Source organism: Elephantulus edwardii, unplaced genomic scaffold, assembly GCF_000299155.1.
Source record: "Elephantulus edwardii isolate Elephantulus edwardi_28Jun2011 unplaced genomic scaffold, EleEdw1.0 scaffold00065, whole genome shotgun sequence".
NCBI classification, from domain to species: Eukaryota; Metazoa; Chordata; class Mammalia; order Macroscelidea; family Macroscelididae; genus Elephantulus; species Elephantulus edwardii.
In genome coordinates, this window is record NW_006399815.1 from 949693 (window position 1) to 1012665 (window position 62973).

The 62973-nt window shown below is 47.9% G+C and overlaps 2 protein-coding genes across 3 annotated transcripts; one reads left to right on the forward strand and one right to left on the reverse strand.

Moving 5' to 3' along the window:
- Positions 1 to 5715: 5715 nt before the first annotated feature.
- On the forward strand, positions 5716 to 37726 carry COL2A1 (collagen, type II, alpha 1). Of its 2 annotated transcripts, XM_006888158.1 has the most exons (54): positions 5716 to 5800; positions 10138 to 10344; positions 11934 to 11950; positions 12159 to 12191; positions 12300 to 12332; positions 12437 to 12490; positions 12678 to 12779; positions 13758 to 13835; positions 14466 to 14510; positions 14607 to 14660; positions 15101 to 15154; positions 15919 to 15972; positions 16589 to 16642; positions 16772 to 16825; positions 17141 to 17185; positions 17641 to 17694; positions 21268 to 21312; positions 21613 to 21666; positions 23138 to 23236; positions 23501 to 23545; positions 23650 to 23748; positions 23898 to 23951; positions 24350 to 24457; positions 24807 to 24860; positions 24948 to 25046; positions 25194 to 25247; positions 25687 to 25785; positions 26152 to 26205; positions 26839 to 26892; positions 27239 to 27292; positions 27509 to 27562; positions 27755 to 27799; positions 27940 to 28038; positions 28251 to 28358; positions 28597 to 28650; positions 28886 to 28939; positions 29367 to 29420; positions 29788 to 29841; positions 30048 to 30155; positions 30738 to 30791; positions 31206 to 31259; positions 31973 to 32134; positions 32375 to 32482; positions 32614 to 32721; positions 33022 to 33075; positions 33228 to 33335; positions 33507 to 33560; positions 33696 to 33803; positions 34096 to 34149; positions 34599 to 34706; positions 35006 to 35294; positions 35729 to 35916; positions 36370 to 36612; positions 37139 to 37726. In XM_006888158.1, exons 1-54 carry the CDS (start codon positions 5716 to 5718, stop codon positions 37283 to 37285), a joined length of 4464 nt encoding a protein of 1487 aa, XP_006888220.1. In that variant the 3' UTR covers positions 37286 to 37726. The 2 variants fall into 2 exon arrangements, with proteins under 2 accessions (XP_006888220.1, XP_006888221.1); XM_006888159.1 differs by lacking the exon at positions 10138 to 10344.
- A 5907-nt stretch (positions 37727 to 43633) lies between these two features.
- TMEM106C (transmembrane protein 106C) lies at positions 43634 to 48810 on the reverse strand. The gene is made up of 7 exons (XM_006888227.1): positions 48604 to 48810; positions 47695 to 47758; positions 47040 to 47199; positions 46806 to 46946; positions 46357 to 46406; positions 45460 to 45513; positions 43634 to 43730 (listed from the first exon to the last, which is right to left on the reverse strand). Exons 1-7 carry the CDS (start codon positions 48788 to 48790, stop codon positions 43634 to 43636), a joined length of 753 nt encoding a protein of 250 aa, XP_006888289.1. The 5' UTR covers positions 48791 to 48810.
- Between the last annotated feature and the right edge of the window lie 14163 nt (positions 48811 to 62973).

Here is a 62973-nt window from a genome sequence, read left to right on the forward strand (position 1 = left end):
TGCTTTTCAAGGAGAGGAGCTAACTGGGGGTAGGGGTGGGGTGGGCAGGGAGAAAAGTGCAACAATGAATGAATGGAAATCCAAAATCTGTGTAGATGTTCATTGAAATTAATAATAAAAAAGGGGGGAAAGACAGCCATTTCTTCAAAAAGAGATGCCTTAAAAAGAAACTCAGACATCATTATTCAGACATCATTCTTTTTTCCTCTAGAGGCCCACCTACCCAGCATTAAACAAGTTGTTATGATTAGAGGTCGCTAATTCAGCTCCAATTTATGGTTACCCTTAAATACAGAGATTCTGGAGATTAGAATTGAGGCCACCATACTTGGGTGCCTTCTGACCTCAGGGGTCTGTCTTCCAGCGTTGCATTAGACGAGATCATGTTGCGATTCACAGGGCTTTTCATTGACTTCCGTTAGTGTTTACCAGATCTTTCTTTCCTACCTGTTTTAGTGTGGAAGTTCTCTTGAAATACCTCAGGCAACCTTGTTGGTATTTGAAATACTGGCAGCACAGATTCCAGTTTCCTAGACGAGACAGGCCTCCACAGCATGATGAATTGTCAGGTGGTGAAGTGAAGGAGTAGACAGAGGAAAGGAGAATGAGAAGAAATAGACCATAGTGTGACTTAGACTCAGTGATGACCAGTGTCATTCAAGGATTCGTCCATGTATTGATTTCACCCCTGGCTGCCGCATCTCATAACCTGTGGCTCCTGCCTGCACGTTGCTCCGGCCCACCTGCTATGCTTGCTGGCCCAGGGGCCCTTCTTTGTTTTCACTCTGGAGCCCTCCTGCTCTCTCACCTCTGCATTTCAAAGTCCATGCACTCTCTTGATAGCACTACTCATAGGAATCTTTCTTCAACAGAATCCTCCTCTGATTTCCACAGCACTGTCCCTTATTTCTGGTTTTAGTGCATATGAGTCCTTTCCTGCAGTGTTTCCTGCAGTCTTCCCCACTCTCCTTACTTCCCCTAGATAGTCAGAGGTGATATATAAAAATAGGTGCTCAGGGCTAGAGCTAAGCTGAACTTGTATGATGCAGGACCAGGACTGAGGTTGCTGAGTGGGATTCTTAGTACTGTTTGCATTTGAGACTACATAGTAAAACATTTATGCTCCTATGGAATGGAATGTGCATCATAAATCTGGAAACCCTACTCTAGACAGTCCTGATCCTGTTACTCTACCCCAAAAATGCCAAAGGAAAACATAAACACATCTTGAAAGGCTGTCTGAACCAAGCCCAACCAACAGAAGCCCAGTGCCACTCAACGAGCCTGGCCACGCCCCCTCGGTGGAGCCCTCTGGGTGGAGAGGGGCTGGAAGCTGAGTGAATGAAATGTAGGCATTCACCACCTGCCATATTTGGGGTGGCATTACCTCTGTGGAATGTGAATCCTTCCTCACTTAATCATTATTTTTAAAGGAAATTCATGCTGAGAGAAAGAGATCTTTTCTTGATCATCTACCTACAAATATCTTTCCGCAACAAGGCAATCCCTACATCTAAATTTAATCCTTGTAAAAGAGAGAGAAATAGTGAAACAGCGGAACTCAGAAAACAAAATAACTGGTCTCATTCATCTGTTTCACTGAGTTGATCTGAGTTGAGTAGATAGTTTTGGTTTGAAGTTTAAAGAACATTTACAAACAACAGATTCAGGAGTTATCTCAAACTCCATGGATTCATTAAGTTTTATTTCCATATGAATTTGAAATTCTATCCACATTTATTCTCCTTCTGGATAAGACCCATCTATTGGGTTGATGATCAAAATGTTCAGTTTTGTCTACTTTCTTTTTAAGAATTAGATTCTTTTTGGTGGCAATATACACAACCAGGCATACACGTGTACATAATTTCTACATTTCTGTAGTTTCATGACATTGGTTACATACTTAACAGTATGTTGTTCTCAAGGGCTCTATCCATCTTGTTTCATTGTCATGAATTTAGGCTCTCTGCCTCTTAAAGTTCTTATTTGTGGTTTAGATGAACTGTTATCAATTTGTACTCATATAGATATTTCTTGAGGGAACTCTAACTGGGTAGTTTATACAGATCTGTGTTGCTACCCAAAGGTGGCACTTCTCTGGTAGTTCAAATCCATCAGCAGCTCTGAGGGAGAAAGTGGGTGATTTGAAACATCTGTGAATCAATTCTGACTCTAGGGCCATCGAGTTAGTTGAGATACTTCTTATAAGATTGCAATGTTGCAGACAAACATTTTTTGGGTTTTTTTTTTGTTACTTGAAATGAAATGTTTTAAGATGGCTTCATGGCATAGTTTTGGTTTGAGGCTTAAAGATCATTTACAAACAATGGATTCAAGAGTTCCCTTAATCTCCATGGATTCATTTTTATTTCCATATGAATTTGAAGTTTTAGTCCACATTTATTATTATTATTACTATTATTATTATTAATTGGGTCTATGATCAAAATGTGCAGTAATGGCCACTCACTCATTCATTGCTGTCTAGTCGGAATAAATGAATAACTGACCTTCTAGCAGGTTTTCCAACTCACAGTGACCTTCTATCAGCTTTGCTGTGCAGCTTGCCTTGGTCTATGCCATCAGGCCACCAATATTGTTAATACATTGTCTAAACTATGAGATGCAAGATAAAGAGGGGTCTTCCTAAAGATGACATTTATTACACAGCATGCATTAAGGCCACTCATAGTGTATTCCTAATGCTCTACCTCTTACTAGCAATGTTCTGGATAAGTGATTTCCAAATGAGCAATTTTTCAAAACAACATACAGGTTCAATTTCAATTTGAGTCACAAATTAGAAGTTTCTGCATTGTATTTCTTGGGATTCATAAATGAATAATATTGGGGTTTATTTGGCTTTAGAATTGAAACAATTCCCATAGTTTGTCTTTGAGGGTTTTTGTTGATTCCTTTATCTGATGAAAAAGTCTCTTCCACAAAGAGTGGAAGCTAAATTTTGTATTCATGGAGGGACCATGATTCTGGAAAGATTCTGAAACTTTAAAAAATAGATACAGTTAACTGGTGGATGTAAATCACAGACTTTGGGGATAAAATCAGGAAGTATTTAACTACTTTTTTACCTACCATATTGATTAACTTTAAAATGTGCCTCCATTTTTTTTCTTTGTAAGTTGTGTTATTTCCTCAAAACTTTTTTTTGCTGTTGAATTCTTTTGACCAATTGAATTTGAAGTCAACTGAATAAACACCTTGGGAGCTCTGGTGACACAGTCCATAGGGGGTCACATTGCCTAACGCAAAGGCTGTGTGCCTCTCTGCTGCTTCAAATCCACCAATGACTCCTCAGGGAAAAAGATGAGCAATCTCCTCCCCTGTGATCATCAGTCTCAGAAAACCTGCTGGAGGGTCAGCTGAGTCAGTTCTGATTCAATGGGAAAGATAGTGGTGCTGGGTTTATTTATTTTTATATAGATGCCTAAATCTATAGCTGCCCGTGTATTGTTTGCATCATAAAATAGTTTCACTTTTTATTTAAAAAAAAGAAAGAAATCAGCCTTCTAAAAGCCTCCTATATGCTAAAATTGTGCCAACCTTGTTTCCAAGGCACTTCTTGCAATGAATTATCTATCTATCTATCTATCTATCTATCTATCTATCTATCTATCTATCTATCTATCATCTATCTATCTTTATCAAGAGAACTCTATTTAGGCATGCGTGGTTCTTGTTTCTGAGGAGCAATTCAGATAAGGTGGGAAACACTATGTTTTAGAGATACCAGGCAAGTTTCATCAGAGGTGCTTCAACCTAGAAGGCTTGAGAACTGTGTTGGACGTGGTCATTCTGTCTTGGTGGAGAAGATGAATTCCATGGATTCCAGGAAGAAGGTGTGGGCTACTGTGCGTGTGATGAGACCAGCTTTCACTGGGTACAGCTGGCGCTTAGTTCATGAGGATGTGGGGGGGGGGGGAAGATCACAGAAGCCCATGGCAGATAGTAGGTTGGAACCAGTGGTTTAATCTTTCTCTCTTGCCATCAAGGCATGACAAAACATGGACGCCTCGCCTAAAGACGCTTTATTAAAGCTTTCTCCCTTTCTGAGCAGCACACTCACACTAAAGTTCAGTTCTCCACACCTGGCACTTGGGTCTCTATCCTGAGAAGCTTCAAAGCATTAGGTCAAGAAAAGTAGGCAAACAACAGCAAGGCACCTTAGGGAAAGCCCCCAGGGTGGTTGGGGCTGCTTCTTGCAGTGGCCAGGAGGAAAGCTCTGTCAAAGAGGAAAGATTCTGATTAAGTTAGACCTAAATCTTGGATTGCACTAAAGTTAGCACTTCACATAAAGTTATTTAGGGTCCCACAAATTCTTAAGAACAGAAGGCATCCAAGGAAAAGAAGATCTGTGTGGGCACTTTTCATCCCTGATATCAAAGGAGATACCCTGACCCAAAAAACCACTCATTTAAACCCTGGGGAGAGGGCAGAATTTGGCCTAAGATGCCAGGTGTGCTCCCTGGGGAAAGTGAGGTGGGGCGGGAAGCCGGGAGCTGGGGCAGGGGCAAGGGGGGCGCAGCTAGGAAACTCTGGCACTTTTTCGCCGACTCACAGAACTCAGGCCAGCTGGAGTTGCTTCCCCACTCCACGGCCAGGGAGGCAGCAGTGACCAACCGTCCCTGGCCTGAGCTGCTCAGCCTCGGCCGGCTGCGCCCACTCCCCCCCGGGACTCCCGGACCTGGGCCAGGAAGAGCAGACACCACGTCTGAGCCTGGGACCAGACAGTCCCCCACGCCGGCAGCGCGCACCGTTTAGTCTCGGCTCCCTCCGCTCCTCCGCGGCTCCTCCCGCCCCCTTCCCCGGACCTCCCCCGGCCCCTCCACCTTCACACAGGTCTCCTTCTGTGCAGAAACACACCAGCCCCCTTCCTGGCCTTCAGCTCTGGCCAACGTCTGTCGAGGCTCCAGAGGAGGCTCTTTCATCAGCTTTGGATGGAGGAGGGGTTCGGGTGCTCGTGGCTCGGAGCTTCTAGGTGGGCAAGGTACTATGTGAAGTGGCCTAAGGTCAGGTCAGGGAAATCCTCCAAACCTGGCTCTGCTTGTTAGTCGCCAAGATTTAGGGGCAGAATACCTGTGCGGGCGTCCCCGCCCCCCGCCCTCGAGTCCCATGCTGTAACCCCCGTGGACCTCTCTACTGCTTCCACCCAAGTCCTTTCCATCCCCAGTCTAGGGCTCGCGGCCTGTGCCTCTGCAAATAGCTCCCGCCCCTACAGCACCGGCAATATTCCGAGGGGAGGGCCCGGAGGCCCCCCTTCCCGCAGCCCCGGGTTGGGGGACACACACCAGGGACCTTCTCTGGGCCCCGCCCGATCAGGCCACTCGGCACACTAGGGGTGGGGGGCGGGAAGCTAGCTCCAGGGGGAGGGGGTCTGGCCCAGGCAGGTGCGGCCTCTGGCTGAGCCCGGGCGGGCTATGGGGGCGGGGTCTCAGGTTACAGCCGGCGGGGGTCCAGGGGCGGACCGCGGTTTGGGTGAGCTCGCCAGCCTGGAGAGGGGCCGGGCGCATATAACGGGTGCGGCGGCGGCGAGAGGACGCAGAGCGCTGCTGGGCTGCCGGGTCTCTCGTCTCCACCTCCCGCTCCAAGGGTCCTCCTGCATGAGGGAGCGGTAAAGACCCGGAACCGCGCCGTGCTCCTGCCGCCTCGCTGCGCTCTGCCCGGGCCCGGCTCCGCCAGGCCCAGCGGTGAGCCATGATCCGCCTCGGGGCTCCCCAGACGCTGGTGCTGCTGACGCTGCTTGTTGCCACCGTCCTTCGGTGTCAGGCCCAGGATATCCGTAAGTCCCCAGCTACCCCAGCCTGCTTCTCTTCAGTGCGTCCTTTCGTATCCTCTTCTCTGGCGGTCTCCCAGTCCTGAGGCTGGAGACCTCGAGACCCCTGACCATGCCCGGCCACAGGATGCGCGGCAGTCCGCGGACCCAAGTTATACGAACCAGGGTTCAGTACGTGCATCCTCCTGTATTGATTGCAGCTGGAGGCATTGGCAAGACCCTAAACGATGCAGGAATATTGAACGTGCAGTGTTGAGTTTTGCGCACAGATTAAAGCGCGCTCGTTCCCTCCAGCTTTTATAATTAGACTCACACGCGCACAAGCTCGCCTGGCCGAGACCCTTGGAGTTCAGCAAACAGGTCACGACCCAACGATCTTAGAAGTAGGGGGAGGGTGAAAGAAACAAGAGTGGCAGACAGAAAGAGACAGAGAAAGAAGGGGAGATTTAAGGAGTTAATCTAGCGAGTGGTCCTTTCCAGAGGTTAGTGGCTGTGAGGGTTCAAAGGGAAGTTAGACAAAGGAGATGCCTGGAACTGGTGGGCAGAAATCTGAAGCCGTAAAGAACGACTTCAGAAGCCCTTTCTCGTCTCTCGAGTTCCCTCCCCACCCCCCACTGGCTCTTCCATCGCCGGCGCTGGAGCAAGGTGCAGCCTTCTTTCTCTTGTTGCCTTTCCCCTGCCTCCCTTTAGCGGATCTAGAAACTTTCCATCTCAAGAACGATAACATTCCAACCAAGTCTTGCTCTTCAAACACCCCTCAAAATAGTAACCCCTTCCAACTATCTCTTGCTCCCCCCATCTCCGCCCTCCTCCTCACTACAATAAGCTACTTTTCTAAGTCTCGGTAACTCACCTAATCCAAGGTGGGGGTGGAGGGGGGTAGGGGAGAGCCAGAGAAAGAGGGAAGCGGGGCGGTAGGAGAAGAGCTAGTCAAGTGCTGTGGCTGTTTCAACCAAGTATATAGCTAAAGGTTGCCTGGCAATTTTACCACCTGGTCCAAACGAATTTCGGACGGCACCTTTCCACTGCTGCCTTTGGTTCCACTGTCTGGGATTATATTCAGGTCGAATGAAGCCTGGAAAGTGTATTAGGTACAGAGACTTATTTTTTTTCCACGTGTTTGGGCACGTTTCCGACAGCTAGGATTCCAGCCCTGTCTTTGTATGTTACACATTGTAAATCGATCCCAAAGGAAGAAACTAGGGGGAAAGGGGCCGAGTCAAAGGCCCTCTGCGCATGAGGCCCTGTGGGCTCTCGCCTGTCACCAAGCAGTCTCCAGAGATGCTTTGGAAAGTGTTAGTTAGGCCCCAGGGTGCTTTCTGTTGGTTTAGGGCAACTGACCGGTGGAGGCTCCTGGAGCCGGCCCCACAATCCCTAGGAACGCTGCCCGGGCATTCTGTGGCACGCTTATGACATTGGCTCGGACTGACTATATTTTGTTCTAAATTTGCGTGCACACACCCACAAAACTGTTTTAACTGACCTTAGCCTTAGTGTACTGTCACACGGGAGTTGAGAGCCCGTGGTTCTCCCGCGTAGCAGTCGGTGGATTCGAACCGAGTACCTTTGCATTGGCAGTATCCCTACCAGTGCGCCACCAGAGTGATCCTAAAACAATTCCCAGATCTCCGTCTGGTACTAGAGGTGTTTGCTGCAGCGGTAGAGTTCTCCCTGCAGCGTCTCTCTGGAGAGAGTGAATTCCATAGCTTCTTGAGCCCAAACTTTTCCATCGCTCCTCCTGCCAGGGGGAGCGAAATTCTGCACCGGAAAGCTGATTCTGCGTCCTGACGCATTCCACCTGTGACACGCCCCTGCCTTGCGAGGGAACCCAGAGATATGACGTGAGGCACGACGCAGTCTGCGTAGATGTCAGGAAAGTTATAACCTAGAGCATGGTGCTTGGTGGTGCCGTGATTAAAACATTGGGCAGCTGAAAGAACGGAACCATGGACGGAACCCACCATCCGCTGTAAGGAAAGTCAATGTGAGTTTGCTTCTCTAAAGACTGCCACAGCGCAAACCCAATGGGGCTGTTCTGTAGGATCGCTTTGCGTAGGAATGATCTCCACAGCAAGGCGTCATGGGTATGAAGCGCAGGCACGCCCCTCCTTTCTAGCTTTCCTTGAGTTTAAGAAACAGATTGGCGGCGTCTCTGACCCACATCTGCATTTCACAGTCCTGGCCTCCGAAAGTGCCCCTCCATATTGAGAAGAGAGACCTCAATCCCCCTTTGTGAGGCTTGTTTGCGTTGGGAGATTGGCAGCGATGGCTTCCAGATGGGGCTGAAACGCTGCCCGTATTTATTTAAACTAGTTCCACGCGAAGACTTCGTGAATTGGGCTCTGTGTGTGCTCGAGAAAAGCCCCATTCATGAGAGGTGGGTTCCCCCGGACTCCCCGACCCCCTCTCCCACAATGGCCCCCTGTGCCTGCCCGCCACCACCTCCCGGGCTCCAGTCCTGCGCAGAGCGGCGGCGAAGCAAAACAGTTCCCCGAAAGAGGTAGCTTTTTAATTGCTCTGCCACAAAGAGTCACTTATGCGGCGCTGCGGTAATGAGGGGAACCCAATCGGGCGCGCCGGGATGCTATCAGCAGCCGTTTTCCAGCAGCAATTATGATGGTGCTGGACTCCTGCGTCCACACCTAGGGGATCTAGTTACAGCGCTGGCTCCTTTCTGGGGCCGTCATTTAATCCCACTTTTCACCCCCCTAGTGTCTGTGGGTCAGCTGTGTCCTCTCCTAGCGGAGAGGCTCTCACACCCAGCGCCTCCTGGCGCTGCCTCCGCGCCTGCACATCCCGGGGCCGCCCATCCCCGGTAAATACGATCCCAGCGCCGGGCACACCCCCCTCCTTCCAGCGTTTTCCACTCTTTCCTTCCCGGCTGTCCTCGGTGAGGGTGCCCTCAGTCCTAGGCGAGACTGCAGACCGTTAACTGAGGCCCCTCCCTCCTGCCTCTGGAGTTCGGCAAGCTTTCCAGCTACGTTAGCAATGCATGTGTCCCAGCGGCCTCCTTAGAGGCTTTGGGATAGCATCCTCCCTCCATCCTCACACAGTGATTATCTTGCCTAAAGACTAGGAGAGAGCTCTGATGGCCTAGTGTTAAGAAGCTGCTTTGCAATGCCAAAGTGAAGCGGTTCGAATCCACAAGCTGTAGAGCACTCTCCTCCCGTGCGATTTACTGCCTTTGAAAACCTTCCACAGGGTCAGCTATGGGTCGGTTCAGACTCGATGACATGCAACAACAACAGGCTTGGTGAATTTCTTCTAGTGGGCAAGACCAAAAAAAAAAAAAAAAAAAGAAAAAAAGAAACCTTATCTAGATTTCTGCAGTCCAGGAGCTAAAGAGCCGTGGGCGGAGCAGTGTCTTTCCCCGCCCACCCGATTGTGTCTCCACGGCTCTTGCTCCTCCCTTCGCCTTGCGGATCTAGATGAGAAAAACAGCCCCAGGCGCTCGCTAGCACGTGGTGCGGGCTGGGCAGCCCCTTGGCGCTCTGCGGAGCCCTCTTGTGCGCGCTGGTTTCGCTTGCAGGGTGGACGCCAGACGGCAGGCCTCTAGTGAAGAGAGACCAATCTGTGCTGTCTGCATTCTTAGAGGAGACCAGGCCAGGCCAGGCACTTCCTCCCAATATTAGGATAGTGCTCCCACACAGAGACTGGACTTGTCCGTGGGGTGGGGGGCGTGGCTCCTGCTTGCCGCCTCAGCCTCCTGCCACCCTAAGTGTATTTCATTTGGCCGCACCCCTTCAAATTGGTCTTAATTAGAATAGAGTGTAAAGGATGAAACATCTTAATTCTAATAGCTCTTTCTCCCTCTTGTTTGCACCACATACCTTCTCCAGTTATGTGTCCACTTTTTATAGATTACAGCTATTGTGGATAACATTTTCTGAGTTCTCTTTGACCTTTAGCAACTTCCAGTTTCCAGAGGGAGGAGGACGTCCTTCTTCTGTTCATTCCCTCTCCGCCACCTTTACAGCACAGAGTCCCAGTTAAGGCCTATCTCCCACTCACTCCCCAATCTCTCCATCCTCTCAACTTTTTTTGGGTCTTCTTCATGCTGAGTGGCTACAAAGAATATGCTCAGCTTCATTGCTGGGTCAGTATTTTCACTAGCAAGTGACCACACAGTGGAGGGTACACAGTAAATATTTGCTGACTGCATGGGGAAAATGAGTGCTATCTAAGAAACATGACTAAATTGTCTATGTTCAGATGGCCTGAGTCCACTTCTCAGCATTTGAATGATGTCACGTTGACCGCAACCTCTTTCTCTTTTTCTCTTCTGGCGCCCTCTCTCCTCCTTGCCTGGGCTCTGTACTCTTCTCGCCCCACCCGTGGTGCAGAGGAGACTGGCAGCTGTATGCAGGATGGGCAGAGGTATAATGATAAGGATGTGTGGAAGCCCGAGCCCTGCCGGATCTGTGTCTGTGACACTGGGACGGTCCTCTGCGACGACATAATCTGTGAAGACATGAAAGACTGCCTCAGCCCTGAGATCCCCTTCGGAGAGTGCTGTCCCATCTGCCCAACTGACCTCGCCACTGCCAGTGGTCGTAATTTATTTATTTGCTGTTCTACATAAATAAATTACTGCGGGTGCAGCCAATGTTCTCCCATGATGCTGGTCATCTCTGCAAAGCAGAAAGGCTGGTTATCCATGGGACCCCAGCAGCTGGGGCAGAAAGGAAAGGCCACTTCTCCCTTGCCCACATGTCCACCCATGTAGTGCAGGCTGCGTACTGCAGTACCCAGTGAGTCTTTCACAAATGCCTCCAAGACATAACACCCTTGGAAGAGCAGATGCCTTTCCACAATAGCATCCTCTTTGGAATCCTCTCTGCAAATTACTAAAGCCACAATGGAGAGCAAGTGCTCTGTCTGTCGGAACCACAGATTAATTCCCCCATCTCCCATCAACATACATTGTCTTCTTCAAAGACCTCCAAAGATAGACTCTTCAATATGGAGAAACCACTGCTAGTCAGTGAGGGAGGGGGACAGCAAAGGGGAAAGGGTTTCTCTTGAAGTATGGAACAATGGTAGGTTCCTCTGTTGGAACTGACTGTTACTTAAAAAGTCAGTCATTACTGTGGAGTCAGAACTAGGTCATAGTTGATCCTCCAGTGAATTTTCAGAGGCTGTAAATGACTTGGAAAAAGATTATCCATCTTTTTTCCTCTAAGCAGCCGGTGGATTTGAACCACCTGCCTTGGGGTTTTTAGAGTAATTCCTTAACCACTAGGCCACCAGAGCTCCTTGACTGCCACAGGCTGGGCTTAGAGAATTGCTAGTGAAGAGTGGAGAGGGAGCCAGGAACCAAAGCTGGAGTTTGTGATGGTTAAAAGTATGCAGGTAATTTATCCCCAACACTCAAATACATGATCTATTTCCTCCAGAAGTGTGTGGTAATCATGTTCAGTTCCCTCCTTGCTCAACGTAGAGAAGACAGGTAAAGAGTAAGTGAGAAGTTGCCTTTCCTAACCCTTCACCACACTGGCTCCTTTGGGAAGCTGAATTACAAGATTCAGATCCCAGGTCACATTTAAGGGGCTCATGTGTGTGAAGAGTTGGTTGCCTTTCTCATAGTGCTGCTGCAGATGGGGAGGGTTGTTGATTTGGGGTGGTGACGGCTACAGTGCTCTTTGTAATTCCTGTGCCCTGCTGTTTTTTTGTGCTTGCTTCAAGGAGACCCAGCTCTAACGTAAGACCTTTCTAAGTACCTAACTCTTCTTCTGGGAGGAGCAGGGTGCAGGAGGGGCTTCCTACTCTGTTGGGGGAATCACTTTTCTGACTGTTGGGGGGGCTTGCTTCCTTCTCTGTGGCTGAGTAGGTTTTGAGTTTTTGTTTTCTCCTTGCACCTCCCTTACTCCATTCTTTTGCATGCTGACTGCCTGACTAACTTGAAAAAAGCCCGAGTCACCTCCTTTCCTCATGGGATCTCAGTAACCCCAGGACCTCAGTGACCCTAACATCCCAACAGAGGGGTTCAGAGGAGTAAACAGAAAGCTGCCTTTTTCCTTGGTTGTGTCTTTCCTCATCTGATCCCTAAAGAGAGTTTGAGTCACAAGAACTTATTCTTATTTGTCTCATGAACCTTACATTCTCCTTTTATATTTTTTTTCTTTCCCCCCCTTTATAGGGCATCATGGACCAAAGGTGAGTTGATTTTTCTTTTGCCTTTATATTCCTCCTTTCAGGAGCAATGCTGTGCTGATCCAACCTATGATTCTTTAGAAGACTTCTTTAGACATCTTGAAGCAGTCTGTTTAGAAGTCACCCCACTGTTGGGGTTTCTTAGCAGGGGTTTGCAATTGGGGCTTAATGGATTTATTCACCTTAATCCTAAAACTGTTTCCTATTTTAGGGACAGAAAGGTGAACCTGGAGACATCAAGGATGTAAGTGCGAGTTATTCATTCTCACAGTGTGGTGCATCTGCTGCTCTGCACGGGCTGTTTTCTTGTGCTCTGTCCTAACTTGCCTCCCTGTGGGTCTCTCTGATACAGGTTGTAGGACCCAAAGGACCTCCCGGGCCTCAGGTAAGAAAGAGAGAAAGCCTCCACCCTTTCCTCTTTGCCTTTAAAGTACTTACCTGCACACCTTTGGCCTTTGTCTCATCTAACAATTTTTTTTCCACCTTCAGGGACCTGCAGGTGAACAAGGCCCCAGAGGTGACCGTGGAGACAAAGGTGAAAAAGTAAGTAGAGAAGCTGCACTCCTTCACCTGTGTTGCTGTCCTTTGTCGATGTGCAGATGTCTTTCACCTGTGTGGATGTCCTCCAAGTCCCTACCACATGCCTGGTTGCCCTCCCATGGGAAATTTATGGGCAGATGGCCCTTGAAGAAACACGGTTTCACACTGATGTCCTTTTCTCTTTTGCCAGGGTCCCCCTGGACCTCGTGGCAGAGATGGAGAGCCTGGGACCCCCGGAAATCCTGGACCCCCTGGTCCTGCTGGGCCCCCTGGCCCCCCTGGTCTTGGTGGAGTGAGTATCCTTACTTCCCCTTCCTTCCTGCTGTTCATCCAGAGATGTGGCTTCTAAATTGCAACTTGCACTTACCTGGCTGCCTCCCAGGGTGGCCAGCCATGTGTACATAGCATCTCCACTGGCTTCTCCCCCAGGTCTGTAATTTAGTGGAATCACATATTGGGCAGGAGATTGTGGTACTAAAGGCTGGACCTGTTTTTCACTCACTGATTTTTGCAAAGAAGGTCTTCAGTTGCCTGGGTCCCTGGCGCCTATACTGTGTGGTTGGTTCATGAGGGGGTGGGAGGAGGTGGCTGGAGGGAGAGGATGACTGGGCAGTTGTGTTCTCTGGAAGAAGAGTGACCACTGTCCTTAAAAGACATTTATTCTTGGTCTTTGCCAAGCACATTCCAAGCAACTATTCATTCTCATGAAAGAGTCCCACTGAGTGGAGGTGTGTGGCTAAAGTAATTTTTGGACTCAAACCAATCAATAAATTGTATTATTGCTCAGTGTTTGTAGGTCTGCCTTTTTAAAATTTGCTACCTTTTAAATTCTTAACCTTAAATGGACTCACAGATGCCTCCTGTCTCCTTTGCTGAAATATGCCAGACTGTTGATGTTAGTCCTTTGTTGGACATCAAAGTCTTGGAGAGTACAAAACACCCCTAAAAGTGATAATTTAGTCATGTTTCTTGATGTATGTTAGAAAACAGAAATAATATTTTAGCGTTAAAGATCATTTTATGAATGAGATGCAGGTAACTGACTTTTGTCCAAATCATCCTTCATCTTCGAGGGAACTGACTTTGCCACTGGTATCTAATGTTTCCAGAACTATTTCTTCCAGGAACCATTGGTAATTCTGACCAATGCTGTTTGTCTTCAACAATTAGCCTTTATCTAAATAGAGTTCTTCCTATTCACATATAACTTAACCTAGTGGGAAAGATCTAGGATCTGTCAAGTTCCTGATGGTGTTGGGTTTCTTTGCAGAACTTTGCTGCCCAGATGGCTGGAGGGTTTGATGAGAAGGCTGGAGGTGCCCAGATGGGAGTAATGCAAGGACCAATGGTAAGAAAAGACATTAGTGCTTTCCAGCCCAAGTGGCAGTGGGACTCTTAGTAGAGCCAGGGACTCTGACAGCCTCTGCTGTAGAGATAATTGCTTAGAGCAGCTCTTCTGCATCAGTTATGTAACCTCCCATTTAGTTAGGCCAGAGCATTTCACTTTTAATGGTGATGGGTGCCAGTTTTAATGATGCACTGAAGTGGCTAAGAAGAATGAGGATGGAGAGACACATATAGGCTGATCTGTTAGGAGGCCAGTTGCTATTGCTCTTGGAATGAGAACTGAAGAATGCAGACAGCAGCTACTGTTCTCCAGCATCCACAAGACTTCCAGCAGGAAATCTCAGCCCTGCAGCTCAGCTTGGCACACGCTAAATGAAACTCAGACTTTAGTAAACATGGCTGCTTTCCAGGAGCAAGCAAAGCCAGCTACTCTGTCCAAATGGTGCCTATAAATAAAAATAGATTGTTGTGTGGGGAGTGGGAAATGAGAGAGAGCAGCCACCATAGGCCCCCTGCCTACAGAATAACTCCTTGTTCTTTGTCTGGGCTTTTGGCTGAGAGCAGGCAGCACACTGGATGCCACTGGAAAAGCATTCCCCAGTAAACCTCTTCATCTTCTTTCCCACTACAGGGCCCCATGGGACCTCGAGGACCCCCAGGCCCTGCTGGTGCTCCTGTAAGTACCACGTCTTTTCCTCTTGGTGGTGCTGCAAGACATTTGATGTCTTAGCTTGGACTAGAAGGGTCAACATGGTGTTCTTGCTTTGTTTAGGGACCTCAAGGATTTCAAGGCAATCCTGGTGAACCTGGTGAACCTGGAGTTTCTGTGAGTATCTCATAGATCCTGGGCCACCTGTCTTGGGAAGCATCTCACGACCTACCACCTACCACCGAGGCCCCCAGGCTCCAGCTGCCAGCACTTCTGGGCATGGCCTAGCTTCTCCCACCACATTGCAGTGGTACAGAGGCTATTTCACATCTTACTTCTTAGTTATGGAAGAAGTCTGATGGAGGATCAAATGAGGCAAGGACCAGAAGAAGCTGTCACCAGTCCCCCTTCCTGGGCTAATCCTGGTCTGTGACAGGAGCCTCACTATGGGCTGCTCAGCAGTGAAGCACTCTAGCAGCACAAATTAGAGTTTTCCCTTTGGAACTTTCTTCCTTTTAGACAAACTTGCTTACAAATTCTATAGTTCTAAAGTTTTGTTGATTGACTATATGCTTTCTCCTTCCAACCGTCTATCAAAACTCTTCGTTTGTTTGTAGGGCCCCATGGGTCCCCGTGGTCCTGCTGGTCCCCCTGGAAAACCTGGTGATGATGTGAGTATAACCTAGTAGTCAAGTAAAGAGCTGCCTCTTTTGGAAGGTCCAGGGGAGGCATGTGGGGAAGAGGACTGGTGCGGACTGTCTTGGCACAGGGTGATGATAACGTGAGGCACAAAATGCATCATAAACCTTGTCTCTCTGTCTGTTGTCTGCTTTCTTACTTGTGATGTAGCTTGCAACTTTCCTGGGGTCTACTTTGGGCCCAGTGAGACAGGAAATAATTAAAACATCATTAGCCCCAAGAAGGGAAATTGAGAGACTAGAGAAGGGAGAGAAAAAACAAAGGGGAGAGATTTAGAGAAGGAAAATAAAGGAAGGTTCACCCACCCAGCATTATCTTAATTGTAAATAAGCTAGAAAAAGCTTGGCCGAGTCAGGATGTCTACAAAGGATGCAAACGAAGTGAAGAGCTGCACTTGGCACTCTTGAATGTTTTTATGAATATAATTAGACAGTGATGTCTCTCAAGGTTAGAGAAAGCTAGACCAGCCAGCAGAGCTTAAGAAAGAAAAGGAGAAAGTCTTCTTAGGCAAGGCAATAGCAGGCTGAGGACAGAGGGCCTGGCCCATTGGTTAGCCGGGTCTTAAAAGAATAATGTATGACCCATGAAGGAATCAGGAATCTGAGTGAGAGGAGGGAGATAAGTAAGCAGAGGGGCAATGGCCTGGAAGGTGGGGAGGAGAGATGCCCATTCTGAAGTATGCCAATTCTGCTAACATGTCTTCCAAGGATACTGAGATGTATCTCTCTCCCTTCAGGGTGAAGCTGGAAAACCTGGAAAATCTGGTGAAAGAGGGCCTCCTGGCCCTCAGGTAAGGAGCCTTTCCCAGTCTCAAACCTCTTTTTCAGAGCCTCATTTACCTCCTTGGAATCAAGGCAGTAGCCTCAGATCTAGACTATCCAGTCCAATTAGTTTACTTCTAAAACTAAGTGGTGCAAGGGTCAAATGCTTAGCTACAAAGCAGGAGGTTGGTAGTTTAAACCACCCTGCATCACTGTAGGAGAAAGAGTTGGTGATCTACTTCCATAAAGATTATTGTTGTTATGTGCCGTTAAGTCAAGTACAATGAATAACATTAAAGCCTAGGAAATCCTATGGGGCAGTTTTACCCTGCGACATGGGATTGTTATCAAAGTTAAGCACTAACAATGTCTACATGTATTACACCTTCATGTTCACGGACACATTGTGAATCGTGAATGCTGGGCCACAAGGGAAAGTTGGGCGATTGCTATTTAGATTCATTTGCATAAATTGGGTGGTGTGGCTTATTGGGATTCTTTCTGGGTTTATTAAACAAGCTGTCCATAAACTGATCTTCGGAAGAGCAACATGTGAGTTGGCTCTGAAGGCTTACTAGTAGCTGGGAGCAACCTTGACCTGGTTCTTCTACTCTGGGCTCTGAACATTTCCTCTTGCAATTGCAGGGAGCTCGAGGCTTCCCAGGAACCCCAGGTCTTCCTGGTGTCAAAGGTCACAGAGTAAGTATCACAGAGGGATGTTGGAAGGATGAAGTTGCCTCATTGAGACAAAAGCATCCAATGGTATGTGTGTTTCTCCCTTTTCAGCTTCCTGAGAAGAGTGATTGAATATTTTCTCTTGTTCCCTAGGGTTACCCAGGTCTTGATGGTGTTAAGGGAGAAGCAGGTGCTCCAGGTGCTAAGGTAAGAACCAGGAAGCATATGGGAGATGCAGGGGTGCAGGAGACAATCAGGAGCCCCTTCCTCCAGGTGAGGAGGTGCTGTTGCACTCACTGGAGTTGGGACATTAGAACAGTGCTGTTGGGGAGAAACTAGTCTTATATCCTGATGGATAGATGGACGGATGGAGGCTTGGAAGTCTTGGGAATTGTGCCTCTCAGAACTGACGTTTGGGTAGATAAATGCTAGCTGAGGATGTCTAGAGTTGCTATTTCTTCCTTGGTCATTTTATGGCTAGAAATGGGGTAACAGGCACTGATGCTGTGTCTGTTTTTCCAGGGTGAGAGTGGTGCGGCTGGTGAGAACGGAGCTCCAGGCCCCATGGTGAGTATGAGAGGATCGCCTGGTGGGAGGGCAGCTTCAGACACCTCCTGAGCTATCTAATGGCCACACTGTGAACATCAGTTAGTGCTCCTTTGGTGGACAGTCAGGATTCAAATTTGCAGGTTTGTTCAGATTATGCACAGAAAGTCAAATGGATTCACTAGATGATTTGTACCAGGTTGCACCATTTGCCAAAAATAGGTAGCCCTGAAACCTTAAAAATATTAAAATGTTCATGTAAAGTCTCTTTGTTCACAACATTTTGGTAACCTCAGGAGCTTTGGTGGGTAGAAAACTTTTGCTGTGTGATGTGAGGAGTCCTGGCCTAGTCCGAAGGTAGTACAGTTAAGAATATGACACCTTTGCTTCCTGCTGTGGTCACCCCACCACCCCAGGACCCAGGGAGAAGGTATTGTGCAGAGTGTCATTAAGCCAACTTCTTCTGTGTGTTCCAGGGTCCCCGAGGTCTGCCTGGTGAGAGAGGACGGACTGGCCCTGCTGGTGCTGCGGTGAGTCACTGGCAAAGCCTCAAACAGCCATCTGCTCAGTACTGTCAAGTTTACAATCCATTTTCACACAGTCAAAACCACCCTATGGTGTAGGGTGTCAGCATCCCCATAGGGGTTCACTCTGAGTGTGCCCATCACAAACTCCCAGGCTTGGGGTCTGCACAGTTGAAGGAAAGGGGAGAGTGATGGGAAGATTGGTTGGTAGAGCAGGACCACCTTCTAGCCCCTCTAACTGCAGGTAGTCTCCAGCTCCTCCCACTCACCTCTAGCCAATCCAGGGGAGATATGGATCAATTCAGGTTGACTACAGCACTGTGCTGCTGCTGTTTGTGCAAAACACTGTCTGTGAAAAACGTAACGGAAAAGTATAACAGGCCGTTCACATCAGCTTGGCTCATCCAAGGTGGTGCAGATGGTGAATGCACTTGGCCGTTAACAGAAAAGTATAACAGTTCATATTGGCTTGGATCAACCAAAGTGGTGCAAATGGTGAATGCAGTTGGCTGTTAACTGATAGGTTAGCTGTTTGAGACCACTCAGAGGCAGCTTAGAAGAAAGACTTGGAAGGTCAGTTTTCTTCTTAAAAATAAAATAATCAAGGGGAGCTCTGGTGGCCTAGTGGCAAGAAGCTGCACTGCAATCCCAGAGATATGTGGTTCGAATCCACCAGATACTCTGCCAGAGAAGGAGGGGCCATCTCCTCCTGTACCAGTCAGATCCAATTTGATGGTACACACAGAGAAAATAATAAAATTTAAAAAAATAAAATAATCAGCCATTGAAAACCCTGTGAAGCACAGTCCTCCTCTGACCCATGTCCCATGAGCCAGAGTCTGCTTAACAGTGACTGGTTTTTCCATATCAGCTTTATGGGTTGCCCACACTTGATGCTTTTGCTACTGACTGATAACAATGAAAACTGTAACGTCAGTGGGTATTTTCATGTTTAATAAATTATATGGAATCAAACCCAGGCCCATCATCATTCTGGCTCCTGACTCCCGGTGACTCTGTAGGACGAAGTAGAACTGTCCCGTAAAGGTTTCCAAAGCTGTGATCATTATACGCACAGGATATCTTTATCCCATGGAGTCCCTGGTGAGTTTGAACAGCCTACCTTTTGGTTAGTAGTCAGGAGCTTAGCCATCATGCCACTCCTTACTATTGTATATACTTTTAATCCTCCCCTAAGTCCTGTGAGTTCTGGTAGTCTAGCCTATAGAGAGTTGGCCATGCTCTTTTGGAAGTTCGAGTTCCCCAGTGGCTCTGTGGGAGAAAGCCTCCTGTGAGTTTTACAGCCTTGGAAACCTGCAAGAGTGTCAATATGAGTTGATCCCAAATCGATGGCAATGAGGTTTTAAGTCCTAGGAAAGCATTTCTATTATTCTCCTTATTTTCAAGAAGAATTTAAAGGCTTTCCTCCCGCCCCAGCACAATGATTTTTTTTTTAAAGCCTCGAACCAGAGTATAGAATCTAGTTAGTGTGGAAAATGAAGAGAGAGCAGATTGGCAGCTAGTGTGTGTGTGTGTGTGTGTGTGTGTGTGTGTGTGCGCGCGCGCGGGTGTGCAGGACATCAGAAAAGTGTTTAGCTCACATCCCTTAGGAGATGACAGAAAGCTCATACAGGTGCTTGCTCAGGTGATTATGCTTTCTGTTGGTTTCGGACTCCTAGCTACCCATGCTGTGTACCTCCTCCTCATGGAGAGAGCTGGCCAAATCAATCAGCTTCTGTCTAGTTATGCTGCTTTCCAGATAACGTATCCACTTGGTAGAAATAGACCTCAAAAAGCAGATCAGTAAAGTAGCAAACAGCCACCCCTCATTTGTCAGCCTGGGCTGCTCCAGGCCTCACCCCAGATCACTTTGTATGAGGGGATTAGAGAGCCGGGCTTGCCAGGAAACTGCCCTTTCCACAGTTTAGCAGGATCCTGGCTTCGGCCGATGGCAGAACTTTCTAGCAAGCTTCTGAGCCACTGTAGCCTCGCTTGGTGGAGGGGTGGAAACGACCTGCATCCCTGCCCTTGCCCTTCCTCTTTTTTCTCCCTTCTTTCTGGGCACAGCAGCCCTGTTTCTCAGTTCTTCTTGCCGATTCTTAAGCCCACAGTAGTATCAAGCTTAGTGCATAGGACATAGTTTAGACAGTTGACAACAACACTGTCCTTCTTTGCTCCTCCTTCCTCTGACCTCCGGTCAGACTCCTCTTCGCTGCTGCCTGGACTCCTGGTAGTGGCTGCTGCGTGTCTGAGGCATGCAGCGCCAGGAACAGGACAGCTTGCATTGTTTCAAGCGCAGACCTGGCATCAGGCTAGGCCACTCTCTGCCTGTAGTGGTCACATGTCCTTCTTTGAGCCATGTTTGCTCAACCCAGCCCTGCTGCAGGGAAAGCCGGCAGATGCCAGCATGGCTCTGCTCTTCCATGTCACAGGGCAGCTCCCTGCACTCACGCTCTGCCCTGGCACCTCCCCTGGCTGACCTCTTGTGGAGGGTGCTCCAGAACTTCCCAGGAACCTCCTTGAGCAGCCAGGTGGGCCTGTATTGAGGGCCAGTAATCAGGCTCTCTAGCCCTCTGATATTATTTCTGTTAAGTCGTCTTTTGTTCTCCTGCATGATGCCAATCTGGCAAGTCTCAGTGAGGAGAAATGGGCTCTAGCCAGGAGGAATATTTGAGTCTTATGATGTAAGCTTCTTTTAGAGCATCCTTTTCTAGTGGCTTCAGAGGAGAGGCACAGACATATAGGCCCAGGGAAATGGTCGTCTCTAGACCTGCTTGGGTCAGTGGCCAAGGACCAGGCCCCAGGCTTCACTCCACCAGATGTGCAGCTACTAGAGTTTGGGTAGAGTTCCCTTGGCCCAGAGAGACCTTGAGAGAAAGTGAGAAGTGCTTACCACAACCTAGAGGGAAACCTCAGTGCACAGGTCCTAAAGCTGAAGAACAAGCACCTTGCCTTTGGGAAGAAAGGAAGTGCCTCCAGGGCCTAGACTCAGATGCAGTCCTGGGAGACCTTTGGGCGCAGGGCCTGTTCCCATTATAGTTTCTCTCCCAGCCAGCAGCAGTCTGGTGATGTCTTTGGTTTCCTCAGGAGCAGGTTGTGTAGGAAAGATGCTGGAAAAGGCCAAAAAAACATGGGGGCACCCTGGAGTTGAGGCCTTAAGCAAGCCTTGAAAAGGGAGGGCTCCCCATGGGCCAGTGAGCAGATGGGGAGAACCGAGTCAGGCTGCTGCTTTGCTATTTCATTTTCCTCTTCCTCATTCATGGAGTTTTAAAATAACTCGGCCCTGAAATTGGGATTATTTGAGGTCTAAAGTGAAATTTTAAAGAATGATGGTTTAGCTGGGAAATTAATGAAACTTCCTATAAGTGCAAGTGTAAATGGTCATGGGCTGCAAAGCTTGGAGGCACTCAGAAGAAAGGCCTGACAATCTCCATAAAATCAGACACTGAAAACTATAGAACCCAGTTCTGATATGACACACACGGGATTACGTCCTGAAACTCCCAGCACAGTGTCTCCCACATTGTCTGTGGGTAGAGAGCTCCTTCCTCACAGGCCATTTCTTTCTGTTATGTACAGGGTGCCCGTGGCAACGATGGTCAACCAGGCCCCGCAGGGCCCCCGGTAAGCATATTTCATCCTCAGGAGGTTTTTGGAGGAGGGGGTATCAGGGGAAGGAAATCCCAAAGGCCTCTGCTTCTCATCATGCTCGTGGTCAGACACTTGCTTCACTGAAGTCAGGCACAGCTATGCATCTCTAGCACTTTTGAGGACACTGGCAGTGGGCACAGGATTCACCTGGCCCTGTTAGCCACGGTGTATGTAGAGGGAAGTCACTGCAGCAAGGCAGAGAGTGAAGCGGGCGTTTCCCTCTGACGCTGAGCGACTGTCTGACAATGTTCACCTACCTTCCTTTCTCTTCAGGGTCCTGTCGGTCCTGCTGGTGGTCCTGGCTTCCCCGGTGCTCCCGGTGCCAAGGTATGTGCCCTGCTGCTGGAATCCCGAGCCCTGTGAGCACCCTAAAACTCCCCTTCCCAACCACCTTTGTAACTGCCCCCTGGATGAGTCCCTCTTTCCTGGTGGAGTGTCTCCCTGCCCACACCTGCTCTCCATGGAGAGAAGGGAAAAGAAAGACTAGGCATTTCTCAGTCACTGGCTGGAAAGGGAAGTAAGATGGAATGATAAAAGCTGTACAGTTACAGCTTCAGAGTGAGGAGAAAGGCAATGGAAGCCAAGGATGGAGAGAGGAGAGAAGAGCAGAAAAGGAGGAAAGAAGCCAAACAAGTTGAGGGGGAGGCAGAGCTTAAGAAAACTCTGGGGCCTAAATAAGAGACAAGGGAGGAGGATGGTCCCTAAATCCCTCTCCTCCCTGCTCATTTCTGCTTCAGTTGGGGTGTTTGGCTGTCCCGAGCCACGTTAATTGAGTTCTTCCGAGGATTAATAGAGGCCAGCCAGTTCAGGGAAAAGCCCAGGAGGGATTCCTTGTGAACATTCCCGGGAATTCTCCTTGTTGCTGCCGCCAGGAGATGAATAAGGAGCCTCCGTGTGGTCACTGGCATCAGGTTGCCTTTCCCCTCCTGGGGGTTTCCATGGCAACCAGACAGTGTCTGAGGCTCCCGGAGCCTGGTGAAGGAGACCCATTGTGAGGAGGGACAGCGGAAGGTGAGGGGGCCTGACCTTTAGAAAATAATAATTACAAATGTGAAGCAGGAATGTTCTGAGAAGAAATGTGAGGAGGCTCTGCCCTCTCTCCAGGTCAGCGGGCCTCCCCAGGGACTCTGGCATCCAGAGAGCCCAGATCTCAGCAAGTTACAACTTTCAGGAAAAAAGAAAGTAAAAGCAGAGGCCATTTTGGGAGTGGGAGCTGGTGGAGGAATTGCTGGAAGCTGAGGGGAACTGGAGAAAGTTTGAGCAGGAACAGTCAGAAGTCCAGCCTGGTCTGCGTTTTCCACATTGACAGTATTCACGTCAGTCTGGCTTCAGCAGGGTTATGGCTGAGACAAGGTGTTTGAGAAAGCAGAAAGCAAGGTGATGGGCAAGTCTCTTCAGACAGCCTCAGTCCCCTCAGAAAGGCAGTGCAATAGGAGGGCCAGGCTTGTCTGTTTGCCTTCCAGCGGGGGCTGGCTGGCAGCTGGCTGATGCTTTGCTGATAGGCCAGCATGTTGTCCTCTGCCACAGCAGATTGACATCATGTGTGACAGTTTAAAGTGCAGAGGGGAGGTGAGAAGTAGCAAGTCAACTGTCAGTCAGGAAAAGAGCAGGCCAAGCTTTGTGTGCACATTCATGTGAACACACGGGTTCACGTTCAGGGGTGTGCGTACACACATAACACAGCCCTTTCAATGCCATGCATAAAGCCAGCCCTCAAGTGTTGCTGACCCTTTAGAAGTCCATGTGATCTGTCCTTCTCCTCAGTCCACCTCTTAACATGTTCCCCCCCACACACCAGGGTGAAGCTGGTCCAACTGGGGCCCGTGGTCCTGAAGGAGCTCAAGGCCCCCGAGGTGAATCTGGAACTCCTGGCTCCCCTGGGCCTGCTGGTGCCTCTGTAAGTACAACTTGTCTTTGGTTGGAAGGGTCAGTAGCTCCCTAGCCTTGGCATTCTTGAGGCCGTATTTGACTCTAAGGGAAGTGGAGCGCTAATCCCCAAACCTCCACTCTGGCCTACCCCTGTTCTCACTATCTCCACCCATCTCTGGAAGCATCCAGCTCTGTCCCCAGCCCCTGGGTCTGGAGCTCCTTGAGGGTTGGGGGTGAGTGTGGATCCTGCGGTGCTGTTTGCTTTGTAATAACCCGACCCCACCCTTTTCAGGGTAACCCTGGAACTGACGGAATTCCTGGACCTAAAGGATCTGCTGTGAGTGCTGCACTTGGACTTCTTTCCTTCAAGGGTGAGGTGGGAGGGGCCGTCTTTCTTGGTTTCTCTCCCCTGACCCTCCTTTCTTTCTCTCCTGCTGACAGGGTGCTCCTGGGATTGCTGGTGCTCCTGGCTTCCCCGGACCCCGTGGTCCTCCAGGCCCTCAGGGTGCCACTGGTCCTCTGGGCCCGAAAGGTCAGATGGTAAGAGCCCAAGACAAGACCAAGTCCTACTGACATTACTGGGCCATGCCTGCTTCCATGCCCTCTTGGCCACACCTGCAGAAGGGTGACTGGATGTGGGCAAGTCCACGGGAGAACCCAACGTGAGAGGATGCCTCTCTCTTTTACAGGGTGAGCCTGGTATTGCTGGCTTCAAAGGCGAACAAGGTCCTAAGGGAGAGACGGTAAGTATCCACCCACACTCATTGCTGTCCCAGCAACTAAGTTCGTGGAGCATAGAGCCATTCCCCAGTCCCCATAGTCTACCATCTCTGAAGTCCATGCTCCAAGTATCTTGAGGAGTGACTAGAAATGAAGGTTCAGCACACCTGTGACAAGTCCCATGCACTTTGAGCACCCTGCTTTGGCTTAGCTAACATGAACGACTCAACCTCTGCATTTTACTTCTTTCCGCTGGGCCCCTTCAGCTGATTCAGGGCTGACTCTTTGTGGTCCCTCATCCTCCAGCCCCAATCACCAGCCCTGAAGCACTTGTCAAGTTTGCTTCCTCCACACTCCAGGTCAGATCTTGTTCTGGGGCCAGGTGAAGACTCACCTCATTTCTTTTTTGTATTGGCTTCAGGGTCCTGCTGGCCCCCAGGGAGCCCCTGGCCCTGCTGGTGAAGAAGGCAAAAGAGGTGCTCGTGGAGAGCCTGGTGGTGCTGGGCCCATTGGCCCCCCCGGAGAAAGAGTAAGTAGACAACAAACCCCCACTTTACCTTGGGGTGTGACCTCAACATGAAAGTTGAGTTCTGTGGCTTTCTTGGTAAAGTCTTGGGACCTTCCTGGGTCATACTCCTCTGTCTTTATCATGACCACAGAAACAGGCAATCCTTCCCTTGTTTGGTCCTTTTTCTCTGAGATGACATAAAATAATTTTTATTACTACAAAAAGTTGGGGGTAGATCCAAGGAGTTAATCCCCAGAATCTTGTATGTGGTGGCTGCTGCTCCACAGAAATTGGGGTTGATGGGTTGAGGATTCTCTCCAGCCACAGCTGCGTCGGGGTCCATCACAATTCCCTCCTGCCTTTTTCCTAGGGTGCTCCTGGCAACCGCGGCTTCCCAGGTCAAGATGGTCTGGCAGGTCCTAAGGTGAGTAGAGATGAGAGGGGCTTAGGGTTCCTCCTTTCGTCTCTGGTCAAGAGGCCTCTTGATGACTCCTTGTCTGCTCTCATATAGGGAGCCCCTGGAGAGCGAGGACCCAGTGGCCTTGCTGGTCCCAAGGGAGCCAACGGTGACACTGGCCGTCCTGGTGAGCCTGGCCTTCCTGGAGCTCGGGTGAGTAGAAGATCTGCTGTTGCCCTTGGCTTTTAACCCTGAATGAGCTGTTCTTTCCTGCCCACACCCTCCAGCCCTATGCTGTCAGTGTGGGGAGGTCCAGGGGGCTGTCCTTGACACCCATTCTCTTTTCTCTCCTAAATAAAGGGTCTTACTGGTCGCCCTGGTGATGCTGGTCCTCAAGGCAAAGTTGGTCCTTCTGTAAGTCTGTCATCCTGGGGCTGTCAGGGCAATAGCTCTGTGGAAGCAGGGAGAAGGGAGATAGGAGCTTAAGTAAGGGCAAACTATTCTACTGTGAATTTGTGGTAGGTTGAGGGTGGTGGAGGAGAGGCAGGATGGTAGATTCTGGGACCAGCTGTGCCCTGTGGAGTAGCTGTGAGCTCTGAAAATGCCATCTCATTTGCAAATTTGGTTTTTTTGGGGGGGAGAGACACAGTACATGGAACAGCTAAGCTAAGCAATGCCGTTTGGGTCTAGGCCCCTTTGCATGGTATGGGCTGATGACTGCAAGCTTAGCCAATACCAGGTGCCATGTGTACGGCTGGTGCCTAGTGCTCCTGCCTACTCGGTACTGAGTAAATAACCGGTGGATGGATGTGACCAGAGTACTCTGTCCTGAGAATGGTGTCCTTTCTTTTAGGGACCTGCTGGTGAAGATGGTCGCCCTGGTCCTCCAGGTCCTCAGGGGGCTCGTGGGCAGCCCGGTGTCATGGGTTTCCCTGGGCCTAAAGGTGCCAATGTAAGTAACACCCTACCCTTCAGTTGCCTTTCATGTGCTGCTGTCTTCTACTCCCTGAGGGGGAAAGTTGACTCCTAAATAGAGTTAACCAGGGACAGGGATCCATTAGAGCCCCTCTAACGTGGAGGGCTCTGGCCTCCATATCTTGTGATCCAGGAGAGACTGAGCTTCTCAGAGCCTCAGGACACCCCAGCCATGTCACTAACATGGGGCATGGCCCTTCATCTGGCTGCCAGTTCTGAGAGTTTGAGATGATAGTTTATTTCATCCTTTGGTGTCTGCTAAGCTGTGGCCTCAAGCCCCAGTCTCCCCATCCTGCTGTGCCCACTCCCCACCCTCTAACCATTATCTTTCTTTTTCCTCCAGGGTGAGCCTGGCAAAGGTGGTGAGAAGGGACTGCCTGGTGCTCCTGGTCTGAGGGTAAGCCCCCTTCCCAGTGCCCAGGGCTTGACATGGGGTGGGATCAACTCTTGAAAGGAAGGTAGGGGTGGCCTCCCTGTAGCCAGGGCCCTGGTCCATCTTGGTTTGTCTAGGTTTTGAAGGCCTACCAGAGAAACTTCTGGTTGCTGTTAGCAAAACCCTACAGTGATAAGGGAGTAATCCATGCTGAGAAAAAAGGAAAGGGACAGAAGGGAGGAGAGAGGAGAGAAACAGAGTTTGTTGTTGTTAAGTGCTGTTGAGACTGTGACTCATAGTGACCCTGTGAACAACAGATCTTGCTCTGTCCTGCACAGTCCTCAGGTTCTCCAACACCCTCAATCCTATTGGTACACTCGGTCAATCCGTCTTGCTGAGGGTCTTCCTCTCTTTATCTCACCCTCCACCTTTCTCAGCAGAATAGCTTTTTCCCAAGAGCTGACCTGTCCTAATAAAATACCCAAATTATGTGAGATGCAGTCTCACCATTCTTGCCTGTAAGGAGTACCCTGATTGCACTTCCTCCAAGAAAGATTCGTTTGTTCTTTTGGCAGTCTGGAAACCATGAGCCACAAAGTCTACCTTCCCAGGCCTGGGGGTGCGGTGTGCTTTTTGACGCTCTTTCTTTCTCTTAAGGGTCTTCCTGGAAAAGATGGTGAGACAGGAGCTGCAGGCCCCCCTGGCCCCGCTGTAAGTGTCTGCTCAGCCTCCTTGGGTGGCCTCATGGATGTGGGTGGGCTGGGTGGTGTGGAAGCAGGAGGTAGGGTGAAGGCGAGAGACCTCAGAGACCTAAGTGATGGAGTAGATCCAGGACATCAGACCCAAGCTGTGCCTCATGAGGCCGCTGTCCCAGAGCAGTGTGGACCCCAGCTTGGCTGTGAGGGTGCAGGTCACAGAAGGGGAGCATAAGCCGTCATAATTTTGTGAATCTCTTTCGTTGGGTAGTGATGGGAGAAGGCACATGGGCTCGCAGGCCCTTCTAGCTGCTGGGTCCTTGAGGCCACTGGCTCCGCTCATTGTCGCTTTTCCTCTTTAGGGTCCTGCTGGAGAACGAGGAGAGCAGGGTGCTCCTGGGCCATCTGGGTTCCAGGTGGGTGACAGGCTGACTTCCTCTTCAGACCCGTCCCACCCTCAAGGCTCTCTGGGGAGAGCAGCAGCAGCAGCTCTGCGCACCGGTCCTCCATCTGGCCGGAGGGTGGGGGCAGACACTTCAGAGCCCCCTGTGGCCTACCTTCCACGGAACCTCCCTGCAAAGATGAACCAGCACACTCACATCTTTGCTAACACAGTTCACTTTGACTTCTAGGGACTTCCTGGACCTCCTGGTCCCCCAGGCGAAGCTGGGAAAGCCGGTGAACAGGTGAGCGTGGGATGCCTGGAACCTGCACCTGATTAGATGGGAAACACTCTTCTGCCCAAGAGGAAAAGGCAGGAGAGAACCCCTCCTTTCCTCAGAGGGCACAGCTGGGGCTCAGCCTGGAAGTTGGGAGGCTTAGCAGGGACCCAGGGACAGAAAAGCTTTCTATCTCTTACCTCCCTCTTTGTTTCCTAGGGTGTTACTGGTGAAGCTGGTGCGCCTGGCCTTGTGGGCCCCCGGGTGAGTGTGTTGCCTCCTTCCTATGGCCCCGGCCCATGATCCGCTCCCCAGAACCCCTGCTTCTCTGTGGTCTGGCCTCTCCTCGGGCCTGTCTCCTCTTCCTGCCTTGCCTGACTTGTCCTTTCTGTGTGTCTGCGCAGGGTGAAAGAGGTTTCCCAGGTGAACGTGGCGCTCCAGGGCCCCAAGGTCTCCAGGGTGCCCGTGGATTGCCTGGTACTCCTGGCACTGATGGTTCCAAAGTAAGTGCATCCTGGCCCTGCTGGTGGGGGGGGGGGTCCTCGAGGCATCCCTGGGAGCCATGCTGAGGGGAGGCTGATGGGAGGGGAATGAAGATGAGAAGGGTGGAAGAACTGGAAGAAGGAGATAGAACAGAGCCCTAGCTTTCCACTCTGCTCAGTGGGGTCCCTAGGGAGGTGCTGCCCACCACAGATTCTCTCCACTTCCACCCTAGGGAGCTTCTGGCCCAGTTGGCCCTCCTGGAGCCCAGGGTCCCCCAGGTCTGCAAGGAATGCCCGGAGAGAGGGGAGCAGCTGGTATAGCTGGACCTAAGGGAGACAGGGTAAGTACTGGGTGTGACATAGTACCTGGCTGTGGGGCAGTTCCTCCTTCTTGAAGAACTTGGGGACACCTCCACACACAAAGTGCTAATTCCTTTTTGTCACGACTTCTCCTCGTCCTTCCTTCCATTTCACTCCTTACTTCATATCACCCACAACAAGACCACAGCTGATCCTTCTAGGGCAAGGTCTTGGCGGGACCAAGCTGGCTAAGGGTGCCCTATGTTCTCTGTCCTCCAGGGTGATGTTGGTGAGAAAGGCCCTGAGGGAGCCCCTGGAAAAGATGGTGGACGAGTAAGTGAAGACTGGTGGCGGGGACCTCGGGGACTGGGAAGGCACAGTGAGAAGGGAGGAGATGGCAGTGGGTGGGATCTTTGGACCTCTCAAAATGAGGGCCAGATGAAATGTAAAGGGATTCTGGGGCCAGCAGAGAGGGCGCCAAGGCCTCTTTATTGGTGAGACACCCAAGTTCCAGCAGGCTCTGGTCTGCCTTTCCTTACTCTCTCACCACCGCCTTCTCTCTCCTCAGGGTCTGACAGGTCCCATTGGTCCTCCGGGTCCAGCTGGTGCCAACGGTGAGAAGGTAAATCACTACTTCCTCTCTGCTCTTCATTTGACCCCCTCACACCCTTAGCAACAAAGTTCCTGTCAAAGGCCGAGCATTGCTATATCATCTCCTCACTCATCAGCTGAGCCCCTCCTGCCCCTCCTGCCATGGGTGGGGGGAGCTTCAAGGACCCTGGGGTGGGGGTAAGGGGAGTTCTTCTTAAAGGGGAAGTCATTGCCTTTGAGCCTCATCAGAGGATGGAGCAGTGGGCCTGGAGATAGAAGTATTTTCAGCAAACGCCCCGGTGAGGATGCAGCATGGATCGAAGTGGCAAGGGCAAAGTCCAGTAGGGTGAGGCCGTGAGCCTCATCTCTGTCCTTAGGGCTTCCTGGGTGTACCTTGCTCTTGAAGGGCCCACTTCTGTTCGCCCCCCTTAACTCAGTGACCCTTGTTCCCCCTTTAGGGAGAAGTTGGACCTCCTGGTCCTGCAGGAACTGCTGGTGCTCGAGGTGCTCCGGTGAGTTCTGGTTCTAGCTTGTGGCTGCCTCAGTGGCCCAGGCCTTGCAGGCTTCCTGGCCAGGCTTCCTCCCTTCCCTGGGGACATCTAGGATGGGGGTGTGGGGATGAAAGGAGAAGGCAGGTCTGCCTCCATGATGCCCTCAGTGTGGAGTCTCGGGTCCCCACATGCCATGGTTCTGGCCGAGGGAGGCTTCTGGGTCTCTTCATTCGGGACCAGTGAAGGCCTCAGTCAGATGTCCCCTCTCTGTGAGGTTACTCACAGGGCTGGGTCGGACCACATGAAGCCAGGCCCCTCTTTTCTGGCTCTGAGAGCAGAAGTAGGTACCAGATGTGGCTGACCTCTCTCTGGACGCCTTCTCTCACAGGGTGAACGTGGACAGATCGGACCTCCTGGGCCTGCTGGATTTGCTGGTCCTCCTGTGAGTATCTCTGTCCACCCTCTCTCCCCACATTTACCCCAAGAAAGAAACTTCCCAGAGAATTAACTCTCCCCCTTCTCTCCTCTTACCATCCACAATAATCTTAACCCAAATTCAATTTTTTGGTTTAGATTGGACAAGCTTAAACACACACACATACATTGTCTATCCCTTCACTCATCAGCTTCCTCCTCCTTCCCCCTCAGGGTGCTGATGGTCAGCCTGGTCCCAAGGGTGAGCAAGGAGAGGCCGGCCAGAAAGGTGATTCTGGTCCCCCTGGTCTTCAGGGCCCCTCAGGAGCTCCTGGGCCTCAGGTAGGTAACTAAGCTCCCAAAGAATGGTTCTCACAGGGTCTTTCTGGGTGCAGGAGGAGGCAGGACCTCAGTAGAGTCCCATAGGCTGGGATCACCTAAGAGGTTCTAGGAGCGCCTGTCTGAGTTCAGGGCTCTCTGCAGAGCCAACACTGCTGCAGCAGGGAGAGCCTGCAGGGAATGGGAATTTGAGATTATGGAAATGGGAATTTCAGAGATAAAGCTTCTGGTGGTAAAATGTTGGCCTACGGTTAGTGGAAGGGACTTTCATTGTCTTGATGTGGTAGTTGGGGGTAGTTGGAGGCTAAGGGTGTTGGAGGCAAAGCAGAGGGGGAGTGAGAGGAGTGAGGTGAGATGGCTGTGAGGGCTGACCTGGCTTTGTGGATGACTGGCAGACTTCTCCCCACAAGATCTAGAACCATAGTCTTGTGTTGCCTGGAATGGGAATTCAGTGCCAAGAAATCTGGCTTTGAAGGCCTCACCCTTACGAGCCCACTGTTGGGACTCAGGCAGGCCCCTTGCCTAGTTGCCCACAGCCCTCCCCTGGGGCCACTGGGACTCATGGCCTCTCTTTTCCCCTCTCAGGGTCCTACTGGAGTGACTGGTCCTAAAGGAGCCCGAGGAGCTCAAGGCCCACCGGTGAGTGAGGCTGGGTTCCCACTCCAACCTGGTGGGAGGAGGGCACTGGGCGGGGACTCCACTCACTCCACCCCTGCCTGTGAAGGCCTGAGGGGCTCTCAGGGGGGATGTTCTGTCACCCACCCCACCTCCTTCCTTCTCAGTCCTACTAAGCCTGTCATAGCAGTGTTCCAGGGTCTCCCATCCCTAGGCTCTGCCCTGTAGCTGGGAAAGACCCTGTGGGGGAGCTCCAGACTCCAGATGGAGGAGCAGTGCTTACCCAGTGCCTATGGCTGGATCCAGCAGTCCTCTCTCTCTCTCAATCCCTCTGCTGCTTCACAACCCCTCCCCCTTCCCACACTGGCCTCGGGGATGCCCACTCTTGGACCACAGTGAGGGTCCAGGGCATTCAGGGGCTCCTCTTTGCTCTCATAGGGAGCCACCGGATTCCCTGGAGCTGCTGGCCGCGTCGGACCCCCAGGCTCCAATGTAAGTGACACCTTGCCTTGCTCCTATCCTAATCCTGGCATTGAGGCTCAGGGGGCCATACAGTTTGGCTCATCTGCCCCAGCAGAGGTCCAGGGTGCTTCAGGCTGTCCCTAAGAGAGGCAGCTCATTGACATGGGGACCTACTGCTCTAATGCCTGGAGCAGAGGTGTGACCCTGTGTTTGGACGTAGGCTGCCCTCCCTGCTGGCCTAGGCTTGCCTCGTAGATTTCTGATCAGAGATGGGCCTACACAGAGATTGCCTTCTTCACGGGCACGTTTCCAGAAATTGCTCTGTGCACCTAACCTTGGCTTTTATAAGAAAGTCCACAGCGAGGCCCTTGCTTTGAGGGAGTGTGCAGTGAGGGAGTAGAGATGATCAATAGTCAGCCAGCTGCCTCCATCGCCAAGTGCAGAGGGAGCTAGAGCTGTGAGTGAGTCTGGGGGTCAGAGGGAACAAGGCTGGAGCTGGTCCTTGAAAAACAGAGGGACTGAGCAGCAAGGGAAGAGCCGAGTATGAGGATGGAGAAGCGGGGCTGGTGGCCAGAGAGCTCATGGTGGGTGAGGAGACCAGTGGGGTGGGCCAGAGGTGGGGCCACACTGTCCTCCACGCAGGAGGCAGGGAAGCTGCCAGAGGGAAAGTGCTGTGACTGGTCCAGCCAGCCTGGCTGGGGGAAGGTGAGATGAGCTCTCACTTCTTGTATTTTCTCCCGTAGGGTAACCCTGGACCCCCCGGACCCCCTGGTCCTTCTGGAAAAGATGGCCCCAAAGGTGCTCGAGGAGACACTGGTCCCTCTGGCCGAGCTGGTGACCCTGGCCTCCAAGGTCCAGCTGGAACCCCTGGTGAAAAGGGAGAGCCTGGAGACGATGGTCCTCCTGTAAGTGTACACCCCCTACCCCGCGACCCCAAGTCTGTCTAGAGACAAAGCCTGGTTAGAGCTGGGAGAGGCTCCTGAATCCGAGAGCATGGAGTGGGAGGGGTGGGTGGAGGAGATGCTGAGCTGGGAGCCCAGAGGGAAGTGCACAGAGGGCAGGGGCCAGGGGAGGAGGGCAGCTTCCTGGTCAGTCTTGGTGGGATGGCTGGGCCACTTCTCATTGCTTGCCTTTCCTCTCTCCAGGGCCCTGATGGTCCTCCAGGTCCCCAGGGGCTGGCTGGGCAGAGGGGCATTGTTGGTCTGCCCGGGCAGCGTGGTGAGAGAGGATTCCCCGGCCTGCCTGGCCCATCGGTAAGTGAGAGACGACTTTCTGCTGCCCGAGTTGGGCTCAGTTTGGCCTAGGCCCAAGCTCTCCACCACCAAGTGATCTGAGGTGGTGGCCCACCCTCCACCCACTTGGCACCTTTGGATTCTTTCTCCAGGGCGAGCCTGGGAAGCAGGGAGCTCCTGGATCATCTGGAGACCGAGGTCCCCCTGGCCCTGTGGGTCCTCCTGGCCTGACTGGTCCTGCGGGTGAGCCTGGACGAGAGGTGAGCACTGGGGCCCCTTCAAGGTACCCTGGTGGGAGAGCAGCCCTGCTGAACTCTGTGCCTTGGACAGAGTGAGGCTTATGGCGTGGGCTCCAGTGGAGAGGTTGTGGTGGGACAGAGTGGGCACAGAGCACCCAGGGCTGGTGATAAGGAGGAAGCAGGAAGATACTTGAGAGAAAACTTTGGCTTCCAAGCTTCAGATGGACAAAAGGAGGCTGGGGCTTCTGAGGGCAGGATAGGAACGGGGAGTGGAAACAGGGCTGAGGGCAGCTCTGATGCCCTCCTATTCCCCTTTCGCAGGGAAGCCCTGGTGCTGATGGCCCCCCTGGCAGAGATGGTGCAGCTGGAGTCAAGGTGAGCATCTTGGTGTTTCTTCGTTTAGTGGGGTAGAGAGGTCACCGAGGGTGACAAGTTGGGGTCAGACTCTTGTCTCAGCCTGGAACGACTTCCCCTTCTTGCCTCTTCTGGAAGACTCTTCTCTAAGCCCAAGATTTCTCTTCTAACAGGGTGAACGTGGTGAGACTGGTCCCCTTGGTGCTCCTGGAGCCCCCGGACCCCCTGGCTCTCCTGGCCCCGCTGGACCAACTGGCAAACAGGGAGACCGAGGAGAAGCTGTGAGTAGCCTTCCTTCCATGGAGCCCGTGGTGGCAGCAGTGGGTGGCTGAACTCTGCTGCCCACAGCCCAGGGCCCTGGGAGCAGCCCAAGAGCTCAGCTCAGGACAGATGCAGGGCAGGGTCTCCCCACCTGGCTGCCTGCTGAGGCTATTTTCTCTCTCTCCTCACAGGGTGCACAAGGCCCCATGGGACCCGCTGGACCAGCTGGAGCCCGAGGAATTGCAGTGAGTGTCCAAGCACCTCATGGTGGTTTGAGTCGCTGATGGGGGCAGATCTGGAAAGCAGAATGTGCCCTGCGGTTCTTGGAACTCTTTGGCTCTTGCCTTGGCCCAACCTCTGTTTGTCTATCTTGTTTCCAGGGTCCTCAAGGCCCCCGAGGTGACAAAGGAGAAACTGGAGAGGCTGGCGAAAGGGGACTGAAGGGACACCGTGGCTTCACTGGTCTTCAGGGTCTGCCTGGCCCCCCTGTGAGTGGTGATGCTTGAGTATAGCTACCTGTGAGGCCTTCTACCTGCACACACACACACACACACACACACTTCCCAGGTTGCTAAGACAACTGGGGATCATCCTAGGAAGCTCCCAGGACTTCCTCAGAGTTGGAGAGATGGGGAAGAGGGGAAGAAGTGGGGTGTGACACATGCACGCTCCTACAAGAGCAGCCGCATAGACAGCTCCTCGAGTCAAGAAGGAGCCATTTCTGGAGGATGGAGCCCTGCCTATGCTGCTCTCTGACCTTTGCCCCTTCCTTCTGCACAGGGTCCTTCTGGAGATCAAGGTGCTTCTGGTCCCGCTGGTCCTTCTGGCCCCAGAGTAAGTGAGATGGAGATGGGAGATGGATACCTGCACCTAGAGGGGTGGGGCCAGGTGTTCCGTTGAGGAAGGCAACGTTATGGGAGGACCTTGGGCTCAGGGGTCCTCCCTCTGCAGCTGGGGTGGGATTGGCTCAGCAGAACTATGACCAGAGAAACATTTGGGGTCACAGTGTTTCTTGGGGTCCAGGTGAGTATGAGAGCAGCTCACCACTATCAGATAAACACCCTGATAATAGAGTTCAACAAAGAGGAACTAAAGTGTAGCAGAGCCAGAAAGCTATTTTCCTGGAGGTTGGCCAAGCTGAGACCCTTGTGGGGTTCTGAGGCTGAGGAATGTGAAGATTAGTGCTAGCTATCAGGGGAGTCACTGAAACAGCCCTGTGCACTCCCCAACCTTCCCCTTGGTGGTCACTCTTTTCTCATAACCTCGTTTCCCCCGGCCTGCAGGGTCCTCCTGGTCCTGTCGGTCCCTCTGGAAAAGATGGCTCTAATGGAATCCCTGGCCCCATCGGGCCGCCTGGTCCCCGTGGACGTTCAGGAGAAACTGGCCCTGCCGTAAGTGTCTGCCTGGGTGCACTCAGCATCGGGGAGGCTTCACCTCTCAGGTGCTCATGCCTTTTAGGCACATGGTGATGGCGTCCTTTGTCCTGAAGTGTCCCCAGAGGTTTTAGTGTCTGAAATTGGTGCTGGGACACAGCAAAGAGGGGCTAATGGAAGAAATAGAGAATGTGTTGTGCTTTCTCCACGTGGGACTTGGAGGAATGTGACACTCTAGAGAATTCTCCTGGGTGGGATGGACACAGGAGGGGTCTCTCCTCACAGCTCTTGGATGACCTTTCTGTTTCCTGCCACAGGGTCCTCCTGGAAATCCTGGACCCCCTGGCCCTCCAGGTCCCCCTGGCCCAGGCATCGACATGTCCGCCTTTGCTGGCCTCGGCCAGAGGGAGAAGGGCCCTGACCCCATGCAGTACATGCGGGCTGACCAAGCAGCCGGCACCCTGAGGCAGCACGATGTCGAGGTAGACGCCACACTCAAGTCCCTCAACAACCAGATCGAGAGCATCCGCAGCCCAGAGGGCTCCCGCAAGAACCCTGCTCGCACCTGCCGTGACCTGAAACTCTGCCACCCTGAGTGGAAGAGCGGTGAGCCTGGATCCCCTGCCGGAGAGGAGGAGGTTGGCCCCCTGGGCATGGTTCCCTTAGCTCGAGACAGAGCCACAATGGATGGTTCTGGCAGGTGGCTGCTCCCCACTTTTATAGCGGAGTTGCTGCAGCCCTGGGCACTGTCCTGCCACAGACACATGGCAGAGGAAGTGACTTCAGGACAGTCTATCCGCTAGGCAGCCATGGCGTCTGCCCTTTTGTCTGTGTCTCCAGCACTGGACGGACCCTTGGAGGTCCCCACACCCTTGCATTCTCTCATCTCCCTTCCTTTGGGCCGCATGTGACCCTCATACACTGTCGTCTTGGGTCCTTGTAGTATTTATTTCCTGCCTCCTCCAGTTAGGCTTGACCCTCAGGGTATCTGGATCTGTGCCTAACTGAGCCTTGGGGGGATGCTGCCCTCCCCCTTGCAGGAGACTACTGGATTGACCCCAACCAGGGCTGCACCTTGGATGCCATGAAGGTCTTCTGCAACATGGAGACTGGCGAGACTTGCGTCTACCCCAACCCAGCCAATGTTCCCAAGAAGAACTGGTGGAGCAGCAAGAGCAAGGAGAGGAAGCATGTCTGGTTCGGGGAAACCATCAACGGTGGCTTCCACGTGAGTACCTGGTGGCTTTAGGTCGGATGCGCCTCCTGACACCTTTATCTTCTCTCTTCCTGGAAGCATTTCACACTTCCTCGCATTTCCACCAGTTTTCTTTTGGGTTTATGAGAAAGGGACATGGCAAATTTGGGAACAGATAATAATGGTGATGCTTAAACCCCACAGTGGGCACAGAGCTACTGAACTGTACATGCTAAGATTGTTGAAATGTCCAGTGTTGTTACATAGGTAATTATCACAATATGATAAAGAAGACAGATAAAGAGAGGCCCTCTCTGGGGCTTCTGCTCCCTGAAAACAAAATCGCCCTCCTAGTTTCTAACTCCTCTCCTCTAGCACCCTTTCTGGCTCCTTTGAGCACTGGGCCATTGAAAAGCACCTCAAGCTCCCCAACTCTAGTGAATGGCAGGCTCCCAGACATCACACCACAACTCTTTACCCTAACAGTTCAGCTATGGAGATGACAACCTGGCTCCCAACACCGCCAACGTCCAGATGACCTTCCTACGCCTGCTATCCACCGAGGGCTCCCAAAACATCACTTACCACTGCAAGAACAGCATCGCCTATATGGATGAAGCTGCCGGCAACCTCAAGAAGGCCTTACTCATCCAGGGCTCCAACGACGTTGAGATCCGGGCCGAGGGCAACAGCAGGTTTACATACAGTGCCTTGAAGGATGGCTGCACGGTGAGTGGGGTTGGCTGGAACCACAGGAGAGACGAGAGGCTCAGGCTGGTGCAGGGCAGGGATCTGTATGTGTATGTTGTATGTGTATGATCTGTATGTGTCATTGTCCAAAACGGAAGGCTCATCAGAAGTGCATATTCTATGTCTGTATGTGTCGAGGGGAATTTGGGAGGTAACAAACAGAAGACAAGAAAAGTGACAGGCGTTCTGTTTCTTCACTCACTTGGCTCAGGAAAAATATGACCCTCCTGAGTGTATCCAGTGCCTATTGTCATATGTAAGAGAAAGGATCCACGTTAAGTGTGAGGTAGATGAAGTGGGGAAGGAGGAAGGGTAGGGTGGAGCAAGTCACTAGCCTCAGGAGTAGTATAGGAATTGAAATGGAGAAGGTGCTGGAAGCCAAGAAGAGGTGGAAGGAGTCCCCTGAATGTGGTTCTCACTGTGGGAACTGAGGACGCTTGCTCAGTCTTGGGGTCATGTGTCATGGGCACTGGATTTCATGACATCTCCTCTCTCTCCCCTCTAGAAACATACCGGTAAGTGGGGCAAGACTGTCATCGAGTACCGGTCACAGAAGACCTCCCGCCTCCCCATCATTGACATTGCACCCATGGACATTGGAGGGCCTGATCAGGAATTTGGTGTGGACATAGGGCCTGTCTGCTTCTTGTAAAAACCCCCACCCAGAAACAACACAATCCATTCTGAACCCAAAGGACCCGCGTACTTTCCAATCAATTCCAGTCACTCTAGGACTCTGCACGGAATGGCTGACCTGACCTGATGTCCATTCATCCCACTGTCTCACATTTTGGACTTTTATTCCCTCTTTCTAAGAGACCTGAACTGGGCAGACTGCAAAATCAAATCTTGGTGTTCTATTTATTTATTATCTTCCTGTAAGACCTTTGGGTCAAGGCAGAGGCAGGAAACTAACTGGTGTGAGTCAAATGCCCCATGAGTGACTGCCCCCCAGCCCAGGTGAGAAGACTCCTTCAGGTGCCGGGCGCAGGAACTGCGTGTGCCCTACACAATGGTGCTATTCTGTGTCAAACACCTCTGTATTTTGTAAAACATCAATTGATATTAAAAACAAAAAAATTATTGGAAAGTATATACTGTCCTGTGTTCTGTTCTTGATTTTCCTTTAGTCTTTGGTTCTGCAGGCATGGTCTTTCCAGAGCCTCCTCTCTTTACTTTTCTGCCAAGAAAGAGAACAGTGAGGCCACACTGCCTGGCTCAGAGGCCTCACACAAATGCAAACTTACCTCTTTTTATAAACCTTGATGGCGCATGAACCCCAGAGGTGAGCTGAGGACATAGACTCAAGGCTTGGGAAGGAAGGCTGGGCCTTTCTCTAGAGAGTCAATACTGAACACAACTTCAGGAGCAAAAATCTCCAGCAGATTGGTTCAAGAGAGATGATGTTCTCTACACCAAGGGCCAAGGGCAGAGTGTGAGTTGCTGGGTGAGAGAAACACATCAGAGGGGCTCCCAAAGGAATGTGGAAGGAGAGGGGCAAGGAGGGCAAGGGAAACGTGCAGGGGCTAAGCGCACACAGTCATACACGTTTGATGGGCTGCTTATTTGAGACTTTCTAGAAGTAAGAATTTTTTAAAATTATTTTTTCTTTTGTTTTGGATTTCCAGTCATTCATGGTTGCACTTTTCTCCCTGCCCACACCTCCCCTCCAGTTCATTCTTCTCTTTGAAAGTGAAAAGAAAAATTCTTTCCTTGTCATACAATCCCTCCCCCCATGCCACTCCACTATGCAGCCTTAGTTCTGGACTCCTGTCATGACAATAATACCTAATCATATATCCCTTTTAAACAGTTCTCTCCCTTATCTGTTTCAATGCAGTATATATAATTTATCCCCTTTCTCAGTCTCCCCTCAACCCTGATGTGCAGTAGTTAAGTGCTTGAGTGCCAACCAAATGATTAACAATCGGCATCCCCCCCAGCTGCTCCCTGGGGAAGATGTGGTCGTCTGCTTCCATAAGGGAGCTTCCCTGCAGAGGCTTCCATACTTCCAAGAGGGAGCTCTGGTGGCCTAGGGGTAAGGAGCTGTGCTTCCAACCCAGAGGTATATGGTTCAAATCTACCAGCAGCTCTGTGGGAGAAAGATGGGCAATCAATTCCCACGTTATTCACGGCCTATGAAAACCTGCTGGAGAATCAGCTAGGAATCAGTTGCAACATAGCAACAACTACTTCTATAAAGTTTACAGCATTAGAGACCCATGGGGTAGTTCACCTGTGTCCTACCGGGATGCTATAAGTAAACAGCAATGGGTATACACCTTTAAGTCAAGGAAAGGTAGGGGGCATTAAGCGCCTCCTCTCCTTCCCCTTATTCTTTTGTCCTGCTCTGTCCCTCTGGGCCTGCATGTAGGTCTTGCGTGGACTTCTCTGAAAATAAGGCTTATGAATTGATCTCTCTCATTTCTCCTTACTCTCTGGTGCCCCTGGCTCGCCAATGGCTTGGTAGAAATGTTGAAAGTGCAGGGGTATAACCAGTAAAGACGTTTGAGGTGGGCAAGAAAGACAAAACCAATCAGAATCTATGGTGGTTGTTGTTGATTGCCGTTGAGTTGAGCACGACTCATAATGACTCTATGAACAACAGGCCTGAAGCCTTTCTAGAAAAAAACTGCAAAATTTATTTGGCACTGCTGCTGAGCCAGCCAGCCATGCTTTCTTCCCAGACAGCCTCTTTCTTCCATTCTGGCCTTGTCCTGCCTCTAGTTAAAGTCTCATCATTTTGCTAGTAGAGAAATAATGAAATTAAATATTGGGTTTATTTTAATGATTACTGCCCAATCTACGAGGGGAGTTCTGGTGGCTTAGTGGTAAGAAGTTGTGTCGCAATCCCAAAAGCACGCAGTTTGAATCCACCAGCTGCTCTGTGGAAAAAGGATGGGCAATCTCCTTCCAGTCCTCTTATTTACCGCCTCTGAAAACTCACTGGAGTGTCAACCATAGGTCTGTTCCAACTTGACAGCACACAACAGGAGAGCTAATAGGGAGCTAATTAATTAATAGGTAATTTCCTCCCTTGTGATTTACATCCTCTGAAAACCTATAAAAGGTCAGCTATGAGTGGATTCCAATTCAACAGAACATAATGAGAGCTAACGAGGGCAAAGGAAAGGGCAGGTAAGATATCTGCAGGTGTATAAAAAGTTCCTTACTAATTTGAGCTGAGTTGCTAAGTTTGGGTCCAACCTGCCAATCAAACTAAAGGAGCCCACCTGCTGCTGGCTTCACTCTACTGTCCACAGTTGAGATGCAGCTACATAGTTTAAATAAATTAGCTCCGTAGCTCATGACCATCAGCTCAGACTTATGTAAAAGTTGTCCTATCTGTACCAGGATGGCAAATGGATCTCTCACAGCTCATTTCCTGAGTACCTAGTACAATCTGAAAATGATAGCAACTGCTTCTTATGTAATCAAGATGAAAGAGTTCAGGGATGAAAGGCAGTCAACAGATGACTAGCTCAAATTGGCCTGCCATGCATGCTAAACTCAACATCAAGAAAACAAAGATTCTCACCACTGGGCAGCTTCATGATAGAGAAGAAACTGAGATTGTTAGAAACTTCAGCTTGCCTGCTTCCACAACCAACACTCTTGGTACCAGCAGCCAGGAAATCAAAAGATGAATTGTATTGGGAAATTCTGCTGTTGGCGACTCTCTCCAGTACTGAAGAGCAACAATGTCAGTCTGGAGATTAAGGTGTGCCTGAATCAGGCCATGGTCTTTGCAATTATCTGCTATGTATCAGAGAGATGGACAATAACAGAAGAAGGATCAATGCCTTTGAGTTGTGCTGGTGAAGAGTGTTAAACATACTGCGGACTGCCAGGAGAACAAATAGGTCTGTCCTGGAGAGGGTGAAATCAAGCTGCTCCCTGGAGGCAAGGATTTTGAAGTTCCATATCATATACTTAGGGCATGTGGCCAGGAGGGACCACTCCTTGAAGAGGACTTCCAGTGCCTGGAAAGGTGAAGAGACAGCACAGGAGACGAGGACCCAGAATGAGATAGATTGACTCAGTGACTGGAGAAAGGGGCTTAGGTCTGTTGGAGATGATGAGATTGGCTCAGGATAGGGCAGGGTTCAGGGCTAACGTACATAAGGTCGCTATCAGTTGCAGGTGATTTGATGGCAAATAACAACCACCACCACCTGCTCCAGGCTAGCTTAGAAGGGAAATGAATCTCTTCACTCTCACGACTCCTGATGCCTTGAGAAAGTCAAGTTTCTTCAGTCAGAATGTCCCCAGTAGGACTGAGTGAAGAGGTGCCTTACAATCTGCGAGGCCTTGATGGTTATTTTCCTCTCTTAAGCCTTAGCTTCCCTCTTCTTAAAAAATGTGGCGACTGTTCTCAAAAGTTTTAGATTAGGAGTCAGGAGTTGGATATACGGCTGAGATTCACTCTAAAGTTTACTGGATCACTGGTGAAGGAATACAAGTAAAGGAACAGAGGAAATCTTATAGGAGTGTTGTTAAGGTGATAAAGAATTGAAGAAAGTTGAGTTTCACTTACAAAGACAAAGAACATTTTTTCCCCCCAAAGGAAAAATTGGAGTCCTGTACATCTATGTAAAGCTTTTAATAAATAGGATGGTTCTTTTAGTAGTTTGTTTTACATTTGGAGCTAAAAAGAAAAAAAAAAAAGGAATACTCAAAGGAATAATTTAGGTAACTGAGTGGTACAAATGGTTAAGTGCTTAACTATTACTTCAAGGTTGGCTATTCAAACCAACCCAGAGATGGTTCATACAGTAGATAGGTCTTGTGATCTGTTTCCAAGAGTTCAGAGCCAACTCTACGGAGTTTTACTCTGCACACATAGAGATACTGTGAGATAGCATTGAATGGCTCCAGAATAAATGGTGGAGGTATATATCATGACCTATATGTGGTCTGGTGAGTATGCCTGGTGGTAGTGTTTTAAACTTCAAGCTATGACTAAACAAAAAAAGCATCAGAAAATAACTGCTCAAGAAACACTTCCCGGGAATCAGCGGACAAACAACTGAAGCAAAACTCTTCAACCACTTATTCAAGTACAAGTATTCTTGAAAGAAAGAGGTATAGAGAGCTTGGTTTAGGGAGAAGGTGGAGGAGGGAAGAGACTGTGAAGTCAAAAAAGGACACAGTATAACTCAGGCTAGAAGCTCCAAGAAGAAATCTCCAGTAAGGCATTTTCTCTAAGAAACTAGTTATTACAGAATTTTGCCCAATTATGGTAACAATGACTTGAGACAATAAATTCTATTTGCTAAAAGCAAATTCCTACCATTCTCTGAAGCACTGAAAGATACTGTGATACACTATCTAGTGCCATGATAAACTATACAGTGTATCCCAGATGCAATTTGGGAAGCTAAGAGAAAATTTTAAATAGGCCAAAGAATTCATAGCATTATGAGCTCAAGCTTACTGCTAAGTTTAAAATGTTAAGTGCCCTCATTTGAACATCATAGCTCAATTTTAATATGAGAATGAGGAAGTATTATTGAAGTTGTTAAAAAAACCCAAACCTCAAAACAGCACCAGCAAGAGTTGTGTTTTAAAGATGACATGGAAAAAATACCCTACAGAGGTTACTAAGAAACTTGTAAAACTAATGGGGAAATGTAGCTATATTTCCACATGTCCTATTTAGGGTCATATTTTCACAAACGGGACACCTTTGCTTTTCTACAAATGGTGATACCCCTCTATTAATGCCTATAACATAAACGACCCAGTGTAATATTAAAATATAGTTTTCAAGACACAATTTTTTAGTTACTCAATGATAAACTTAGCCTTAGTATGAAGAGTCAGAATGTAAGTTATTAAGACTAAAAGTCAAGCTATGAGAATGGCAGCAAAAGCTAGTGACTGACCTTGACTCTCCCTGCTGTTAAGGTTTCCTGAGGCCACGATGCATGAATGGAGTTGGAGTCCTCTTCAGCAGAGGTCTGAAACACCATGTAAGGACCCCAACTATATTCTCTGCTATCTTAGAGAGACAGTCCATTCCTTAGTGATTTGGAAAATGGAGACAGTTAAAAACATTTGCAGCTTCATATTAGAGTCTTTTATTCAGGACTAAAGCCGGATAAATTATACCGAGGGGAAAATAAAGTCACTGAACCCCAACAAGCCTCCTCAGGAAAACCCTCCTCAGGTAAGTAGTTTATCCCTTCTCAGGGATCTCGGCCCTGCCTCTTTTAACCTCCAGGGGGCACCAAGGGCTAACTTTTGGAAGCACAGAGGGGCAGACAGCTAGCTGCCTTGCTGTGACTGGAGGCTGCTTTGTGACTAGTGCTGAAGGCAGAGGGTGTATATGAGGATTACTTTATTCCTCTCATCCTGTGCTGACCAGCTTAGCACCGACCCACCCACATGACCCCGGTAACATAATGAGTCCACCAGAGAAGACACAGATGAAAGAAAAGCAAAATTTATTTTTCTACCAAATCTCCAATCCATGTTCCAGCCAATGGATGAAGATTAATTTAGCCACACATAGATTCCTGGTAAATATATATCTCTCTCTCCATATATAGGTATGTGTGTGTATTTATATATCTCCCCTAGGCATCTGAGAGCAGATGTTTCCAAATGCTCCTTCCTTGCTGCCACTTCTGCCCAAATGGGGCATTAAGCAGTCCTGGGCCTGCATTAACAGTCCTATCTCCACTCTACTGTCTGAAGACTTAGGACCATGGATGATTATAATGTCCCAACAATAGCCAAATAGATCCAAATCAAGTCTTAAAAACACTAACTGAAGTGCCTGCTGTTTGCTGGGCACAGGGTGAGGCACTGGCAGTGACTCTGCTGGTTCTGAGGAAGAGAAGTGGTGCTGGAGAGCTGGAAGGAGGATGCGTGCTGGGGACTGAGGGGGCACGCTCCTCCTCTGCTCACACCACCGGGAGCAGGCATGGAATGGGTCCCACAGTCGCTGTGCTATCTGCTGAGAGGCGCTGCCGTCTACGAATGAGAGCAGTTTCTAAGCAGCCGTGGAATTTCCTCCACAATCCACATAGTGATGTGTCTCTAAGGAGCTCTGGGTCACGTGGCCAATGTATGAGATCTTCACTGAAGTTCTGGGAAAAAGAAACAAACATTAATTCAGCTTCTCACTGTATAACATGGATGAACATGTTATGAATCTAGAGGCTATTATTATGCTGAGTGAAATACAAAAGTATAAATGTTGTATAAGATCACTATTATAAAAAAGTTAAAAAAATACATATGCACAATATCATCCTAGTATGATTACCATGGAGGGGAACAAAAGGAGAGGGAAATAAGAACTAATAAACATATAATAAACACTAAGAGAGGTAAAAGCAAAGGCCATATAGAACAAGGGGATGATGGGGCATTGTGGGCATTAATGTTCTAAACCAGAGAGGCTGTGGCATATCCACACAATGGAATACTACGCTGCACTGAAAAACAAGAAATTAATGAAATATTATTCAAAATGGGTGACCCTGGAGGACATTATGCTGAGTGAAATATCTCAGTCACAAAAGGACAAATACTGCATAGTGCCACTGCTGTAAAATGGGACTGACAGCAGGGTTCGGGGGAGACTGAGAAAGATGGATAAATTATGTATACTGTATTGAAACAGATGAGGGAGAGAACTGTTTAAAAGGGATATATGATTAGGTATTATTGTCATGACAGGAGTCCAGAACTAAGGCTGCATAGTGGAGTGGACCTGGGGGGAGGGATAGCATAACAATGAAAGACTTTTTCTTTTACTTTTCAAAGAGAAGAATAAACTGGGGGGGAGGATTGGGCAGGGAGAAAAGTGCAACAATGAATGAATGGAAATCCAAAGTCTCTGTAAACTTTCATTAAAATTAATAATAAAATAAAAGAAAAAAAACAAAAAGTGTATGAATGACTGGTTAAAAACCAAAGTGCTTTATAATGCTCAAATAACAATTTTTAAAAAGTAAAAGGAAAAAAATTCCTGTTCTGAGAGAAAACAAGAAAAATTTTCTATTCAAGCAACAATACCCAAAGGTCTCACACGCCTAGTCTCATAATTAGAACCTGGAGGTCAGTGGACCTTTCAACGTCTATAGGGACAATGCTCCCTGAAATGGCCCTCTAAACTAGTAGTGATTTCAACACACAGATCTCTTATATTTTTGGTTGTCACTACCAGATGGGGTACAGAAAAGGGGAGAGGAGCTTAACTGCTATCTAGTAGATAGACACCAGGGCTGCTGCTAAATGTCCCACAAAGTACAGGACAGTCACTCACAGTGAACTGTCCAGTTCAAAATGTCAAAAGTGCAGAGATTGAGAAATTCTGTTCTAAGCTTTCATATTTCAAATGTCTGCAGCAGATGCTTGTCATGTGTGGAACTTACAGTAACAGTGCCAAGAATAACCCAAAAGGGTCTGTTGCTCATGGTAGTTTGTGCAGCAAGTATGCAAGAACTAGGGATAAAGTCTGGCCAAACGTTCAGTGCTTACATCTTGAGAAAGCTTTTCCATTCTTTGCTAGTCTCATTAGGTTTCTAAAGGGAACACACAAGTTTTAAAACTACACCCTATTTTGTGGAGAAAATGGCATTTTCTATTGTTCACTGTGGAACTGGGGAGTTGTGAAGGTCTTTCCACGCTGCACTTGAACGATATCAAAAGCCTACCGCATCCATCTGTAAGGCAGATGCAGCTTCCTCTTGGGCTAGCTGCCTCTGCCTTGTGGGTGACACAGGAGGACGTGGGTAATGGTGGTGAGCTCACAGAGCGTGATGGCCCAGGTCCAAACACAAATGTTGTCAAGACAGAAGAGAAACATACCGCATGAAGATCACTATGTTGTGCACCAGGATTTCAGGCAATGTGCAGAAGAAGCTGACAAATAGCAAATAAGGAAATGGTCAGATTGATAAAAGGGAGAATCAGCAGAAGGGTGAGGAGTTACACACAGATGGAGGAGCAGTCAGTCCTGTTTGGGGTGCTCACTTCCCTAAAACCTCCCCTCTGACCTAAGCACTGCCAAGTTTCCACAAGTAATGTTTTTGTTCTCACATACTTTTTTTATTAGCTTTTTCAAAAAAAACTTTATATTGGGTAGTGCTTACAAAGTTCGTATACATTGTGTTTCACACTATCCTTCATTCACACTGTGTTTCATACAATCATTCTGATTCATTATGTTTTATACAATTAATCACTATTTAACTACCCTCACCCTTACCTGTCTTTCCAGATCCCTGCCGGATCTTTCCCATTTTCTTTACCCCTCCCTCCCACATATCTTTTTTTTTTTAAAGTAATTTATCATATCAATGGTGGAATTTGGTTTCTTTGCAATGTTTCTAGTGGTTTAGAGTTTTTGGTGGTGCAAAGGATTAATGTGCTTAGCTGCTGAGAAGTTAGAAGTTTGAGTCCAGCCTGGTGATCTATTTCTGAAAAATCAGCCCCTGAAAAGACCATGAAGTAGTTCTACTGTGACACACAGGGGGCTGCAATGGGTCAGAGTTCACTCTATGGCAACTGATGGTGGTGGAATGCTCTTAGAAGTCCCAGCACTTGAGTTACATATTAAGTGGCAGAAACTCAAATACATCTCAAAGCTAGGAAGCATACAGGCAAGAGCTGGGGCTGAAGGTAGGACCAGGGCCCAATCATCTGGGTATGACTCTGAACCTCTCAATGTGGAAAAAAAGCACAAATATAGAGCATCATTCTTACTACACATAGGAATATGGTCCTCCGGTCTCCGCTTTCACTGTAAAATTCACCTGAAAATAAAACATTAGAGTCATTCTGTGGCTGGGCAGGCTTGATATACTGCAGCACCTCAAAGACTCTGGGGATTATTCTTTGAACGTACCCAGAATTTCCTCAACACAGACTACAGCCTCTAACAAGTGATTCCAGCCTCCTCTATCAATAGCTATTGTAGTATAATACTGTCTTTTCTTGGGTGACAACATATCTCTTATAAGTTCTTTTGCTCCCCAAATATTTGCATGATCGTTGGTGTTTTTCGTAATGATACAACCCTCTGAGTCCTTCTCCTTAACTAGCTCCTTCAAGAGGGCATGAGAAAAAGAGAAAGTAGCAAGGACATAGCACACTCACAGCCCTACTGTGCCCATAAGCCTATGGGGACTACAGATTCTAGAAGAATGGCGTACCAGCTGCTCGCTCCGAGGCGGAATGAGGGAGACGTTTGTTGTACTATATGAGCCAATGACTGTGTTCATGTACTGAACTTGGGTTGACAGGCTGGTCACTGCCACGGAGTAGAAGTTGGAGTTCTTGATTTTCAGGGTGGCCTGCATCAAGACAAGTGAGGAAACCAGTGTAAATCTCCAGAGTCCAAGACTTGGAAGTTGTATAACCCAAAATGCGGAAGCCCAAAGTCTTACCGTGATGGCGAGGACTACCAGGGACTCATCCTTTTTAAATAAGACTTTCACTACTTTGATGCCGTCATCATCCACAAGGACTGAATGTGGAAATAGGAAAAAAACCACCAAACCAGATGCCAGGAGGCAGAGCAAGATGGACAGGAGGACATACTGCTTACTGCAAATGACAAAGCATATGACTGACCCAGGCAGCCAGGTACAAAGGTCCAATCAGTCATGATTAAACACAGAACCAGGTGTGAAGGAGGAACAAAATGAAAGTACAAAGAACCAGAAGGGAGAGAAAAACCCAAGTACAAGGAACTAGAAACCACAAGTCAGGCAAGAGTGAGTGGAGTGGGAGAGGGTTTTAAAAGCCCATTTGAATGTTGTTTGCATTTTAGAAAAACAAGCTGAGAGGAGCTTGTGGACAGAAGTATTTCCTCACCTCCCAGAATACCCCTCTCCTCCAACCCAAACCCTGCACATGACCATCAGAGTACTCTTAGCTTCAAGTTACCTTCCCCAGATTTTGAGGGGGCAGGAATATCTTACTTGAGCTGCAGCAGTAATGAGAAATTTACAAGAACAGATGCCATTTTCAAATAGTTAACTGTTATTCATTCATATGAAAAGGAGAAGGTGTCAAGAGGTGGGAGGCAGGTGAACTCACGTTCTCTGAGGTCGCAATCTCTGATCGCTGTGTGGGATCAAGGCCACCAGCTCATTTACTTGCTCTAGAAGAGACCCAAACAATGACTCTGTAAATCGCTCACGCTAGCAGTACTTCCCTTCACATCAGCCTGCCACAATACTACTCCTCTAAAACTAGACATTTCTAAAATACTAGTTTCACAGTTGGATCCAATAATCAAGAGATAAGTAAATTTACAGAACGTCACAGGTTTAAAAATATTCATCAGTGTTGCCAAGGCAGTGAAACGTCTGTTGGGAAATCAGATCTGTTCTGGCTTTACTGGCATTGAGCGGCAAGGCCCTGAGAAAGCTGAACTTTTGAATGTCACTCATGTTTTCCTCACTTTTAAGATAAAGGCTTTGGAGTGAATGGTTTCTCAATTTCCCACTAGCGCTAAATCTCTATTATTTTCTACCTAAACTGTTAAAGACTTACTTTCTGAGGGCCAACTCAATAACAAATGATACAGCACTCAATCGTGGCTCAACATTTCAGCTTCAACCCCACCCCCTAGTCTTTTTTCTCTCCCACCTGACATATTTTTTCAGATCTTTGGCTATTAATCGTTCACCATATGCTTCCTCAAAAAGAAATTTCTAAGATGGTCTCCTGCAAAGCTGAACCATTCCTCAGAAGTGAGCGTGATAAAGAACAGAGGTCCCGGCAGAGCAAATCCAATGTTCCACACCACAGAAATCAAGAACATGGAACAAGAATGGTTTTTAAATATAAGAGAATCCAGAGAAGCTGTGGAACCTTGTCTAGACTTTACCAGGTCACTTGAGCTTGCTCCTGTTCACAAGTCAACAGCATCATTGCCCGGGACAGACAAGAGCATTCCTGTGAGTATCCTGGGATTCTTGTTGGGAAATCACTGCGTCTTACCTGTCGGAATGTAGCCAGTCCCTTGACAAGTGAGGCAGGTGATACTATCTCGCCCTGTGAACTCCACATATGGAAACTGAGCTATGGCTTCTTCCTGCTCCGGATCGGCCCACACATCATCCCTGTCATCTCCTTGCTTTCGCCTGCAGGCAGGAGGGCGAGCAGAGGCAGAATGATGGGACCCCATGGCTGTGATGTGTCATGTCCTAGGAGGCAAGGAGGAAAATGAGTGCCAGTTGGCGTTTACCAACGCTGGTCAAGAGAAACTGCGTATGTTAGAGAAGTGGAAAGACAAAACCGACCGGATCGCCGTCCTGAGTGTTACCCCAGCACCGCAGGATTTCTCCCGGGTCGCTGATTGTGTAGAATCGCTCTCCAGACCCCTCTCACGCCCACTTAAAAGTCTGGGGGTCCTCATCCCAATCTGCCAGCTCTTCAATGCCCCGGGACTGCCCTTCGCTCCCATTCTGCGAGCCTTGCTTGTCCCTTCTTCTGCACCATTTTGCAAACTCTGAACCCTCCTTGAGAAAGACTTTCCGGACAAACAGGAGACTCTGAATGAATAACAGGCCTTAGTGACCTCCAACCCCCTCCATTTCCAGTCCCCGGAGGCGGGCGCAAGTCACGCCCCCTGACAGAGACGACTCCTCGAGCCCAACAGAACTGCTCAGGTGGGGACGAAGGGCCGCGTTCGTGGACCTGCATGGCACCAACTCCTGGAAGCATTTCTGGGGGCTGTTCTCCCAATACCTGCCCGATTCAGATCCGCTACCTGCCGACTCAGTGCTCCAAGCGGGTCCTTCACCGTGCGCATGCGCTGAAAGGCAGCTGGCTCGGGGACGGCTGGTTCTCGCGCGCGCATGCGCTCTTGACGGTTCAGAGGGTTTTCCCCCCCTCTTGCGCTTGCGCAGTTGTTGCGTCCCTTTTGCGCCACTAGGGGGCAGCAGAGAGCGGTGTAGAGCAGTGCCTCTCGTAGAACGTAGAAGGCGAGCTAGCTCTTTCGTGGTTCTCCAAGCGTTTGGAAAAGTAGAGTTGGGGTTTTTTGTTTGTTTGTTTGTTTGGGTGTTTTTTTTGCCCCTGTAATCTATTTTTTGCCATATATTACGTGTAGAATATATGTTTTGAAGAATGATTTTAGTATATATATATTTTTTTTTCCTTGGTGTGCACCATCAAGTCAGACTGACGGGGGAGGAGATTGACCCTCCTTCTCCAGCAGAGCGTCTGGTGAATTTGAACCGGAGAATAGTTTTAGAAGGCAGTGACTTGGAGGGGAAAGAGAATGGTCCTCCCGGGTAAAGGTTGATATGTTCTGGATTTTGTGGGTTCAACAGGATTTTGGAGAGCTCTTTGAAAGTCTGCCTTATTACATGTGGAGGTACCTTGGCTAGAGAGGAGCTAACTAACCAGGCTCAATATGAACTTGCTGCATTTGCGTCTGATCGTTAACTTTGCAGATCTTCTTTTTGCCAGCACATTCAGAGTTAATTATGACTTTGTGACTCACTTGAATTTAAAAACAATTGAGACTCATACGAGACTGAAAAGAGTGCCAGTAGGTTAATATACAATAAGGCCTCAGTGGTCTGCAAAAGCTGATAGCCAGAAGATTTCTTGGTACATTTAGATCCAGAGCAAGGGGACTTACTTTGGCTTCAGAGACACAGCAGAAGCGGAAAACCATGTTTGTGGTGGACGTTGGAAGTTTGCACTAAGGAGTTGCACAATGCAAAGGGGTGGGGGAAAGACAGGGTAATGACAGGCAAGGTCCAGTGGTGATTACTTTTGTAAAACACAATGCATTAGAATGATTGCATGAAACACAATGTGAATGAGGAATAGTGCGAAACAATGTATATAAACTTTGTAAACATCAAGAAAACAAAAATTCTTGTGGAGGCCCAGAGTACTCTGTAAACTTTTGTTATAAGACTTTTGTCTGAGATCCTATTACCAAATGGTTGTTCCCAGTCTGTAGGTTTTCTTCTCACCCTGTTGGAAAAAGGTTTTGATTTGCATTTTTAAAAGGTCTCATGCATCAATTTTATCCTCTTTAGATTGTGCATTTCTGGCTGTATTTGGCAGTCTCTTTATACCTTGGACTAGCACTTCTAAGCTTGGTCCCAGTTTGTCTCTTAAGAGTGTTACGGGTTTGGGCTTTACTCCAAGGTCTCTGATCCACTTTGAATTGATTTTTGTGTATGATGTGAGACGTGGATCCTGTTTCAGTTTTCTGTAGGTTAAAGTCCAGTTTTGCCAGCACCATTTGTTGAAGAGATTTATCATTTCCCCATTTGATAGCTTTGATTTCCTTGTCAAATATCAGTTGACCATAGATAGCTTGGTCTTTTTCTAGGTTCTCAATTCTGTTCCATTGGTGATGTGCCTGTCATTGTTCTAGTACCGTGCTGTTTGGTTACCACTGCTGTATATTAGGTTTTGATGTCAGGGAGTGCTATGCCTCCAACCTCATTTTTGTTTCTCAGAAATGTTTTGCTTATTTGGGGACTCTTGTCTCTCCAAATAAATTTGATAATTTCCCTTTCAATCTCCTTGAGAAATGAATTTGATACCTGGGTTGCGATTACATTGAACATGTAGATTGCTTTTGGTAGAATTGTAATTTTTACTGTATTGAGTCTTTCTATTCATGAACAGGACACATTTTCCCATTTCTTTGGGTCTTTTATTGTGTCTTGCAGAAATACTCTATAGTTTTCTTTGTATAGGTCTCTTGTCTCTCTTGTTATGTTCACGCCCAAGTATCTCAATTTGTGATCAAAATGGGCAAAAGACATGAAAATAATTTTCACAGAGGATGATATTTGAATGGCAAAGAGACACATGAATAAATGCTCCAAATCACTGGCAATAAGAGAGATGCAAATCAAAACCACAATGAGGTACCATCTCACTCCAGTAAGAGTGGCAAAGTTTAACAGGGCAGCAAGTAATAGATTTTGGAGAGGATGTAGCGAGAAAGGAACTCTTATACATTGTTGGGATTATAAAATGGTGCAACCATTCTGGAAGGCAATTTGGTGCTTCCTCAAAAAATTGCACATAGAAATTCCATATGACCCAGCTATTCCACTACTTGGAATACCTGAGAATATGAGAAGTGGGGCACAAACTGAAATTTGTACACCAATGTTAATAGCCCCATTAATAACAGCACCATTGCAAGAACATGGAAACAGCTCAAATGTCCAACTACAAACAAATGGATTGAGAATTATGGTACATTCACACAATGGAATACTATGCAGCACACAGGAGTAATGATTTTGTAAATTATTGCCTAACTTGGGAGGGACTGGAGAGCATTATGCTGAGTGAACTAACTCAGTCCTACAAGGATAAATATTGCATAAGACTGTTATTTTAGAATATGTATAAGGATCCAGGAGGGGTGGGAGAGGCTGGAAGCAGAGGGATGTGAATGTACAGGGGGAAAAGGGGATTAATCATTGGGTTGTACAATTTGATGGGTGGAGGGGTGAGGAAATGGAAAGAATTTTTTTTAATTTGTACAAGAATTTTGTAAATAAACTAATGACAAGAAAAAAGTCAATTTGGAGAGCAGGAAGGGAGGTGGGTAAATGTGCAGTAATGAATGGATGAAAATCTAACTTTTCTGTAAACTTTTGTTAAAATGACAATTAGAATAAAAAGTTTTATTAAAAAATAGAAAACAATGATTCTCAGTACTGGGACTATTGGCAGCCTTACGGTGAAGAGATTGAGATTGTTAACAGCTTTAGTTTGCTTGGCTCTACAATCAACACTTTGGTACCAGCAGCCAGGAAATCAAGAGACGAATTGCATTGGGAAAGTCGGCTATCAAGTGTCAAGTGGATGATTTCCAAAAGAGACCCAGGGGCCTCTTCAAGTAAGAACTAGAAAGTTCTGACTCGGAAATACAAGAAAGACATCAATACCAAGTGAGAGCAAGAGAAAGAATCTGAGGTTTATTAGACGTTCATAATAGACTATGAACGCGTTAGGACAGACAAACTTTTTATCTTAAAAGGGTTTATATATATCTTTAGTTAGCAGGGAATGGGGTTTAAACAGCTGATGGTGCATTCCTTCTAATGGATATGGTAACTTTGGCCATCTCATTTATATTTTCCTTGAGTCTGTTGTTTTGCCACATTCCTTGAGAGTTTTTTTTATTTGAAAATTTTTATTTCTTTTACTTTAGAGAGTCTGTTTTTGTTGTCATAAAGCACATTCCTTGAGAGTCGGTTTCTATTGTTATATTGCCACGGTCTTTGTCAAAACCAGTTCTGATTGATCTCCTTTGTCAGTGTCCTTTGCCATTCCCTGTCATCAGGGATGAAGAGCAATGATGTCAGTCTGGAGACTAAGGTGCACCTGATCCAGACCATAATCTTTGCAATTGCTTGCTATGCGTTAGAGAGCTGGGCAACAACAAGGGTTGATAGAAAGAGAATTGATGACGTTGAGCTGTGGTTCTGGAGAAGAGTATTGACTATATCATGGACTGTCAGGATAAAAAACAAGTTCATTCTAGAGAGGGTGAAACCAGGCTGCTACGGAGGCAAGGATTCTGAGGCTTTGTCTGACACACTTTGGGCATGTTGCAAGGAGGGACTGATCCTTGGAGAGGGACATCATGCTTGGAAGGGCAGAAGGATTGAGAAAGAGAGGGAGACCATTGATGAGATGGACTAATACAATGACTGGGGTAATGAAGATAGGCATGTCAGAGACAGTAAAGTTGGCACAGGATAGAGCAGGTTTCAGGGCTGTTATACATAGGGTTGCTATGAGTTGCAAACAACTTGATGGTACATAACAACAACAACAACAACAAGCAAACCAATTTTTAAAAATGTAAAATAGAATGTATATGAAAGATTGAATGAAACAATGTAAATGAAAGATTGTATGAAAAATGTATATGAAAGATTGTATAAACCCAATGTATATGAGTGAAACATAATGTAAAGGAATTACATGAAAACTAATAAAAAATATCTTTTAGGAATAAGAAGGAATTGTACTCTGTTGCCCTTCATGTTTTTCTTTCCTTCCTTGGAGAAGGTCAACTTTGGGATTAAGAAAAGACAAATTGCTTTCCATGAATAAAGGCGTTTAGATTGGTCATGATCAACCCGCTGAGCCTTTAGAGTAAAAAACAATGCGAAAACATCCTCTTTCACCTCTAAAACTAGCCCACACTCTTTCCTTCCAAAAATCTTTTCTTCGTGTCTTCTCATGTAAATCATATACCAGTTTATGTTCCTTGTTTGTACAAATATGACTCTGTTGGAAGCAGCAATATCCTTAACTAAAAACACCTTTTGCAGCCTTCTGGAGGTAGGGATGGCCACGTGATCCAGTTCTGCTCAATGACACTGTAGACTTTTCTCAGTGAGAATTCTGAGAAAGTACCATAAAAAGGATGGGCATTAAACTGGTTCTCTGCCCTTCTACTGGCTTGGAGCTTGGACTTGTTGATGAGGAAGGCATTTTGTAATCATGAGGCAAGAAGTATTTAGCTAAGGAAGGCTGAACGTAAACATAAAAAGAGCCTGGTGCCTGAAGACAGTGTGAAATTATAGATTGCCTATCTTTTCCTTCTCATCACATGAAAAAAAACCCTCAAAATTGTTCAAGCCTGTCTCAGCGGAGATCACATTCTCAGAAAAAAAGCTGGATGGTGCTAATGTTTAATGCTATCAGCTATCAACTGAAAAGCTGGAGGTGGGAGTCTATTTAGAGAATCCTTGAAAGAAACATTTGGCAATCTACTTCCAAAAATTCAGCATCTGAAAGCTCTGTGGAGTACAGTATACTCTGAGACATGAAAGTTACTGTAAATTGGTGTCAACTCCAAGTCAACAGTTGGTTTCCTCACAATGGGATACAATATTGAAAGAGATGGAGTCAGGCCTCGTAAAAGGGGAAGCAGAGGCTTTAAAAGCAGCTTCTGATTTCAACCATTCATCAGAGCCCTCTTCAGATTCCAGCCTTTTCTAAATGATGTCCCAGAGCACTTGCCCCCAGGGAGAGGGAAAGCCCTTTGTCTGATCCTGTCTCCCAAAGGCAACTCTGGCAGCTGAGAAAGGACAGGGGTTTGACTCAGAGAATGACCTGCGCTGACCCTTTAATCACAGGGATATCTCCTCACCCTGTGGCCTTCTGGGTGCTGCCAGGATTCATGCAACAAATCTAGTGTCTGACTAAAGATGGGAATTACAGTAAGTTGTCCTGGCTTCCCAGATGCAGAGAAAATGAGAATGCAGCCTGGTCCATGACAGTTTACATGGAAGAGGAACATGGAGAAAGAAAGAAGGCAATGAGGTTTTGAAAAAGAAAGAAGGCTAAGGGCATGATATCTGTGGTAAGGTAAGGGAGAGACAGGGCTTAGAGCTAGATGTTGTTGTTATGTGCCATTGAGTCGGCTACAACTTATGTTGTTGTTGTTATGTGCTATTGTCCCTTGTGACTCAACAACCCTATGTACAACAGCTCTGAAGCCTGCCCTGTTCTAAGCCAGTCTCACTGACTCTGACACACCTACCCCCATTACCCCATTACTGTATCAATCCATCTCATGTGGGTCCTTCTGAGCATTATGTCCTTCTCCAAGGATCAGTCCCTCCTGGCCACATGCCCCAAGTATATGTATGAGATGGAACTTCAAGATCCTTGCCTCCGAGGAGAAACTTGGTTTCACACTCTCTAAGACAGACCTATTTGCTTTCTTGGTGGTCCACGATATGTTCAAGACTCTTCTGCACTGCAACTCAAAGGTATCAATACAACTTATAGTAACCCTATAAACAGTGGCTCTGAACCTTGTCGTATGCTGAGTCAATATCACCATCTCAGACATGTTGTTGTTGTTGTTAAGTATTGTCAAGTTGAGCACAACTCACAGTGACCCTATGAGCAAAAGACCTGAGCCCTGTTATATAGCTGTCTGAGCCTATTTCCATATTCACTGTCAATCCATCTTCTCCAGGATCTTCCTCTCCTGAGTTTTCCCTCCATCCTTCTTAGCATGATGTCCTTCTCCAAGGACTTTTTCCTTTTGGAAACATGTCTAAAGTATGTGAATCAGAGCTTCACAATTCTTACATCCAAGGAGCAACCTGGTTTCACCCTCTCCAGGATAGATCTGTTTGTTTCATTGAGAGTCTATAGTATAGCACTCTGTTCATTTGCTGTACAGAGGAAACTCATGGTTGCTGTGATGCTAAACACTGTGACACTGATGTGTCAAATGTGATAATTGTTACCCATGGTGGACATTGTTTGGTGGAGCTCCCTGATTAAAACAAGCTTGGAAGCAGGAGTAGCATCCACTTCTGAAATAGCTTGCCTCTGGAAACTCTATGAACTTGGAGAAATGATGAAAGTCTTTTGTTCACAGAGTCGCAATGAGTCATCTATGACTCAATGGCACTTAACAACAACAGTATATTCAATACTTCTCTCCAGCACCACAGCTCAAAGGTATCAATTCTTCTTCTCTCATCCTTAGCCATTGTCCAGCTATCATATGCATAAGAAGTAATTGAGAAGACCATAGTTTGCATCAGGTCCACCTAAGTCTCTAGACTGACATTGTTGCTCTTCTGAAGACCTCCCTGACAGCAGACTATCCCAGTGCAACTTGTCTTGATTTCCTGACTGCTTGTGCCAAGGACCACTTACCATTGGACTGATAGGTAACATCATAATGAATGGAGAAGAGATTGAAAGTGTTAATGACTTCATCTTACTTGGATCCACAATTAACACACAGTTAAATAAACAGTCAGGAAATAAGGAGGAGCATTATGCTGGGAAAATCTGTAGTTAGGGAACTTTTCTAATTAATTATTGAGGAGTAATGATGTCAGTTTGAGGACTAAGGAGCATCTGATTCAGGCCATGGTTTTTCTGATCACTTGCTATGCATCTGAGAGCTGGACAATGGATAGGGGTGACAGAAGAAGAATGATGCCTCTGAGCTGTGGTGTTGGAGAAGAGCACTGAACATCCCATGGACAGCCAAGAAAACAAACAGATATCTTGGAGAGGATGCAGCAGGAGTGCTCTTTGGAGGCAAGGATGATGAGGCTTTGCTCACATGCTTCTTGCATGCTGCTAGGAGGGGCTATTCCTTGGTGTGGGACATGATGCTTGGAAGAATGGAGGGTTGGCGAAGGAGAGGAAGACCCTCAACCAGGTGAATGGACACTGTGACTGCCACAATGAGCCCTGAGTGTGTCAGGAAGTGTGAACATGCACCAGATTGGATGGGGTTCAGCTTTGCTGTTCGTAGGGTTGTCATGAGTCATACTCGATGACACCTAACAACAACAACAACAGTGTCAGGAGTGTTGATTGTGGAGCTAAGCAAGATGCAATTATTAATAATCTCAATCTTTTCTCTATCATGATGCTATCAGTTTGCCTGATGGTAAGAATCTTTGTTTCCTTGATGTTGAGATTCAATCCATATTGAAGACTAAATATAGTCCTTGACTTGCAGCAAATGCTTCAAATCCTCCTCAGTACAATGTATGAAGTAAAAACAAAACAACAAGAAGCCCAGTTTCTGTGGAGTTGGTTCTGATAGAAAGAATGTTGCATGGAGTTCAGTGGTTGATTTTTCAAATGTAGAAAGCCAAGCCTTTCTTCTCTCTTCCAAGCCTCCAAGTGGAATTGAACCTCCAACTCTTCACTTAGCAACAAGCACATTAACACCCGGTAATTTGCACCACTCACGGACTCCTTCAGTGCATAGTCTCATTGTCATCCAGTTTGTTCTGACTCTTAGCTGACCCTCCTAGGGGTTTCTGAGGCTATAAATAGCGATAAGAGAAGACTGCACATCCTGCCTTCTACCAAACTGCTAGGGGATTCGAACTGCTGAAGAAGTAGGAGCTTTGGGTTAGCAATGCAACCAGCTGCAAGATTCCTTTTGTGCATAGTAGGGCCTCAACAATTACTAGCTGAATAGCTCAGCCTGGAGGCTGGCCAGTATGCCTGGAGGAGTAGTCCCAGCATCCGCTGGAGCCATCCGGGAGGCAATTTTAATTGGGTAGCACATTCCTGAGCAGACACCCATCACTTCTCACCTGAACCATGCTTCCAATTGTGTCTCATCCTGGTTATGATCAGGGAGTTTGTTTACTGCAGACATGAGCTCATTGAGGCTCTCCGGGTGGCCTGAGCTGAGTGTAGCCAATTGGGGGATTCCTGCCCCCATGCCCAGCTCTGGCGGATGCTGGGACTACTCTCTCAGGTTACCCTCAGCCTCCTCCCCCATCTCATCAGTTTCTTATATGTATCCCTAACTTTTTAGGCTGAGGGGATTAGAGGTCAGAAGGGGCTGCTGGCCCTGAAAGGCCCAAGGAGGCAAGGGCCCAGGGGGTAGCTCTGCTGGGCTCTGCACCCCACACCCATTCACGCACAGGGATGAGGATAGACAGAATGGCTACAGTAACCCCTCTTCACATTGACAAGGAAGCTGAGGATTCAGAGTTGGAAGTGCTTTTCATGGTCACCATCCCGTCTCCCTTATTTAGTCCAGAGCCCTAGGATGGTGAAAACAGTTAATGCACTTGGCTGCTAATTGAAAGGATTGCAAGTTTCAGTCCACCTAGAGCTCCTCAGAATAAAGGCCTGGCAATTCACTTCCCAAAAGTCACTAAAAACCTTGAAAGCAATTATGTTCCAACACTTAGAGGGTCGCCGTGAACTGAAGTTGACTTGTCAGTATTTAGTTACTTATTCCACAACTGAGAAACTTGCTTGGGGCTAAATGACTGCCGGTAAGTGACAGAATCAGAACCAGCTGTCCTATTTCTTGTTCAGTGCACTGTCCTAAGAGGTCTGGTGACTGATTTGGAAAGTAGAGATGGTAAAGTGGTTTGCAGGTGGATCCAAGGGGTATGCAAATAATATTTTTCCCCCGTGCAATTCATTTTCTATTCCACTTTCTTTTATCCTTATATTAGAGATCTCAGTGTGTACAGTTGTGGCCCATAAACTATCAGTATAAGAGAGGCTGTGGTCTTCCCCTGTAGAATTCTGGGTTCAGCTCTCTAAAACTCACTCGCTTACTGTTGTCAAGTCAGAACCAACTCATAGCTGACCCTCCAGGGGATTTTCAGAGGCTGTGAAATGTATAGGGGGAGACTGTCTATCTTTCTCCTACAGAGGGGCAACCTTGGGGTTGGCAGTGCGATCAGAGTGCCCTTCATTTCTCTAAAAGAAGGTGTAAAAGGAGAAGTAACAAAAGGCTCCCTGGCATAGAATGATTCCTTACAGCTGCAGAGCATTTTACCATGCAGGTAGCACTTCCTCTGACATGAAGGAGATCTCATTCCCATTTTGTGGTTGTTGTGATGTGCTTTTGAGTTTATTTTAACTCATCGCTACCCCATGTGACAGAGTAGGTCTGCCCCATAGAGTTCCCAGTCTGTAATCTTACTGCATTGAGCCCTGGTAACCCAACGATTAAGTGCTTGGCTGATGACCAAATGGTTGGTTTGAACCCAGCAGCGTCTTCACAGGAGAAAAGACCTGGTGCTCAGTTCCCATAAGGGTTACTGCCTAGGAAGCCCCAGGGGATGGGTCTACTCTGCTATACAGGATCATTAGGAGTCAGAATGAACTCCACAGCATGTAGCAACAACAACAGTGTTATGGGAGTGGCCATCAGCTCCTTTCTCCCACGGAGTGAGTATGTAGGTGTCAAGTGGAGAAACGCACAAGGAAGCTGACTTGCTCTAGTTGTGGTGGAGGGGTCAGGATTGGGTCATGGATTTTCTGTTCCAAGTCCCATCTCTATTTTACTGTGCTATTTCCTGGGAAGAATAGTCTCAGGAGATATGTTTACTAACCTATTCTAGAAAAGCAAGTGACACAGAGGGGGCTTTATACAGAAGGAGGCTACCCTGGTATGCTGTGAGCACAGCAGCTGCAGGCAGGGAGTTCTTTAGAGAGAGGCTGTGTGTGGAGCTAAACATGGTGTGAGGTGCAGAGAGCTTGGTGCCCAGGGAACCCACAGTTCACCCCAGCCTTGAAAACGGAACCTGAAGCCATAGTCCCACTAAGGTGGTCTGCAGGGCCAGTGTCTTCTCTGATCCCGCCTTGAGGGATGCCTCACTTTCGCTGCGGTCTAGTCAATGTTATTGTGTAGTTATATAGCATTGAGGTAGAACCAACTCATAGTTGACTCTCCCAGTAGGTTTTTTTGAGGAGAGAGTGAAGCCAGACTGCTGCGTGGAGGCAAGGATTCTGAAGCTTCGTCTGACATACTTTAGACATATTGCAAGGAGGGACCAGTTCTTGGAGAAGGACGTCATGCTTTGGAGGGTGGAGGGACAGCACAGGAGAGGAAGACCCTCGATGAGATGGGCTGATTCAGCATGACTGGGGTAATAGGGGTAGCTGTGTTGGAGACAGTGAGATTGGCACAGGGTAGAGCAGGGTTTAGGGCTGTTGTACACAGGGCCGCTGTGAGTCGCAGGTGACTTGATGGCACATAACAACAACAAATTGCACAGGAGAAGACTTAAATATGCAGAGAGGCATCTCCTTTGCTTTAGAAGCACAACTTCCCTCAGACTATGTAAGATACCTGTGCTTTTGAGCAATCTAAGTGGGTTGATTGTGAGAATAGAGAATGTTGGTCTCACCTGCGTTGTACTTATGCTCACTAAGCTCAGGGAATTCCAAATGCAGCCAGTCAATGTCCCAAGGGCTGGCTGCAGTGGTTTGAAGCTGGTAATGAGTTATCCCTAGACTCATGGTGAGCTTAGGCACCATGGAGCTGGACCATTGTGATCAAAGGGTTTTCACAGGATCTTTTGAGAAGCAGACCTTTTTCCTAGTCTATCTTAGACTGAAAAGCCTGATGAAACCTGTTCAGCCTCATAGCAACTTTCAAGTTTCCACTGACTGGCAGGTGGTAGCTTTGCTGAAATGCAAAGAACTGAACCCAGGTCTCTGGAAACTGATCTCTGTCAAGAAAGTTAGGAATCCAACCATTGACCACAGATATAAACCTTCCTCCACAATTCCAGGTAGGCAACGGATGCCATGTAAACATATGGTTGTTGTTTGTAATGTGCCATTAAGTCAAGTCTGGCACATCACTACCCTATGAATAACAGATCTGTCCGGTCCTGCGCCATCCTCATCATCTCTGACACACTTGAGCCTATTGCTGCAGTCACTGTGTCAAACCATCTCATTGAGGATCTTCCTCTTTTTTGCTTACCTTTCTTAGCATGATGTCCCTTTCCAAGGAATACCCGATTCTAGCAACGTGCCCAAAGTATGTGAGATGAAGCTTTGCCATTTTTGCTGCTGCTTCTTCTTCTTCTTCTTCTTCTTCTTCTTCTTCTTCTTCTTCTTCTTCTTCTTCTTCTTCTTCTTCTTCTTCTTCTTCTCTATCCTTACATCTAAGGAACACTCTGACTACACTTTTTCTAAGACATATCTGTTCTTTCAGAAATCTATGGAATATTCCGTCCTCTAACACCAAAACTCGAAGGAATTTCTTTTTCTCCTTTCATTCTTATTAATTGTCCAGCGCTCAGATGTGTAGTAACTGATTGAAAAGACCATGGCCCGAATCAGGCACACCTTAGTCTTTCAACTGACACCACTGTTCCTCAGTACTTTGGAGAAAGCCCTGGCAGCAGACTTTCCTAATACAGTAAGTCTTTTTTCTTTTAGGGGTTGAATCTTCATTTGTCCAAAACCAGGGAATCTCAAATTTGCCTGTACATTAGAATCATTACACTGGGTTAACTTTAAATGATATTAAACATTTCAATGTCTTTAATTTAATTAGTGAGTTACAGCATCTGCTAGCTTTGAAAAATGTTCCAGGTGAGCCTGAAAACTTACATCAAATGAAACACAATGAATGATTGACTCTTTAGTCCCTTAAACATCAACTGTGAGATTAGATTTGGGTCAGAGACAAGGATAGGGCTCTTTTTGCTCACTCAGCTTCTAAGGCATATGAAAGACAGACATCTGGATGACTGACTGAAAGAGATACATATTGGTTGGAGCCATTTTCCCATCCTTTTTAGTCTTCTGGGCGGGTTCAAATGGTGTTACTTGTAGAATCCAACCACTCCATGTATCAACTGCAATCAGTCTTTTGATTTCTTGACTGATGGTGCCAAGAGTATTGATTGTGGATCCATCTAAGATGCAACTGTTAATAATTTCAAAGTTTTCTCCATCTATTATGATGGTATATATCTACCCAGTGGTGAGGATTTTTGTCTTCTTGATATTGAGAAGTAATCCATATTGAAGGCTGTAGTCTTTGATGTTCTGTAGCAAGTGTTTCACGTCCTTCTCACTTTCAGCAAGCACTGTTGTGTCGTCTGCATAAGATAGGCTATTGATGAGTCTTCCTCTAATCCTAGTGCCATCTTTTTCTTAATAGAGTCCACCTTCTCTGAGTACTTGTTCAACCTAGAGATTGAATAGATATGGAGCAAGGATGCAGCTCTAACTCACACCTTTCTTGATGCACAAGTTTTTTCACTAGGGAGCACTGGTGACTTAATGATAAGAAACTGTCCTGCAATCCTAAAGGCTCCTGGGATCCACCTGCTGATCTGCAGGAGAAAAAGTCCTCCCAAACCCACAGGATTGGTTCTGATTCAATGGTACTTAACAACGGCAACAACCACAACACGTAGTCAAATGCTTTACATAGTAAAAAAGCCTCACAAATAGACATTCTTCTGGTATTCTCTGTTTTCTTCCAAGATCTATCTGACATAAGCAGTGATAACTCTGGTGCCACAGCCTTCTCCAGCTTGAACTCCTGGCAGTTCTCTGTCAGTGTACTGCTGTAGCCATTTTTGCATGATCATTGGCAATATTTTGCTTGCTTGTGATATTAATGATATTGTTTGATAATTTTCACGTTCTTATGGGTCATCTTTTTGGAAACTGGGAACAAATATGAATCTCTTCCAGTCAGTTGGCCAGGTAGTTGTCTTCCAGATTTCTAGGCACAGACTGGGGAGCATGTCTAGGCTGCATCTGTTAGTTGAAACATGAAAATTGATTGGTATCCTATCACTTCCTGGGTCTTACTTTTTGCCGTGCCTTCAGTGTAGCTTGGACTTCTTCCTTCATTACTATTGGCTTTTCATCCTGTGCTACTTCTTGAAATATTTCCGTGTTGACCAATTCTTTTGGTGTAGAGACTCTTTTCTTTTCATTATCTTTTGATGTTTCCTGGGTCATTCAAGATTTGACCCATAGCATCTCTCACAATTGCAACTCGAGACTTGAATTTGATTTTCTGTCCTCTCAACTTGAGAAATGCTACTCGAGTTCTTCTATTTTTTT

Bases quoted from the DNA above. Each gene is read 5' to 3' on its own strand.
- COL2A1 (XM_006888158.1), top strand. From the start codon at position 5,716: ATGATCCGCCTCGGGGCTCCCCAGACGCTGGTGCTGCTGACGCTGCTT. The intron at 25,248-25,686 runs GTAAGTCTGTCA...CCTTTCTTTTAG, and splicing joins AAGGCAAAGTTGGTCCTTCT to GGACCTGCTGGTGAAGATGG. The intron at 29,421-29,787 runs GTGAGTTCTGGT...CTTCTCTCACAG, and splicing joins CTGGTGCTCGAGGTGCTCCG to GGTGAACGTGGACAGATCGG.
- TMEM106C (XM_006888227.1), bottom strand. From the start codon at position 48,790: ATGGGGTCCCATCATTCTGCCTCTGCTCGCCCTCCTGCCTGCAGGCGA. The intron at 47,759-48,603 runs GTAAGACGCAGT...GGTCTCTTCTAG, and splicing joins GACTGGCTACATTCCGACAG to AGCAAGTAAATGAGCTGGTG. The intron at 45,514-46,356 runs GTAAGAATGATG...GCTATTTGTCAG, and splicing joins GGACCATATTCCTATGTGTA to CTTCTTCTGCACATTGCCTG.